The sequence below is a fragment of the Oreochromis niloticus genome, linkage group LG3 (assembly GCF_001858045.2).
Source record: "Oreochromis niloticus isolate F11D_XX linkage group LG3, O_niloticus_UMD_NMBU, whole genome shotgun sequence".
NCBI lineage: Eukaryota > Metazoa > Chordata > Actinopteri > Cichliformes > Cichlidae > Oreochromis > Oreochromis niloticus.
The window spans coordinates 85,252,780-85,324,868 of NC_031967.2; the positions used below are offsets into that span (position 1 = coordinate 85,252,780).

General features: G+C 43.4%; 2 protein-coding genes and 1 long non-coding RNA gene across 3 annotated transcripts; all 3 read right to left on the reverse strand.

Annotated features, from left to right (window-relative positions):
• Positions 1-5,567: 5,567 nt before the first annotated feature.
• Positions 5,568-40,710, reverse strand: LOC109199518 (protein NLRC3-like; the record flags this gene model as incomplete). Its single annotated transcript, XM_025905854.1, has 11 exons — positions 5,568-5,601; positions 6,890-7,491; positions 7,640-7,686; positions 27,152-27,325; positions 35,554-35,727; positions 35,902-37,702; positions 37,856-38,042; positions 38,204-38,282; positions 40,008-40,109; positions 40,484-40,576; positions 40,661-40,710. Coding segments are annotated over 10 exons (3,246 nt in total), but the record flags the coding sequence as incomplete, so codon positions are not given.
• Positions 40,711-48,961: 8,251 nt separating this feature from the next.
• Positions 48,962-49,544, reverse strand: LOC109199521 (uncharacterized). The gene is made up of 2 exons (XR_002059879.2): positions 49,169-49,544; positions 48,962-49,085 (listed from the first exon to the last, which is right to left on the reverse strand). It is a non-coding gene; the product is annotated as an uncharacterized LOC109199521 (long non-coding RNA).
• Positions 49,545-55,434: 5,890 nt separating this feature from the next.
• On the reverse strand, positions 55,435-56,205 carry LOC109199515 (alpha-1-inhibitor 3-like). The gene is made up of 3 exons (XM_025905899.1): positions 56,036-56,205; positions 55,778-55,965; positions 55,435-55,575 (listed from the first exon to the last, which is right to left on the reverse strand). Exons 1-3 carry the CDS (start codon positions 56,181-56,183, stop codon positions 55,546-55,548), a joined length of 366 nt encoding a protein of 121 aa, XP_025761684.1. The 5' UTR covers positions 56,184-56,205; the 3' UTR covers positions 55,435-55,545.
• Between the last annotated feature and the right edge of the window lie 15,884 nt (positions 56,206-72,089).

The window sequence follows — 72,089 nt, forward strand, 5'->3', positions numbered from 1 at the left end:
ATAGACACAGGACTACAAGGAAATGGCTCTCAGCATCTGGCTGTGGGAACAAATGAGTCCCTGTTTGTGTTCAAATTGTGTGCATGTTTTAGACGTGTGTCACATGTAGAAACACAAAAATCCCACAATGACACAAAGATGTGTTTGACACAACTGTGCAGCTGTAAGTTGTTTCTAATGATTCATTGAAGGTTTTCTAACATTCTGGAGACAATCAGTCCATGAATCTGTTCAACACAACAACGATTTGACTTCAATGTGAACGTTTGCCATTAAATAACCTTCTTCATCCAGCTGACAGCATCCTTCATTCTATGATATGAACAGTTCCTCCTGTTGATGACAAACCTCTGACATGATCTGCTTGAGGAGCTTTTTCATGTGAAGCTCTCTGAGCTCAGGGCTAAGTTGCTGTGTTTCATCTTTAAGAGCTGCTGCCTCCTCGCCGTTCTTCTTCTCCTAATGACACCATTTCTGCTTCAGATCTTTCACTGGGCCTAAAACAGATGAAGAGTAGATCTGCTGCTGTTCACTGTTTGTGTCAATATGGAGAAACATGAAAAGACAAACACAGCACATACAGAGAAATGTAGACAGAATGTGCAGCCAGTGCAGTAAATGGTCTACAGAGTAAATATCAGCTCTTTAGAAAATGATCCTGATGAACATGAAACTAACATCCAATGAGAAATGCAGCTTCCTTGTTTCATGTCCAATAAAAATAAATGAAGAGCTAATAAAGAGCTATTCTATTGTAAAATGCTGAGATGACTATTAGACAGAACCCAGCGGCTCACCAAAAGCCTGCATTGCAAATCTATATGAAAGTAATCTATGCTCATATATGGCAAAATCCTTTAAGTGTCGCTGTGTTTTTCATCTGTGCTCTTGTTGGTTGGACAAGTTTCTAAATGTCAAACAGCTCAGTGGACTTTGCATCCATCAAATCCTGTTAGATGTTTGTTTTTCCTTCACAGCTTTGTGATGAAGGCTAAAGAACAGAGATATGAACTATTGCCAATATGAATCCTGATGCATGACGTGGGCACAGACCCACCAAAGCAACACTCAGCTCACCTCATTCCAGGCGCTTGTCTGCTGGAGACCATGAGCCTTGTTAGTCACACATTAGCACCGTGGTAGGAAACAGCCTCCATCATTTCATTAGATCTGAATTTGGACTGTTTCCCTCTGGATGAGAACCAAGTCTGTCAAATCTATTGATCCAACACAAACTATCAAACACATTGGCTCACAGTCAGATTGGCTTTGTATGGATGGTGTAACAGGGGCTGGGAAAGGATGCTGAAAGCTGAATATAATACAGAACAATAACAGGACATATAATCATGTAGAAACATGATCTTCAACAGGCACACTTCTATTATTCATGATCACAAAGAACTTGTGCAGCCCTGATATCAGCCCTAATACATGAGTGTGTTTGCCCAAAGATTGAAACAGCATCAACATGACAGCTGTAAGAAATCTTCTCTCAGCCTTGTTTGGCAGAAGATCCCTGCAACAAAGATTGTAGCTGAAAGATGACGTGTGTAAAGTTTGTCTTTGGGAGGGTTGAGGCTGTTTTTAGACCTTTGATAGTTTCAATCCAGTTCTGAAAGACAGAAATAAAAACAACATCATTAAGATCAGATCATGGAGCTGTTTCCTGCCTTGTTTCTAGCTTCACATTACAAGACTTTACTACAATAAAGATGCTAACATGTATCTGTAGGAACAACATCATTGAATCTAGAACAACTGGAGCCAAACCAGTGGCCTCTGCTGGGATCACTGGTGAGCCAACACTTAGAATAGAATAGCCTTTATTGTCATTGTACAGGGTACAACGAAATTGGAGTGCCACTCCCTTGGTGCAAAAATACAATAATAAATATAAATGTAAAATATAAAAGTACAATAAAACAAACAATAGTAAGTACAATATATACAGGATAGCAGCATTAATATAATGACAGTAAGAATAGCAGCATAATAACTGACGGTGACAGTATGGTGTAGCTAAGCATTTTCAATTGTTTTTGTGCTTATTTACTACGGTGATAGCTCTGGGAAAGAAGCTATCCCTGAATCTGTTTGTCCTGGTTTTATGTGACCTGTACCGTCGGCCTGATGGTAATAGTTCAAGCTGGGGTGAGAATGGTCCTTGATGATATCCTTGATGATATTGCCAGCTCTGCTGAGGTACCGAGAGTTTGCAATGACCTCCAGGCTGGGCAGAGAGCAGCCAGTGATCCTCTGGGCTGTGTTGATGACCCTCTGCAGTGCTTTCCTGTCTGCAGCTGAGCACCCTGCATACCATGTTGTTATGCTGTACGTTAGGATGCTCTCTATGGTGGCTCTGTAGAATGTCACCAGCAGCCTCTCCTCCAGGTTGTTCCTCCTGAGCACTCTCAGAAAGTGGAGACGCTGCTGGGCCTTTTTTACCACCGCCGTGGTATTTGCAGTCCAGGAGAGATCATCAGAGATCTGCACGCCCAGAAACCTCATGGAGTGCACCCTCTCCACACAGCTCCCGTGAATGTACAGTGGGGCCGAGTCTGCTCTGCCCTTCCTGAAGTCGAAGATAAGTTCTTTAGTTTTTGTGGTGTTCAGTTGGAGGTTATTAACTGAACACCACTCAGTCAGTCTGTTGACCTCATCTCTGTAGTCCGACTCATCCCCCCTTGAGATGAGTCCAACCACGGTGGTGTCATCCGCAAACTTTATGATGGTGTTTGAGAGATGGGTAGGGGAGCAGTCGGATGTGTAGAGCGTAAACAGGAGGGGACTCAGAACACATCCTTGTGGAGACCCGGTGCTGAGTGTGATGGTGCTGGACAGGTGGGGGCCGAGTCTGACAGACTGTGGTCTATTTGTCAGGAAGTCCTTGATCCAGAGGCAGATGGGGGTGGAGAGTCCCAGGTGAGACAGTTTCTGGACCAGGATCTCCGGGATGATGTGATTGAATGCTGAGCTGAAGTCCAGAAAGAGCATTCTCACATAGCTTCCTCTGTGCTCCAAGTGACTCAGCGCAGTGTGGAGCGCTATGGTGATAGCGTCCTCGGTGGATCGATTTGTCCTGTAGGCAAATTGGTGGGGGTCCAAAGTGGGAGGTAGACTGGCCCTGATGTGCTGACAGACCAGTCTCTCAAAGCACTTCATCACTACAGGCGTAAGTGCAACAGGCCTGTAGTCATTTGGGCTGTCCACAGCTGTCTTTTTGGCGATGGGGATGATGGTGGAGGTTTTGAGGCAGGGCGGGACGGTGTTTAATGACAAGGAAAGGTTGAAGATATTAGTGAAGACTCCGGTCAGTTCGTCAGCACATGCTCTGAGAACCTTTCCATGTATTCCATCAGGACCTGCCGCCTTCCTGGGATTCACTGACCTTAGAACACACCTCACTTGATGCTCCCTAAGTGTTAGTGTGCCGGTGCTGGGGGCGGGTGGAAGTGGTGTGACAGCTGAGGGCCTGGTCGTCTCAAAGCGGGCGAAGAAACGATTTAGATCCTCAGCCAGCGAGGCATCAGTCCTAGATGTCGCCTGGTTATTTCTATTGTAGTTGGTAATGTGATTGATCCCCTGCCACATTTTTCTGGGGTCGTTGTCAGCAAAGTGATCTTCAATCCTCCTCCTATAGGCAGCCTTAGCTTTCCTGATGCCTCTACTCAGGTCTGCCCTGGCCGCCCTGTACGCAGCCCTGTCCCCTGAATTGAAGGCAGTGTTGCGGCTTTTTAGGAGGGATTGCATTTTGCTATTCATCCAGGGTTTTTCATTTGGAAACACCCTGACCCTTTTGTTGACGGTGACATTATCAACACAGTTCCTTCCTTGTTGGATGCAGATTTCAGGGCTTCCTTTTGCTCCTCCGTTATAACTGTTCTCTCTTCTCAACAAATGATGACACAAAGGAATCAGCAGTGACGAAGATGATGCTGAAGCACACATTTCACACATATAACAGACCAGTCCAGTTACACACACCTCTGCTTGACATTAGGCCTCAAACAAAGACACAAAACACTAACTTGACTCTAAATAGAAGAAACTGGCAGCTTTTTCTGTTCTGTGCTTATTTGTATTTGACACACATGCTTCTCTTTGTGCAAACACACATCGCACTATAAGGGTAACCTAGCACACAATGATTGGACAGCACAGTGATGATGCTGGGAGATCCTATCCGGTTCTTCAGTCTGACGTCACTAGCCGTGTCTGGGCCTAAACTCTGATGCAGGTCCATATATCAAACGATCACTGTGGCATTACTGAGAGTTAAAACACTGTCTAAAGTCTTTCATCTTTAATAAAATGATCAGCGTTCTGCTCTACCAGGTGTAACAATTGAGTTTAACATCCAGGCATCCATGAAAACAGAATTTATGACATTTAACGAAGTTAGAAGTTAGCAGGAAGTTAGCTCACTAGCTTCCATCTAAATACAATATAGCATGTCCTGACTGCGGGGGTTTAGAAACAAATTAAAACGTACAGCTCTGAAGACAGAAAACTAAAAAGCAGTGACGTTTGTAAAAAACATGGAGTCTTTGATTTATTTAGATATTTATTGATGAATGCAAACAAACCCTGACACTGAACCATCGTCGAGCTTTCACAGAACAAACCTGATCACATGACCTGCTGACCCAAACAGTGAAAAGCTCCATGGCAACAACAACAAACAGCCTCACATATGTTAACAGAGGCTGTTAGAAGCACAGAGTCTTTACAGTCTTTCTCCTGTTTGTACACAGATCTCTGCACATCTTCATCACAGTTACTCACAGACGTGCAGAGTGTGTGGATATCAAAGCTAAGTTTCCACCATGTTTGTAGTCTGTACTGGGACTCATGGAGCATCTCTCTATGAGCACTCAGTGCTTTAAACAGTGAGTCCCAGTTTAACCAGCAGCCTTCACACCACACATCACACAGACATGGAAACTTCAAACCCTCAGACTGAAGTCACCATAATAGATAAATAGATTGTGATGAAGATGAATAACTGGAACAGTTTGCTGTGGTTTCTTCTGTTCCTGTCAGAAATAGGAGTCTGGCAGCACTTTGCCCTCCTTCCACATGTTTAAGGAGGAAGTGAAGAAGAGTGAGTGAGTCGTCTTCCTCTGTAGGCCAACATCAGGCAGCAGCCACGTATTTTTAAAATCCCAGCACACTGGTTAGAACTGCATTCAAAACTATTGAGCCAATATTTTCAGCTTCTATGGCTGAAACATTTTCACATGATGAGCTTCCAACAATGAGTGAAACAGTAAGAGCATGTGGAGAGTTTGGAAACATCCCATTAATAAAGAGAAATCAAACATTTGGATTCATTTTAATGAGCTCAGACTTGTTGAAAATGCAGAGGAGCTGGTTGTGAACCGAGCTTCAGAGAAACACAACATACTGATATTCACTGTGAAGCTTTGAGTGGAAAAAGACAGAAAACAACATGTGGATCCTGGAATAATGGGAGCTTCCATCTTTAAAGGACTGAAGAGGAAGAAGTTTACAAGGAATCATTTAGAAGAGTTTCAAACATCAACTGATTGAATCCATGAATCTGAAAAAGTGTTGGTGAGTGAAAGAGACAGACATGTACAGACTAGGGATGCAACGATACCAATTTTTTCAAACCGATCCGATACTTGGATCTGAGTACTTGCCGATACCGAGTACAAAAACCGATACTTCTACCACACACAAGTTAAACTTAACCAGTAGTAAAGAAACGACCCCAGACAACTCTTTAACCCAAACGAAACGTTTACTGAACGTAAGGGCAGAGACAAATACTGTACAACACATCCCTTGTTTAAACTCAAATGATATTCCAATTCCTTAACCAAATGAAATACACTGTATAAATGAAATAATTCCCTTTCAAATTATATTAAACAACCAAACTCATGTTATCACCTTTTGGTAAGTGACTCACTAATACACACTCCAAAACACGTTATATAAATCCACTAAACACACAATATTCACACATGGGCTCCACACACTCACATTCACACTTGTTGCAGGCCTGTTTGCTGCTCACGCCGGACAATGGAGAAAAATCCTCTTCTCCCCAGTAAGAGCATAAAAGTCTGACTTACAGTTCCGTTGCCCGGTAGATCGCCGTTCACCAGTCCCACACTAAATCCACTCCCTGCGGACCCGATGCTGTCTCTGCTACAGCACGTTAGCGAGTCACTGTCCAGCTCTCCGACAGTCCATAGCGGCTGCCTCCGAGGCGAAGCCAAGCAGTCCGGGCTAGCCTTTAGCCTCGGCGGTCGTAGCTGGAAACACAGCACGGTGGTGCGACCATTGAAACAAAAAGTCACTTCACCCACACTCTGTTGCGAAGCTCTCACACGGTCAGCTTTCTAGTCACACACTCTTTTGTGCTGGTTAACCTCAGTAAAACTAGCCGAGTCTCTCACTTTGGTTCAGCTAACCTCGTGCATCTCTCCATGCCGTTCTCTTCTCCTCCTCCATTGCAACAGATACACAGGTCCCGTTTTATGCTACCTTCACGGGCCTCCAGAAAATGAGAACTCTGAAAAATATTTTAACTCCCTTCAGAGTTACATACCATAAAATAATACTTTTATGATTAACATAACAGTTTGATTGCTCTAATTACCTGTATTTACCTTGTGACATATTACATGGCAAATTACATTCAGGGTAGAGTTACATCACATAACATCAACTGTGAACACCTTATGTTACCGTGGCGTTTAAGTCCATGGGAATTATGAGTATCTACTCCCAAATTCCCATCCGGGCTACATTAGTATCGGTTCATGGTATCGGTTAACTTTTACGAGTACGAGTACGCACACATTTTACAGTATCGGCCCCGATACCCGATACCAGTATCGGTGCATCCCTAGTACAGACTGAACTATCTGTTCAACAGTCAGAGTGTTTCTCTAACAGGAGACACTCTTTACACTCAGCACAGGGACACTGAGGAACCAGGAGACCAGACTGCAAACCCAGGATAAAGCGTTTGAGTGAATGTTGTGTTGAAGGTGTGGAGGTGGATCAGAGTGTCAGAGGAGACTCTGTAGAAGGACAGAGTGCCAGCAGGACAGTCCACATACACTGCTGCTCTGTTAGAGACAGAGGAGGAGGAGGAGGAGGAGGAGATGGATGTGTAGCTGTTATTGTGCCTGACATAACGAGGACCATCATCAGAGCACCACAGACTCCAGGACTGATCATTCCCTCCAAACACACAGTCATAACTGCCTCCTTTCCTTCTGATTCTTCTGTAACTCACTGATATATAAACGTCTCCTCTCCACTCGACCTCCCAGTAACAGCGACCAGTCAGACCATTTCTACACAGCAGCTGTTCCCAACCATCAAATCTGTCTGGATGATCAGGATATGACTGAACCTCCTCCACTTGTGTCACCTTCCTGTTGTTGTCAGACAGTTGCAGGTTTGTGTGTACTGTGTTTGCGTCGATAGTGAGTTGGCAGGAATCTGATGGAGAGAACAAACACAATCCAGCTGCAGTTATTGATCCATCATCTGTTCATTGATTGACACTTTGATGATGACTCCTGACATGATGAAGATGGTTGAATGTGTGCTGCTTTGTTTTCATGAATCCCATTAAAAACACACTTACACTTCCTCAGACCTGGTCTCAACCATCGGACTCCAGCAGGCTCCACCCTGAAAGGAGGAAGGGGGTCAGAGCAGCACAGTCAGAACAGAATTTATTTGTTTCTCAAATAAGAAAGAGCTATCAAGAAACACTCCTAAATCTTTAGCAAACAGAGTCCTGAACTTTTCCAGTGGGCCAAGGTCAACATTATCTGATAATGCTAACACTATTTTCCCCTGCATTATAACAATGTGAGCAGCTAATGCTAAGTAGGCCGCAATTAGCACCTACATCTAATTTAAGGCAAATACGCATTAGAACCTGTTAGGAGGAGAAAGATATTTTTGTGGCTATTTTTATAATCATTATTACTATTCAATTAATTATTAATATTGATATTGCATTTAGATGTTTAAACATATTGGCACCCAATTAAGCTTTTATTACAGGTCCAAGAAGAACCACTTTAAACTGTTGAGTTGAATCTATAATCTTAAAATGTTTATAGGCAGATTACATTGCATTATTTGAAAAAGGCTAACCTCTGAAGATAATCTGAGCTTAAAAGTCTTCACAGGAAACTGAAGGTTTGCAGAGTGTGCAGGGCAGGTAGTGAAACCGAAAGCAGAGTCTGAGTGCAAGTATTTTGAGCAGGTTATTTTATTATGCATTTATATCTTTGATTAAGCTTTGATTAAGTTTTAAGTAGTTGTATTAGATTGAAACAGTTGTTTTATATATTTTACATATAAGTCAAGATCAGTACACACAGGATGGCCTTAGCCTGAGTGCCTAAGCTGAGGTCAATTAAAGTGCAGCGTGAGGATCACACAACAACAACAACAACAATCTTTATTTATAGAGCACATTTAAAAACCAACGGTATGCCAAAGTGCTTAACATAAAACAAGGAAAAATCAGGGTCATAAAAATGTAAAAATGTAAAATGGTAAAATTATGTTCACAGGAAATGCCACAAGTACACAATGGGGATATGACATACACAGCACAAATAAAAGCATAGTAGGAAAATTAATAGAATAAATCTATGCAAACAAGGCCGGCATTAACCGGTAGAAAAGGCAAGATTAAACAAATACGTTTTAAGTCGCGTTTTAAAAGATTGAATAGAATCAGACGCCCGGATGCCAATCGGAAGGTTGTTCCACAACTCTGGTGCAGCCAGGGCAAACGCTCGGTCACCTCTAGACTTCAGCCGAGATCTAGGCTGCACCAACAGTAACTGTGAAGATGATCTTAGGGCCATAGCTGGGTTAAGGAGTTCCTTAAGATAGCTCGGTGCTGTGTTATTAGTGATTTTAAAAGTAATCAGCAGAATTTTAAATTGGATACGGTATTTCACAGGCAGCCAGTGCAAATCAGCTAGGACGGGAGTGATGTGGGCAAACTTCCTAGTTTTGGTTAGAATGCGTGCTGCAGCATTTTGGACAGTCTGCAATCTATGAAGGAGAGCAGAGTGGAGACCAAAATAGAGTGATTTGCAGTAATCCAGCCTCGAAGTCACAAAGGCATGGATGAGCTTTTCCAGGTCTTTATGCGGGATATACTGCCTAGCCTTAGAAATAAGGCGGAGTTGGTAAAAACTGGATCTAACAACAGCAGACACTTGTTTATCAAGTTTAAACGAGCTGTCAAGTAACACACCCAGATTCCTCGCAGTGTCAGGAAAGGAACTAGTGAGAAAACCAAAAGCATCACGAAGTTGGGCACGAAGAACGTTACTGCCAAAGACCACAGTTTCCGTTTTCTTATCATTAAGGATAAGAGTATTTGCCAGGAGCCATTGCTTGACCTCGCACATGCACTCTCGAAAACAATTCAAGGACAAAGCTAGGTCATCATTTAACTCAAAGTAGATCTGAATGTCATCAGCATAACAATGAAAAGCGATGTGATATTTCTCAAAGATAGCGCTTAAAGGAAGCATGTACAATGAGAACAGAGTAGGGCCTAACACAGATCCCTGTGGGACACCACAGCAGACAGGTACAGTGGAGGAAGAGCAAGTGGCCAGGTTAACCGAGGAGAGCCGATTGGAGAGGTATGATTTAAACCAATCCAGGGCAACACCCTTGATGCCTACAGTATGCTCAAGTCTCGCCAATAGGATGTTATGATCAACCATGTCGAATGCCGAGGATAAATCCAATAGCACTAGGACCGCGGAGCGTCCATTATCAGCCATTAGTAGAAGGTCATTAAGGACTCGGAGCAGCGCTGTCTCGGTGCTATGATGTGGTTTGAAGGCCGATTGGAATTTATCATTAATGTTATTCTCATCCAGGTACGCCTGGAGTTGAAGCAAAACTATCTTCTCAAGAATTTTGGCCAGGAACGGAAGCTTGGAGATCGGCCTATAGTTTGCATAATCATTATAATCGAGGTTCCTTTTTTTAAGAACAGGTTGAATTATAGCATGTTTAAAGGCTGATGGTACGCAGCCGGAGAGCACGGAAGAGTTCAATAGCGACAGTATACTAGGTCCAATTGCACTGAAGCAGTCCTTAACTATACGCGATGGGAGAACATCATATACGGGATTAGTATTGTTCAGTTGTTCAACTAGACCAGGGGTCGGCAACCCGCGGCTCCGGAGCCGCATGCGGCTCTTTAGTCTTTATTTTGCGGCTCCGCGTGGTTTGGGAATATAAATTAGAAGTATTTAGCTAAAGTGTATTTTCTTTGTGTTTAGTTCTTTTTTTTAACTTGTATTTTTAAATTGGAAGATTATTGTGATATTGAAATATAAAAATAAAATTATATTCTATTATTTTTTTCATCGCTCAAAATAAGCGGCACACTCGCAGAAGCCGGTATACTCGCCGAAACGCGGTGCATTTATTGAGACTTTCAAGCCCAGGTAGGCCAATTATGGATCTTCGGATCCACATTATGTCGGCAGCTATTCTCCACCGTGAACTACGTTAAAAACAAACACCGCTCACGCCTGACAGCTTACAGTCCTGCATGAAGATGAATGCCCCGATTTGCAGACACTGTGCGCAAAAGTTCGGGACCATAAGTCTTATTGTAAACATATCACGGCAGACCCGACGATGTTTGCATGAACACGCTTTTCAGCGTCTCGACCACTTTTCACACACGGTTGCTGTACACATACAGCCCGCTTTAACTTTTCAGCTCACAGCCCGACACACACCAACACAACAGCAGAGAGAGCACAGACTTTAAGGCAGCGAGGCGTCCTCCTCCCCTGCAGCGGCGCTGCAGACCACGCCCCGCCACACACATTAACGTGGTTAAAAAACATATTTAGGCAGAATTTTTCAAATATCTATTTTTCTGTTTTTAGCTGCAAAGTGCTTTTTTCCAATTATTTTTTAAAAGTCAGGTCAAGGCTCCAAAAGCCCAAAGGCGATATAAGGGTGGCAGCTCACAACAGTTTTTGTTTGCTACATGGATCATTTTAGTTCAGCTGGGTGTCTTTCCTTTTGTTATATTTCTTTAAGAGTTCAAAATGTGTTAATTACATAACTAAAATGTAATTTTCTGTGTAGCACTTCATGGATTTCATAAGCAACACACCTGTGGATTCTTTTAAAAAGCAGTTAAAAACTTTTCTGTTCAAACAAGCCTTTTGTTGATCTACGTATTTTATGTTCTTTACATTATTTACATTTGATCTTTTGTGTATAATGTCTATTGATTGTATTGTTTATTTTAATATTTGTGTACAGCGCTTTGTGACTGCCTGTCTGTGAAAAGTGCTTAATAAATAAACTTTACTTACTTACTTTAGTTTTTCACACAAAGCATAAAGGTAAAAAAAACATATACAGTGTTATCTTCATTTTAGAGTTCAAAAAGTATTTGCGGCTCCCAGTGTTTTCTTTTGCGTGGAAATCGGGTCCGAGTGGTTTTTTGGGTGTTAAAGGTTGCAGACCCCTGAACTAGACGCTTAAGAGTAGGGAGAGAAACGGGTTCAAACTGATGGAAAGTAGACAAACAGTCAGGGATAAACGCAGGGCCTGTCATTAAAGGAAGAGCGGGTTTAAGAGATGAAACTTTATCTAAAAAATGGTTTAAAAATTGTTCACAAAGAACCGGGGAGCACGGCAGCGGCATAATAGGGCAGGGGTTGACCACAGAATTAAAAATTTGAAATAAAATTCGAGGATTGTGACCATTGACTGAGATAATTTTTGAAAGGAAAGCTGCTTTAGCCACTTTGGCAGCAGTTTGAAACTTCAAGCGGCTGACACGTAGGATATCGTAAGATGCCTGGCGTTTGTCTTTCCTCCACCTCCTCTCATCACGCCGACACACACGTCGTAGGGCACGAACAGAGTCGCTTAACCAACATTGTGAATAAGTTCTGGGGCGCTTCATTTTAATAGGTGCAACAATGTCGAGGATAGAGGAGCATGTAGTTAACAGGGTGTTGGCAAAATTCTCAACCATATGAGGGGTAAAACAATCTAACGTAGTAAATGCAGAATTCAGAAAAGAAGCAGAAAAATTCACCACAGTATCAGCATTAACTGTACGCATAGGGCAAAGAAGGGCCTCAAGGTGCAATTCGGTATTACCTAGGCCAACATCAAAGATAACCGGGGAGTGGTCGGACAGACCAGTATTTCTAATGTCCTTAATGCATATATCCACGCCAAATGTAAAGACCAAATCAAGGGTATGGCCTTTAACATGGGTTGGTTCATTCACCCACTGAGTAAGATTAAAAGAGTCAGTCAATGCAAGAAAATCTTTGACCAATGGGTCATTCATACAGCAAACATGTATATTAAAATCACCAGTGATAATAACACAGCCATATTTGAAAAGAATGGATCCCCAAAAATCAGCAAATTCAGAAATAAACATCTTGTGGTATTTAGGCGGACGATAGACCACTACACACAGAGTAGTCCGAGAGCCAGTCAGCTCCAATAACTGAGCTTCAAAGCTAGGGTAGACGGGGGAGGATAGCAGCCGAGCTTTATGTTTGTTTTTAAAAACCGAGGCTAAGCCGCCACCTCTGCCAGTGAGCCTCGGTGAGCTAAAAAAAGCACAGTCAGGAGGGAGAAGCTCAGAGAAGGGGATGAACTCACCCGGAGAAGTCCACGTCTCCGTCAGAAATAGAACGTCCAGTCCCATGGTGAGGAAAAAGTCGTTTAAAAGAAAAGCCTTATTCGACAGAGACCTGACGTTAAATAAAGCTATCCGTGTCCGAGGAGCTAGGTCATCAGCGGTGGTACGTCGCAGGACACTGAGGTTGTTACGTTGGACACCATGACCGAGCGACGTTATCCAGGACCGAACAGGGAGGCAAGCCACTGGGAGGGCAGGGTAGGTTTGAAGACCAGCAGGGCAGATCCAGCGATGACTCAACAGTCTAGCCACAGGGCGGCTTCTGGTATAGTGGATGAAGCGTGAGAATTCACGGCTCGCAGAAGGATAGCCCATAGCCATGGCTTTAAGGTAAGCCTTGAAGCGAACGCGAACGCCACTCCTTTTACCCAGTTTCCTGAAGCGTTTCCTGCGCAGAGTGGTGAAAGGTAAGTAGGTCGCACTGGTGAGGGAATCGGGCATTAAGGGGATTGCATCGCCCAGGGTCCCACAAAGGTCCGGTCGTTGGGAATACGAAAATCGAAGGTTCAGAAGCGTGTGTCTGTCATAAGTAATTAGCGTGCAGTCACCTAGTGAACATAAAACCAAGGATAAAACAACAAGGAGTGCTACGCCAAGGCGCAGTCGAAGACGGCCTGCCATGCACACCAGCTCCATCTTCCACACATACACAGACATACACCCACATACAGACACATATAGTTAGAGAGGTCAAATAAGGTGCAGAGCGAGGGCAACACAGCACACACACACCCAGCAGTAGACCCATTTACTAGGTGAAAGTTTAAGTATGTTTTGCTAGGGTTGCAGTTTTTACGTAGGTATACGTGACTGTTTGATGGAGAAGCAGGTGCAGGATGTTCCAGAGACAAGCGACAGCGAAGGCGAGCTGTGGGGAAGCACCTGGGTTCGAGCCAAAGACAATGTTCTTTAGACTGTGTCAAAAGTTAACTGAACAGTTGTGGTTTTGGATTGACGTAGGAGATATTGAGTCTGCCTGGCAACAGAAGAGGGGCTGTACTATTTCACCCCTATAAAGTCTTTGTTCTGAATATTGTAAGACAGGTCAATGCTGAATCTGCACAGTGTTGAACTCCATGCATGTAACCAATAAATCTTCGCTTTGATCATACCTCGAGGACCAGAGTTGTTATTGGTGGAGAGATAGATGCCAGTGTACCTAATGAAGTGTCAGCTAACATTTGGAAATGGAAGCATAAATACTGGAAACTCTGCATTCACAGCTGAATTCACAATAAATTTGTTGTGCACATTTTTCTGTTATTGTTCTCAAACAACAGAATGAGAATGAAATATTGATTTTAACACAGCCCATTAGCAGCATTAGCTTATCAGAGTTTCCAGTATTTAAGCTTCCATTTCCAAATGTTAGCTGCTCCTGTCTGCCTATTTGTCACACACACACAGACTGAAATGATTCACAGCCTTGTTTCATCCTTCTGTCAGTGTCACTGACTGTCACTGTGAATGTGGACATACAGCATGGGAAACATACACATGGCTGACACTTTATTAGGTACACAGTGGCCACTATCTCAGGTTCACCTGCGACCTAATAAAGTGTATCTAAAGTTACAAAATGTTGTCTCTGTCCAAATATTTATAGACCAAACTGTAGGTCTACTTTTAATGAAACTCTCAACATGACTTATCAGTGATCATTAATGTTCCTGCAAACAGACTCTTTGGAGACCCCCTACATAAATATCCATGTACTATCCAGCTGGACTAGTGTGTCTGTCCCTGAAAATATTCCTGCATGTGTGATTGTTCATGTCTCATCTGCAGGAAACAAACAGGAAGTGAGTGAAGGACACAGGTAATGTTTCCAGCTCTTCCTCCTCTATCAGACATTCTCTCCATACCTGAGAGTGTCCAGTCTCCAGCCTGGATCCTTCAGTCCAGCCGACAGCAGCTTTATTCCTGAATCCCCTGGATGATTGTAGCTCAGGTCCAGCTCTCTCAGATGGGAGGGGTTGGAGCTCAGAGCTGAGGCCAGAGAAGTACAGCCTTCCTCTGTGATCAGACAGCCTGACAGACTGCAGACACACAAAACAACAATCCATCTGTCAACGATCATTTTCTCTTTGTCACAATAACATCTATCCATTTACATCCATTCAATGTAGCTCTATTTATAAGTGACAATTCCCAACAGACAACAACAGTCATCTCAAGCTGTTTAACAGTGCAAGGTAACAGCCTACAATATTAGAGAGAAAGCCCCACCCATCAGACAATCCACTGTGAGCAGCACTTGGTGATGGTGGGAAGGAAGAACTCCTTTTGACACAAAGATCCTCCCAGTGAAAACAGGCTCCAGGAGGAGCATCTACTATGACTGGTTGCAGGGTGAGGGGAAAGAGAAGAGATGAGCTCAGAGAGACAAGAACAAAACACAAACTAAGGAGAGAGAAGACAAAAGTTAAGGACATGCAGTAGTGACATATAAAAACATTGGGAGTGAAAAAGAGGAGAAGAAAGCAGAGCATCATGGGAAGTCCACCAATAGCCTGTGCCTATAGCAGCATAACTAAGGGATGGTTCAGGGTCACCTGATCCAGCTTTAACTATAAGCTTCATCAAAAGTTTGAAGCTGATCTTCAAAGTAGGCCAGGCTGAGTTGTTAGATTAGCCCAAAGTAAAGACAAGGTCATTATTTGTGTCACATTTTAGTGCAAATGTAGACAAACTATCCAAAAGTTATTTCTAAATCTGATATTAAACAGTTTAAATGGTAGAAAAAGCTGTAAAGAAAACAGCAAGAGTCAATAAAAGCCTCTTTAGAGGTTCACCAGTTTAAAACTCAGACATTTAAACTGGTGATTCTCCTTTTCTGCTCCACTTCCTCTCTAGACTTCCTGTTCCCAGGAGGGATTTGATTGGCTGAACGTCCTTTTAGCCTTTCTTTAGTTCTTTGGGTGCTAATCAAAGAGGAAAACACACGAGTAATGTGACGTGACATAAGGAGCACTCTGATTGGTTGGGATTCACAAACTATGGTGCTGTTTGCAAGCTTAGCTTTGCAGTGCCAAGAAGATCTCTTAATTAGGGATGAGACGTTCCACAGTGACGTTTCCACACTTTGGAGCTTCTGAAGTGCAGATGTTTGGAAACGCTGCTCCAACGTGTGGTTCAAACACTCAGATCACGTGACCTCAGCTGCCACAGGTGGCCTACCTGCTGCTTCCAGGCATTGCCAGGCTCAGGAATTCCCATTTTTGATTGGCTGGTCTTTTAGACTGGGCCTTGTAATCTAAGTAAGTAAGTAAAGTTTATTTATTAAGTGCTTTTCACAGACAGGCAGTCACAAAGCGCTGTACACAAATATTAAAATAAACAATACAATCAATAGACATTATACACAATGTAAAAGATCAAATGTAAATAATGTAAAGAATATAAAATACGTAGATCAACAAAAGGCTTGTTTGAACAGAAAAGTTTTTAACTGCTTTTTAAAAGAATCCACAGAGTCAAGCAAACGTAATTGTAGTGGTAAATTGTTCCACAGCCTTGGTGCAACAGACTGAAAGGCTCCGCCCCCTTTTGTCTTCAGTCGTGTACGGGGAACAACTAAGAGACTCTGAGTCTGTGAGCGGAGACGACGAGCAGCAGTGTATTTTATAAGAAGCTTGGATAAATAATCTGGGGCCTGGCCAGAAGGGCCGATGGCGCGATATGGCAGCCTCGCTTCTGTCAGTCTGCCCCAGGGCAGCTGTGGCTACAACTGTAGCTTGCCTACACGGACTTGTTCAGATTTGTCCAACACTTTTCTCTGTCAGTGTTTCACAGAATATCATCAAAGAGTCATGATAGAGTGCATTAGTGTCACTGTGGAGATGCTTATTCCAGCATCACTGATGTCATGGTTCCAGTTTCCATTACTAAGGACTACATGTAGTGATGCTGCTGTTAGCCATGCTAGCATGTTAGCTCCAACAGGTGGTCAGTGTGAGAGCAGAAGATGATATCAGTGACATCCAAACAAGGAAGGAAGAGACTGTTGAAGGCAGCGAGCTGTGACTGCTGTGAACAGTGTTCTCACACTATTTTCTTCCTGTGCCAACATACATGACGCTGTTTCAGCTGCAACACACCACAAACATATACTATATTCAGCACATATACTACAACATAAAAGAGATTCTACGACTTAGTACTAATACTATAACATAACAGAAATATTACGATTTGGCACAAGTACTATGATTTAGTATAAATACTATGAATTGGCAGACATACTATGCCTTAGTAGTAATACTATAACATAACAGAAATATTATGATTTGGCACAAGTACTATGATTTAGTACAAATACTACGAAATGGCAGAAATACTGTGACTTACTTGTAATACTACAACATAACAGATATACTGTGATTTTGCAGACATAGTATGTTTTTGCACATATACTACAATTTCGCTCAAATACTATGAAATTGCAGTAATACTATGATTTTTAAGGAATACTATGATTTGGCAGAAGTACTATGCATTAGTAGTAATAGTATAACATAACAGATATACTATGATTTCGCAGAAATTCTATGTACTTGCACAAACACCACAATATGGCAGAAATACTATGTTTTGGCACAAATACTATGATTTGGTAAAAATACTATGATTTGGCACATAAACTATGTTCAGCAGATACATTATGACAACAGAAATTCTATGACTTCTATACAAATACAATGCTTTGGCACAAATACTATGATTTTGTTTAAATACTATGATTTAGTCCAAAAACTATGATTGGGCAGAAATACTATGTTTTAAGAGAAATACTATCTTTTGGCAGAAATTTCTGCTAAAGGGTACTATTTCTGCTTTTTAGCAGAAATACTGTAATTTGGCATGAATACTATGATTTGGGATAAATACTATGATTTGGCAGATATATTATATCCCTCCACTTAGTAATAATACTATAACATATCAGAAATATTATGATTTGGACCATAAAACATGATTTGGCACAAATATTATGATTTGGCAAAAATACTATGATTTAGCAGAAGTACTAAGATGTAGTAGAAGTACTTTGATTTAGCAGAAAAACTATTATGGAGGAGTAAAACTTTAACATGGGAGAAATATTGATACACACACACATACACAGAGCGTAAAGGGAACAGGGCCTGTTATGACTCGCGGCCCGCGGGTCATTTGCGGCCCACGTCACCTCTACTTGCGGCCCGCATATTGATGTGAAGAAATATTTTTTAAAAACTATTATACGAAAAATGATTTAATACGACGGCAGAGTGTTACAGGCATGGCCCTTTAAGACTGTAGCCTCGTGGGTGCTGTAGTCCTTGCAGCAGGGAGAACGTGTGGGACCGCCCCTCCCGCTGTGTGTGTGTGAGCGTGAGGGAGGGAGGAAAAGGAGATAAGCACGAGCTGTCACCAAGCAGAAACGACAGCTGGAAGCATGTAAATATAATAATAACCACTGCAGCCAAGAAGAGTGCCTAACGAGCCCAGTAGTAAGTAAACTATTAAGACTCAACTGTACACCGTGTTCGTGTTTTCCTCCGAAACAATAAAGTTCTGCTGGAGCAGCCTTTCAACGCCTCTTCCTGTCTCTCACTAGCAAGGTTGACCCAGACAGCAAAGCTAGTTCCCGGCTACGAGCCCGACACGGAACCCACAGTATTAGCCAGAGGTCTCCTTACCATGGTTCGGAGCCGCGGACCTGGCCGAGGTAACAAGAGAGTGCAAACGTGTTGAGGGATTGGCTGTGTTAGTTCAGTGAGAGATTTATTTGGAAAGAAAACAATTTTCACTTGCAGTCAAAAACTAATGTGTACGCTTATGCCTGCATTTTTATTTTGTTAAATACAAACATAATTGTAGCAAAAGTGCTGTCACGTGTCTGGCCAGAAAGAGCTGTTTATTTGGTAGTTCAATGAAACTACTGTACTATACTGTACCATACTGCTGAGTGACCGTCTTCTGCTCGTCAAATACATTTTATTGCAATGTTGACCCTGTGCTAACTTGCATATGACAAATGAAACTGAAAGGCTTCAGATAGTTAAGAGTGAGAAAAAAAATTGTGTTCATGTTTGCAATTTTGTCTTGTTACACAATATTTGGAATTAAATAAAACAAACAAAACACTACATTTTAGGAAATATTAGTGAGTGTTTTTTGGGGGGGTTTTTGTACTACTTGAACACTAAAGTGGCCCTCCAATGAGATGACGGTGCCAGACGTGGCCTGCGTCTCATTTGACTTTGAGACCCCTGCCTTACACACTGTAACAGCAGTCTGGCGAGGCGGGAGCAGCTAGCAGGTTCAGCGGGCATGTGGTGTGGAGGTTAGTTGAAATACCCGAAGCCAGTCGGTTAAATCCAATAACAGACCTTTATTCATTGTCAGCAACATAAGACCATACAAGCCAGGTCTCCATGGCTCTACTCTGTCCGTACATACATGTGCGGGGATCGTAGTCGCCGTCGCCAGTTGGTCACAACAGTAAGGTTTCTTTTAGAGGAAAGAACATGAGCAGCATGAAAATGGCTGCCGCTAACAACAACAACCTACTAGGAGACTCCCACAACTACTACAATAGTAGGGCAAGCCCCCCAGTGGTGCTATAACCCAAAAGGGTTGTTACATCACTCCCCTGGCAAATAGAAGGCTGTCCTCAGCCGGACCCAGGTAACCCTCCTCCCGCTACACCCTTTCACTACACATAGCTACTTTAGGTAGCAAGCAGGCTGTGGAGGAATTGTTATACAGCATCAGTACAGTCAATACAATCAATAAACAAAATTAGTGCTTGAAGCAAACAATACAGAATATGCAGTATAACATCCAATCCATCTTCCAGAGACGGTCATAGACAAGTGAAACAGTCAAAAATACAACACATCCCGTCGCTTAAATCAGTACGATAGAAAATCAAACCAAAAGCCTCTCACGGCTCTTCTGTGAAGCACTTTGTGATTTTTATCTTGAAAGGTGCTATATAAATAAAGTTTTACTTACTTACTTACTTACGGCCGCGATGACGAGGGTTCGGTGGAACTGAACAAGCAAACATCCCTTATGAACAGAATAATTACATTACATACATCTTGCATGAAACCAACCCTCAGTCAACCTCAAGTTTGTCAGTATGATAACGGTTAGTCCACCTGGTACCGGTCCAACCAGCGGTCAGTAAGGGGCACCAGCGGGGTTTGTTGGGGAGATGGCCGCTCTCCCGACTCTCCCCTAGCTCCATGATCCAAACACTCCAGCAGGCTCCTTTGTGGCTCCAGCGAATCCTGTAAGCAAACGCGTGGCTTCTCGACCTCTCCTTCCAAGTTTCCCACTTCAAGGTTGAGGTCAAGAGGCGCAGAGTGAGGGATGATGTACTTTGTCAGGCTGGGAGCTTCAGCATCCGAGTCGCAGCCGTCTCCCTCGCTCCCTGTGTCTGGGTGGGACGCCATTCCAAAAGTATGGCCGAAACCACTCCCACAAAAATTATGGTGAAGTGAAAAGAGCGTTCACATACAGTACCTAAGCGCCAATATCAGTCAGACAGAGAGCGTCCGTGCACACTCTGATGCTTCAATGTTTCACACAAAACAACATGTCCCTCTGAATGAACACTGAGTCAAGGTCACTGTAGCTTTTGCCTTAGCTTTAGCGCCGCCGATGTCGTAAAGGTCCAATAGCACTGAGTTGGCGGTCCAACGGACCGTACGGTTACTCACGGAGTACTCTCCCTCAGCAGGCGAGCGTGTCAAGCGATGGGTCGGCGCTCTTCCGTGCCAGCAAATATCATTGAAATCGCGGGGAGTCGGCTCCTTCACGGGGTCTTATCAGCCTAGCCAATACAGCCAGAGGAAGAGAAAAAAACCACGCCACCTCAGCCGAAGTGTCCATCGTTAAAAAACACGGGAAAAATATCCGAGCCCACCGTCTGTCGGTCCGGATGACGATGAAGATCCAGAGAACAATGTTCGGGCGCCACTTTGTAACAGCAGTCTTGCGAGGCGGGAGCGGCTAGAACGGTCATTCTGACACCGTTTTGTTCAGAAGAGACGCTGGGAATCTTCAGGTCTTCATAATTCAGAGATAAGATATAAATTATTAAAGATATATGACTTGTAACACACTGTAACTGAGTAGAGGCAGAGCAAAAACTGCCTTGACTTGCCCTCAAACGTTTTGTAACTCTAAATCTATATAGAGCATCAAAATCATTCTTTCACCATAAGAAACAGCAGGGTTTGGTGAACAGTCATGGAATTATTCAGGGCTCTGGTGAAATCCATCAAAAAGATATGACGAGAGAAAAAAGCGCCTCATTTCCAGAGTTTGAAATCTGAAGAAATCTAAGCGAGGGACGAATTTCCTACCCTCAAACGAATGTAATTAATGGCCAAACGGTAATAGGTGAGGAAAGAATCATTGAATTGTGAGCATCAGGAGAGTCTGAAGATATATTGGCACAAGCCTCATGTCTCAACTTTAGTTCGTTAAGGAGATATGACGATTCGAAAATGCATCTCAGAGAATTCCAGCGGTGATTTTGAACAAACTCTCCATTGACTTTCTATGGAGAGTTTTCAGACTTTGTGTTGCTCTGAGGAGATTTGCAAAACATCTGTAACTCCCACAACAATGATAGTGATATTTTCTGAAAGCCAGCAAAAATGTTTTGATGTATAATTTGTGGGGGTTGAGTGGAAATTGAGTGAGTAGCAAGACGTTGTTCGGACATGAAGAGAAAATTCAGAAATTTCCACTTTGCACTCTGAGTTAATTGCATAGCATGTATTTTCTGAAAAATAACAATTTTGCAACTGAAAACTTAAAGAGGAATAAGATTAAAACGGTAGAAGATACAAAAAAGCTTAATCATACAGGAATAGCCCAATAATTTGAGAACATTTTAAAGTTTGAATAGAGTTTCTACGTGAAAGTATGAGGAAGTGGTTAAGTTTCAAAAACAAGCAAGTTTTAGCAGAATTGTGGAAGTTTTCCATTCATTTCAATGGGACAAATTAAAGGAAAAAAGCTTAATATTTTAAAAAGTATAATAGTAAAAAATACCAAAAGTCATAGCCATCGTTAGCAAAAATAGCTAAATAGTTTAAAATTTGAACGCTGAAAATCGGACAAAAATTGCGGAAGTAGGTAAGCGGCAAAAAACGGAGCAACTAGAAGAACTAGAAAATTTGCATTTCCTGCATTTGTGTAGAAAAGAGGTGAAAAACTGAAAATCCTGCTGAGAAGAGGTGAAGAAGCTAAAACTTAAAGTGTTCACTCATTTTTTTCTTTGCCTTAAGCAAAGAAAATTTTTTTTAACTGAAAACAGTTGAATAACTATGTGCAGAACAGAGGTGAAAATCTGAAAATTCTGCCGAAAAATGGTGAAAAATCTGAAAAATCCACAGAAAACAGGTGAAAAAGCTGAAAATTCCACTGAAAACAGGTGAAAAAACTGAAAATTCTGCTGAAAGCAGGCAAAGAAGCTGAAAATTCTGCTAAAAAAATAGTTGAATCAGCAGAATTTCTGCAGAAAAGAGGTAAAGAGACAAGATGGCGGCGCGTGTAGACGCAGCGACCTCACGCTCTCCTGAAAATGCGGTGTTTTGTTCTTCAAGTAAGTGTCTTTCTGCAAGTGTTTTTCATCAATCCACGTCGGAATATGTGTACAGTCGTCAGGCTCTCTTACACATTCGGAGAAGCAAGATTTGCCAAGTTTTGAACACGAACGTTGAGATGCTAAGGGAGATAGCACTTCTGCGACAGCCTGCTAGCTGGCCTAGCAACTCACCGGACTCGCCTGCTACCCCTCCCCGGGCAAGGAGGCGTCGAAGGTGGTGCGCTAGGACAAGGAAGCGGGGCAAGCGCGGAGGTGTCCGAGTCAGGCTCGAGGCTAAGCCAACTCGCCCAGCCATACCATCGATCCTCTTGGCCAACGTACGATCTCTGGACAATAAAATTCGACTTCTGAGATCAGCGAATTGCAGAGTAAGTGACTGTTGTGTGCTAGTTTTCACTGAGATATGGCTTAATGACAACATTCCGGACTCGGCCATACAACTGGAGCAGCTAGCATGCTACAGAGCCGACAGGGCTCTCGTAGACGGAGGCAAGACCCGAGGTGGCGGGGTCTGTGTTTACATCCGTGACGAATGGTGTCGTGATGCCACTGTAGTACACAAACACTGCTCATCATTGGCGGAGTTCATGATCGTGAAGTGTCGCCCTTTCTACTTGCCCAGGGAGATAAGTTCGATCCTGTTGGTCGCTACTTATATACCTCCATCTAGCAACAACAGCGATAGAAATTGGGTGCTGAACGAACTGTATCAGGCCATCAGTGAGCAACAAACAACACACCCAGACGGTTTCATCATCCTCGCAGGAGACTTTAATCATGCTGATCTTAAAACTGTTCTCCCAAAGTTTCATCAGCATGTACATTTTCCAACAAGGGGAACTACACATTGGACCTGGTCTACACACAGGAAAAAGGAGCATACAAAGCCATCCCCCTCCCCCACATCGGCACCTCTGATCACCTCACTGTTATGCTAATGCCAGCATACAGACAGAGAGTGAAGGTCATCAAACCTGTTACGAAAGAGGTCACAGGAGGCCACCTCTGCTCTTCAAGACTGCTTTGGGTCAACTGATTGGAACATATTCAAGGAAGCAGCCACCTACAATAACATCATAGACATTGAGGAGTACACAGACACGGTGAGCTCATACATCACCAAATGCATTGATGATGTTACACAAATGAAAAGTATCACAACCCGAGCCAACCGGAAGCCATGGCTAACAGGAGATGTCCACAGGCTGCTGAAGGCCAGAGACAAGGCCTTCAGAGCTGGGGATGAAATAGGCCTGAGAACAGCGAGAGCCAACCTGTCCCGTGGCATCAGGAAAGCAAAACAGGACTACACACACAAGATAACCTCCCACTTCAATGATAGCAAGGACGCACGAAGCCTATGGCAAGGCATCCAGGCTATTTCAGACTACAAGCCTGCAGCGCGTAGCTGTGAGAGCGACACCACTCTGCTCAACAACCTGAACAGCTTCTTTGCACGATTTGAAGCACAGAACAACACACGCCCACAGAAAACACCACCACCTCCACACGACCAGCCTCTGTGCCTGTCTGCTGCCAGCGTGAAGAGGACACTCATCACCATCAACGCCCGGAAAGCAGCGGGTCCAGATAACATCCCTGGTAGTGTGCTGAAACACTGCACAGAGGAGCTGAAGGATGTCTTCACAGACATCTTTAACATCTCCCTGAGGCAAGCCACTGTCCCATCATGCTTCAAGACTGCCACCATCATACCTGTGCCAAAGAAACCATCCCCAGCCTGTTTCAACGACTACCACCCCGTGGCACTGACACCCATTATTATGAAGTGCTTTGAACGACTAGTCATGTCACACATCAAATCCACCCTGCCTCCCACCCTGGACCCATACCAGTTCGCATACAGAGCGAAACGATCCACAGAAGATGCAATCTGCTCTGCCCTCCACCCAGCCCTAACTCACCTGGACAACAAAGACTCATATGTGAGAATGCTGTTCATAGACTTCAGCTCAGCATTCAACACCATAATACCACAACAACTCATCTGTAAACTGGACAGACTGGGCCTCAGCACCTCCCTCTGCAACTGGCTGCTGGATTTCCTCAGCCAGAGGCCTCAAGCGGTGCGTGTGGGCAACAAGGTCTCAAACAGCATCACCCTGAGCACGGGGGCTCCACAAGGCTCCCCGGGCGCTGCATTGGTGGCTGCCCACTGCTTCACTGGGGTGAATGGGTTAAATGCAGAGGAGTAATTTCCCTACGGGGACTAACACATACACACATTATTAAGGCTGTGTGCTCAGTCCTCTGCTCTTCACCCTGCTGACACATGACTGCACAACAACCTACAGCTCTAACCACCTTGTGAAGTTTGCGGACGACACAACGCTGGTGGGGCTCATCACCAAGGGCGATGAGACCCACTACAGGAAAGAGGTTGAGCTCCTGACCACGTGGTGCAGAGACAACAACCTCCTGCTAAATGTTAGCAAGACCAAGGAGGTTATTGTCAACTTCCAGAGAGGCCCCACCTGTCACCCCCCATTGACCATCGACGGCGCTGCGGTGGAGAGGGTGAGCAGCACCAAGTTCCTGGGGGTGCACATCAGTGAGGACCTCTCCTGGACCACCAACACAGCATCACTGGCCAAGAAAGCACAACAGCGCCTCTACTTCCTGCGCAAACTCAAGCGGGAAGTGCTCCATCACCCATCCTGACCACATTCTACAGAGGAACCATTGAAAGCATCCTTTCCAGCTGCATCACTGTGTGGGGCGGTAGCTGCACTGACTATAACAGAAAAGCTCTACAGCGCATTGTGAGAACAGCTGAGAGGACAGTTGGTGTACCACTCCCCTCCCTGCAAGACATCTACACCACCCACCTTACCCGCAAAGCCATCACAATTGTCAACGATGCAACCCACCCCGCGCACTGTCTGTTCAGCCTCCTGCCCTCCGGAAAAAGATACAGAAGTCTCCGCTCCCGCACTACCAGGCTCACCAACAGCTTCATCCACCAGGCTGTGAGACTGCTGAACTCTCTCCCCTCCCGGCTCCCAGCCAGCAGAACCACCAGGCTGGCAGGAGTATAGGAAGACAGACTGGACCCACACACACACACACACACACACACACACACTCCACAACAAGGAAACACTCTCTACATTCCTGACTGGAAACGACTACCTCTGCATTACAATTGCACACACCTGCTGCCTTATATTTTTTGTATTTTTAGTATTTTCTTTAGCACTATTTATATTATTTATATTACTATTACTGCTGCTACAGTATTATGCTGCATTAAAACAAAAACACTTGCCAACCACAACCGGGGACTACATCAAGTGTACTAGTACACTACTTTCCAGGGCGCACTGTGGAACACTTTATTATATGTTATATGTTACGTGTAGGTCCTGTCTTGTTATATCCTGTATGTTACCTAAATGTTGTGCATCTGCACTTTATTGTTGTCTATGTTACGCATGGGACAGTGTGAAACGTAATTTCAATTCCTTTGTATGGCAAGTACATCTGAAGAAATTGACAAATAAAACTGACTTTGACTTTGACTTTAAAGAAGCAGAACGTTGCGCTGAAGAGGTGAATCAGCAGAATTTCTGCTGAAAACAGGTTTCTGCTTAAAAGAGCTAAAAAGCTGAGATGTGTGCTAAAAAGGAAAAGGAAAAGGAAAAGAGTGAAACAAAGTTTAACTGTTAACTGAAAAAATTGTTGCTATAAGCGAGATTTGAACCCGGGCCTCCCAGTCTGAGAACGGCTGCTCATCTCACTGAGCTAAAACACAGCTCAGGCCGGCGAGCAGAAATAAGTGACCACATTGATAATGTGTTCCATTCATTTCAATGGGCAAAAATATTGCAAAAAAATTCAATATCTCAAAAAGTATAGAAGTTAAGAGCACCAAAAGTCATAGCCGGCATTAACAGAATTAGCAGAATTTTTTTGGACTTGAACGGCGTAAAACTGAGGGAGCAGTTCCACGGCAAAAAACGTACGGAAGCAACTAGAATAATAAGAATAAAGAATAAAGAGAAACAGGAACTCAATAGTGTGAATGTCCTTTGAGGCATTCACACAATAAAGTATAAAGAATAAAGAGAAACAGGAACTCAATAGTGTGGATCCTCAATAGTGTGGATGCATCCACACTATTGAGTTTGCCCTTTGAGGCATCCACACAATAAAGAATAAAGAGAAAGAGGAACTCAATAGTGTGAATGCCTTTCAAGCATTCACACAATAAAGAGACACAGGAACTCAATAGTGTGAATGCCTACAGCACAATACTCTGAATGCGTTTCAAGCATTCACACTAATTAGATATGTGGTATCTACAGAAATATCAGAATCTCAGCTAAAAGGTCACAAAACCATATCAACAACCACCAACCAGCTAAAACAGCAAGTGAACAGACAGGACAAATCAACAGACCCCACAAAAAAGATGTAAACACACACAAAGTGTGGATCCCCCTGATCATCTCTTTTTTTAAAAAAAAAACATGAAGAGTAGTTTTGGACTTTCCTTTACTGCTGCTTCAGTGAATTTTCTTTGGGCAGTGATGAAACCTGCAGTCTCAGAATCTGTGAGATGTCTGCTTTCAGCACACAACAACATTGTGCTGTGGATTCACCTCTGCAAACTCATCCCTATTTTCACTATTTTACGTTTCTACTTTTCAACATAAGAGTATGTTGCACTTCAGACCTCCACATCTCCTCTTATTAGAGGGCTGCCTTATTATTAATTTACTAATTCTGTCAGTGGATGAAAGAACAATGCTTGATCTCACCTGAGAGTTTCCAGTGTACAGTGTGGACTCTTCAGTACTTCAGACAGAAGCTTCACGCCTGAATCCTTCAGGTTAATGTTACTGAGGTCCAGCTGTCTCAGATTAGAAGTCTGAGAGCTGAGACCTGAGGATAGAGCTTCACAGCTTCTCTCTGACAGGTCACAGTGACTCAGTCTGAAAAATAACAGATAAACCATTAAAAAAAAGACACTTACAGTGAAGTGTAATGAGATACTATTTTTTTTAGCAATATTTAATCTTGTTTTTGTCAGAAAACTCAGCAATGATGCAGAGCAACATGTGGACAGAATCAGAGGAGAAAACGTGAAGAGAGAACTGCAGTAAAAGCACACTGAATTGTTCAGTGTGCTTTTGGTATCAACAAAATGTGTCAAATTCTTTATTTTATATTCTCGCATGCATGCACACGCACACATGCATGCTTACACATACACACACATAGTGCCTAGTCTTTTAGAAACATTGGGGGGGTTTACGGTGGGAGGTGCTTGTGTTGTGTATGTAACAGTTGTCAATAAATAGCTGCGAGGAGAGCTGCTCTTTGAAGGAGTTGGTTTGGAGACGGGTGAGGAGCGTGAGCTCCAAGAGCTGATTCCGACCAGCCTTCCCTTGCTAGCAAGAAAAAGATGTTCGTCTTGTTTTTGACGCTAACGAGAATAAGTCTCTAAACTAGCGGAGCCTGTGGAAGCGCAGACCCAACAAGAACAAAGATGAATGTGATGCTGAATCAGCATAAGACTTGGACTCATTTGATTCCAGCTTTGATATCATTGATTTCAATGAAGGGCTTTGTGATTTAAGCAAACGGCTGGTAGCTCTGAGAGTCACACTGATGAGGTGTCTGTGAAGGTTCTCAGTCATCTAAAGAGCTTAGAAAAAAGGCATCTGGACTTCTTTAAGTTTCTTGAAGATGTTTCACCTCTCATCCGAGAAGCTTCTTTATTTCTAGAGTCAAATGGTGGAGAGTCCCGGATTTAAGCCCTGTGGTAGAGTCCGCCAAGGGGGTCATGAACCCCCTGTTGATCACACTTTCAATTAAATTCAATTTATTTATTTATCGCCAAATCACAACAAAAGTCGCCTCAAGGCGTTTTATATTGTACAGTAGATCGCACAATAATAGATACAGAGAAAAACCCAACAATCATATGACCCCCTTTGAGCAAGCACTTTGGCGACAGTGGGAAGGAAAAACTCCCTTTTAACAGGAAGAAACCTCCGGCAGAACCAGGCTCAGGGAGGGGCGGCCATCTGCTGCGACCGGTTGGGGTGAGAGAAGGAAAACAGGATAAAAGACATGCTGTGGAAGAGAGACAGAGATTAATAACAGATATGATTCGATGCAGAGAGGTCTATTAACACATAGTGAGTGAGAAAGGTGACTGGAAAGGAAATACTCAATGCATCATGGGAATCCCCGGCAGCCTACGTCTATTGCAGCATAACTAAGGGAGGATTCAGGGTCACCTGGTCCAGCCCTAACTATATGCTTTAGCAAAAAGGAAAGTTTGAAGCCTAATCTTGAAAGTAGAGATAGTGTCTGTCTCCCGAATCCAAACTGGAAGCTGGTTCCACAGAAGAGGGGCCTGAAAACTGAAGGCTCTGCCTCCCATTCTACTTTTAAATACTCTAGGAACAACAAGTAGGCCTGCAGAGCGAGAGTGAAGTGCTCTAATAGGGTGATATGGTACTACAAGGTCATTAAGATAAGATGGGGCCTGATTATTTAAGACCTTGTATGTGAGGAGCAGGATTTTGAATTCAATTCTGGATTTAACAGGAAGCCAATGAAGGGAAGCCAAAACAGGAGAAATATGCTCTCAAGGTTCAAGGTTCTTTATTTGTCACATGCATAGTTATACAAGTATAACACACAGTGCTGCTTTAGTCTGGCATCTCCTGGTGTAGGTGTCCTGAAGTGGGGGGAGAGCAATTCAGCAGCGTTCTGCTGTACGGATCACTCTCTGGAGAGCTTTTTGGTCCTTAACACAGCTGTTCCCAAACCACGGTGTAATATTCTGTGTGAGGATGCTCTCCACAGCGCCTGTATAGAAAATTCTGAGGATCTTTGTCTTCTCAGAACTTCTCTCATTTGTAACCTTCACTAAAGCTGTTTCTCTGCTGTGATGAGCTCTGAAACCTGACTGAAACTCTTCAGATAAGCCATTCCTATGCAGATGATCAGTTAGCTGTTTGACAACTGACAACTGTGGTACATAGCCGATTATTAGACATAGGTTGATCATATTTATGATCAAAGAATTAATTAATGGCAGGACTTCCTTGAACAGTTTTGTAGGAATGGGGTCTAAAAGACATGTTGATGGTTTGGAGGAAGTAATTATTGAAGTTAACTCAGAAAGATCAATTGGAGAAAAAGAGTCTAACTTAACATCAATGGTACTAAAAGTAGCTGTAGATAATATTACATCTGTGGGATGATTACTGGTAATTTTTTCTCTAATGATAAAAATGTTATTTGTGAAGAAGTTCATGAAGTCATTACTAGTTAACGTTAAAGGGATGGTTGGCTCAACAGTGCTCTGACTTTTTGTCAGCCTGGCTACAGTGCTGAAGAGAAACCTGGGGTTGTTCTTATTTTCTTCAATCAGTGACGAATAGTAAGATGTTCTGGCTTTGCGGAGGGCTTTCTTATAAAGCAGCAAACTATTTCTCCAGGCTAAATGATGATCCTCTAAATTTGTGACACGCCATTTCCTCTCCAGCTTACGAGTTATCTGCTTTAGGGTATGTGTTTGAGAATTATACCACGGAGTCAGGGATTTCTGATTTGAGGCCTTAGTTTTCACCGGAGCTACAGTATCCAGAGTCGTACGTAGTGACGAGGTAAAATTTTTAACAAGATCATCGACCTCTGTTGGAGTAGTGTTCAGATAGCTGCTCTGCTCTATGTTGGTACAGGGCATTGAAGATGATAACAGTGGGTGGATTATATTCTTAAACTTAGTTACAGCACTTTCAGAAATACATCTACTGTGATAAAGTCTACTCTCCACTGCTGTGTAATCAATTATTGTAAATGTAAATGTTATCAGGAAATGATCAGACAGCAGAGGGTTTTCAGGAAACACTGTTAAATGTTCAGTTTCTATGCCATATGTTAAAACAAGATCTAGAGTGTGATTAAAGTGGTGGGTGGGTTCTTCTACATTTTGAGAGAAGCCAATTGAGTCTAATAACAGATTAAATGCCATGTTGAGGCTGTCATTTTTAGCATCTACATGGATGTTAAAATCACCCACAATAATTATTTTATCTGAGCTGAGCACTAAATCAGATAAAAAGTCTGAGAAATCAGAGAGAAACTCTGTGTAAGGCCCAGGTGGACGATAGATGATAACAAGTAAGACTGGTTTCTGAGTTTTACAGCTGGGGTGGACAAGGCTAAGCATCAGGCTTTCAAATGAATTAAAAGTCTGTCTTGGTCTTTTGTTAATTAATAGGCTGGTGTGAATAATTGCTGCCACACCGCCCCCTCGGCCTGTGCTTCGAGGTTTCTGGTAGTTAGAATGACTCGGGGGTGTTGACTCATTTAAACTAACATAATCATCCTGCTGCAACCATATTTCTGTAAGGCAGAGTAAATCGATTTGTTGATCAATTATTAAGTCATGTACTAACAGAGACTTGGAGGAGAGAGACCTAATATTTAATAATCCATATTTCACTGTTTTACTCTTTGGTTCAGATGCGGATACTGTATTGTTCTTTCTTTTTGATTTTTTATGTGTAAATTATTTATTGCTGGTTTTTAGTTTGTTTTTTGTCTTTTTGGGAGCTGACACAGTCTCAGTGGAGATGGGTTTTTGGGGGGGTAGCAGGAGGAGAGAAGCTGCAGAGAGGCGTGTAAGACTGCAACTCTGCTTCCTGGTCCCAACTCTGGATAGTCATATTTTGGGGGGTTTAATAAATTGGTCCATATTTCTAGAAATGAGAGCTGCTCCATCCAAAGTGGGATGGATGCCGTCTCTCCTAACAAGACAAGGTTTCCTCCAGAAGGTTTGCCAATTATCTATGAAGCCCACATCGTTTCTGGGACACCACTCAGACAGCCAGCAATTTAAGGAGAACATGCGGCTAAACATGTCACTCCTGGTCTGATTAGGGAGCGGACCAGAGAAAACTACAGAGTCCCACATTGTTTTGGCAAAGTTGCACACCGATTCAATATTGATTTTAGTGACCTCCGATTGGCGTAACCGGGTGTCATTACTGCCGACGTGAATTATGATCTTACTGTATTTACATTTACCCTTAGCCAGCAGTTTTAAATTTCCTTCAATGTCGCCTGCTCTGGCCCCTGGAAGACAATTGACTATGGTTGCCGGTGTCTCTAGCTTCACATGTCTGAGAACAGAATCACCAATTACCAGAGTTTGACCCCCGGCGGGTGTGTCGCAGAGTGGGGAAAAATGGTTAGACACATGAACAGGTTGGTGATGTACCTAGGGCTTCTGTTTCAGACTATGCTTCCTCCTCACCATCACCCAGCTGCCCTCTTTCCCCAGCTGCTTGGGGTCTGCCGGGGAACAGCTAGCGGGGCCTACGCTATCTTCGGCTGCACCAGCTACAGTTGCCTGGCTAGCTACGGGTGAATGAAGGGTGCGAAGCCGAGTCTCCAATTCAGTAATCCTGGCCTCCAGAGCTGCAAATATGCTACATTTATTACAGATACCATTACTGCTAAATGAGGCCGAGGAGTAGCTAAACATCTGACACAATGAGCAAGAAAGTGCAGGAGGGACAGGTGAAGTAGCCATGGTGCTAAAAGTCAGGATGCCTCCGAGCCAAGGTGTAAAAACAGGTGTGGGTCACAGTCAGCCAAGGTTTCGGGTGAGCTCATTGTGAAACCCTAGCGCCACCCTATCATGTGATTTCTTGACGGTAGCCTCTGTACAAACAGACTTCAGCCATATAAGAGTGAGTGTGAGTGAATGAGAGCACACACAGGACACTCTGATCTCTGAATGTGTGTGACTTGGTGAAAAAAAGGCTGCCCGAGTCCCCTCAACCACATCAGCTCAGATCTCTGCATTATCTACTGAGTCAGACTCAGAGGACCAGGGATCAAACGTTCTACAAAAGAGCAGAACAAGACTTCCTGTATAGAGGTGTGTGGGCCTACCGATCCACAATGTCAGCAGAACTTTCACATCAAATTCATCTCAGCACAACTAAAACATGGTGACTGACCTCAGAGTTTCAAATCGAAATCGTGGAATCTCCAGAAAAACACACAGCTGCTTCACTCCTGAATCCTGCAGGTTGTTGTAGTCTACACTCAGGTCAAGCACTCTGGGATACGATGGGTTGGACTTGAGCGCTGCTGCCAGATAATCACAGCTGATCTCTGACAAACCACATCTCCTCAGTCTGTATGAAGAATGAAAGATGTAAGTTTATTAGACAAAGTGCTTGAAATCATTCAGTGTTTCATAATCTGTTCAGAGCTGAAGGTTCAGAATGTAGAAGTTTAGAAAATGGAAACTCCAAACAGCTGAAGCCAACAGGAAGCAGCTTCAAACAAACACAACAAGAGAAAAAAACTCTGAATGTTTCACATTAAAGTCATACATTTATCATACAAACATGAAAAATGGTCAAGTTTTATTGTGTGGAAAAAAAAACAGACCAAGAAACATCAGAGTCCAAAATAAAACAAACTCCCAGTTCAGGAGGCCGACAGTGGGACTGTGTTTAAGGCTCTACACTAAAGCAACACAAGAAAGCTGAAGTTTGAAGCTGAAACTGTGAAGCTGTGAGTGAAAGAGCTCCAGCGTCTGTCACGTTACAGGAAACTTTCTTATTTCCACACTGATGAAAGCATCATGCTTTTATTTCCTGCGGCTTTTATTGAGTCACAGTGTGAAACTGTGCTAAGCCACAGCTGAACCAGCATCCCTATACAGCAGACACTTAAAGCGCTTGGCTGCTTCCATTGAATCCACTGCACAGAGCTGTCAAAGATTCTAGAAATGATTGTATTTGAGGAGTTACAAACTTTTCTAAATAGTCATATTTTTGAGAAGTTCCAGTCGGACTTCAAAACCCACATAGCAAAGAAACTGCCCTCCTAAAAATACATAATGATTTATTATTAATCACTGACTCAGGAGACCCAGCTTTGCTCCTGCTCCTAGATTTAACTGCAGTCTTTGATACTGTTGAGTGGAAGCATAAGATCTGCTTCCACTCATATGCCGATGACACCCAGATTTATCTTCGGTTTAATAGCAACATCTCCACGCCCATGGAATCGCTAGTCAAATGTCTTGATGAAGTTAAATCCTGGATGGCCTCAAATTTTCTTACCTTCAATGAGGACAAAACTCAGGTAATTATTTTTGGACCACGCTGTAATTTCAATGCCCCAGATTTGGACTTATGTAACCTAACATGTGCTGTTAAAGTGCATGTAAAAAACCTGGGGGGTTTCTTGGATAGCAAACTTACATTCGAGGAAACAAATTAATTCAGTTGTCCAGCGGTCCATTTTTTGTTTTATCTCAGTTGGATTACTGCAATTCACTATATGTGGGTGTCAGTCAGTCCAGCGTGGCCCGGCTCCAACTTGTACAGAATGCTGCAGCTTGCCTTTTGACTCGTGTGAAGAAACACCAACATACCATGACATGACATACCATGTTCTGACTGAAAGATTTTTGAAACTAATTCAAACGTACAGCTCTGCTACCACTTCCAACATAAATGAAGACAGAAAACTAAACAGCACTGGCGTTTGCAGGGTTACTGAAGTTGGACTACCTGGTATATAATGTTGTGCTACGTGATTGCTATCGACACAGCTATGTTAGCATAACATTAGCACAGTGAAGCTGGGGGATGAACGCTAACTTTTTTTTCCACTCGATAAACGTTAACGTTAGGGATTCTGGTGGTTAGGGACAAATGCATTCGCATAGCATGATGCTATACACAGGCGACTCTTCAGCCAGGAGAACAACTGAGATTATTCATCCACAATACGAGGTTAGTCATTAATATACTGCAACAATATGGAAATACAACAGCTGCGAGAGAATTCAACATTAATGAATCAATGGTAGGGAAGTGGAGGAAGCGCAGTGTTTGGCTTTCCCAATATGTCAAAAGTGCTTCATCTCTTTGCTATGACTGTCGCCCGGCATAATTTGCAGATGATAATGGTTGTAGCCGCTGCAATGCTCTCGACCAAAACAGGCGCAGCTTGATGACATCATCAACATGCACCTTCGCGATAGAGATTTTGACTATACCGCTCTATCGTTGGCCAAATTTATATCGTTTCTATCGTATATCATTTCTATCGCCCACCCCTACACCATTCCATGTAATTTGGGCACGGTTTTCTTCCCGTACATCAAACGAGGAAAGTGTCCACCCCACTGAAGTAAACAGAACCAGGAAACTGGGGAAACTTGGCAAGAAACCATATGGATATTATATCAAGGTCATCTGATCAATCTACCACATCTGGAGGAGCTAAGTGTCAGCGCTGGGAACCCCACAGTGTTGGTAAGAGAATTACTGGCCGTAGACTGAAACTTTACACCAAAAATGCAGATAAAAGTGGCCACAATAAATATCCGAACCAGTCAATGTGGAAAAAGAGCTCAACGTGATCAGTCCTCACAAACTCCTCAAATTCAATATTTGGATTGTAGCAAAATCTCAATGATGCATTTGTGTACTTGGCACTATAATTCTGAACAAACCTACCATTAATGGGAGACTGACTCTTTTCTACTCTGGGAGTGAGAAATGAGAGGTTGAGAAGTTAGAAATGAGAAGCTGGTTTTATGGTTGAGACTCGGGCTTTCAATAGCGTCCGGCTGAAAGGCCGGTGAGGACAACCAGGCCTGGCTGTCCTCACTATCAACACCAATTAAACAAAATATGTGACTGTAAAAAAATCTTCAGAGCATAATGAAGAATCTCCTAAGCCAGTGGTTCCCAGACTTTTTTTGCTGGGCCCCCTTTTGTTTTACAAGTAAAATGTTCATCCACACGTAAACAGTGTTTCGAATCACCGAAAACTGAGATTTTTTTAAAACTCCTGTTTTGCGTTTATGTGTGGGAGAGGAATACAGAGTTCGTCACGCCAAGTCAAAGGTATGTGCCTTTTTTCACGTCACACTGTGCGCCACGTTATTGTTTATGTGAGATGAATTGCAGAATGGCAGATAGAGACAAAATACTGTTAATCTGACTGTCTGCAGGTTTTACACGCAGTTACTGTCCCTCCATTTACAAAGGCAGAGGCGTCATGCTGTAATTATTTTACATGTAGTTGTTTTTTTTTCCTGTGTAATAATATTCAACATTGCTATCAATACATTTCTCAAAAACTGGATCCTGACCTGAGAGTTTCCAGTGTACAATGTGGACTCTGTAGTGCAGCAGACAGATACTTCACTCCTGAATCCTGAAGGTCATTGTTACTTAGGTCCATCTCTTTCAGACAAGAGGACTGGGAGTTGAGAACTGAGGAAAGAGCATCACAGCTTTTCTCTGAGAGGTTACAGCCACTCAGTCTGAAAAAAATTTTTAAAATCAGTCAAATGAAATGTTTTTTTTAAGCCAGCATGCAATACAATTAATGGTTAACAAAATAGCTTAATTAAAACAAAACTGTCCTCAGAAAACATGAAAACAAACTGTAAAACTATGTAGAAACATAATAAAGACATAAATACAAATGTACTCACAGAGCTGTGTTGGAGGCTTTGACCACTGGCAGGAGCCTCAGAAGAGCCTCGTCTGAAGCAGAATATTTCTGCAGGTCAAACACATCCAGATCTTTTTCTGATGACAGTAAGATGAAGACCAGAGCTGACCACTGAGCAGGAGACAGTTGATCTGTGGAGAGACTTCCTGAACTCAGGGACTGTTGGATCTCCTCCACTAGAGAACGATCATTCAGTTCATTCAGACAGTGGAACAGATTGATGCTTTTCTCTGCAGACAGATTCTCACTGAGCTTCTTCTTGATGTACTGGACTGTTTCCTGATTGGTCTGTGAGCTACTTTCTGTCTGTGTCAGCAGACCTCGTAGGAGAGTCTGATTGGTCTGCAGCGAAAGACCCAGGAGGAAGCGGAGGAACAAGTCCAGGTGTCCATTTGGACTCTGTAAGGCCTTGTTCACAGCACTCTGGTGGAGACATTGAAGTTTTGGTTTGTTAAATAGTTTAGACCATGTAGAGGTTGTTTGTTGTTCTTCCAGCAAATTGACTCCAGAGTTGATGAAGGTCAGATGGACATGAAGAGCAGCCAGAAACTCCTGAACACTCAGATGGATGAAGCAGAACACCTTGTCCTGGTACAGTCCTCTCTCCTCTTTAAAGATCTGTGTGAACACTCCTGAGTACACTGAGGCTGCTCTGATATCGATGCCACACTCTGTCAGGTCTGATTCATAGAAGATCAGGTTTCCTTTCTGCAACTGATCAAAAGCCAGTTTTCCCAGAGACTCCATCATCTTCCTACTCTCTGGACTCCAGTGTGGATCTGTCTCAGCTCCTCCATCATACTTGACCTTCTTCACTTTGGCCTGAACCACCAGGAAGTGGATGTACATCTCAGTCAGGGTCTTGGGCAGCTGTCCTCCCTCTCTGGTATCCAGCACATCCTCCAGAACTGTAGCAGTGATCCAGCAGAAGACTGGGATGTGGCACATGATGTGGAGGCTTCGTGATGTCTTGATGTGGGAGATGATCCTGCTGGCCTGCTCCTCATCTCTGAATCTCTTCCTGAAGTACTCCTCCTTCTGTGGGTCAGTGAACCCTCTGACCTCTGTCACCATGCCAACACATTTAGGAGGGATCTGATTGGCTGCTGCAGGTCGTGTGGTTATCCAGAGGCGAGCAGAGGGAAGCAGTTTCCCCCTAATGAGGTTTATTAGCAGCACATCCACTGAGGTGGACTTTCTAGGGTTGGTCAGGATTGTAGTTTTGTGGAAGTCCAGAGGAAGTCGACACTCATCCAGACCATCAAAGATGAACACAACCTGGAAGTCTTCAAGCCTGCAGATTCCTGCTTCTTTGGTTTCAGTAAAGAAGTGATGAACAAGTTCCACCAAGCTGAACGTTTCCTCTTTCAGCACATTCAGCTCTCTGAAAGTGAATGGAAATATGAACTGGATGTCCTGGTTGGCTTTGTCTTCAGCCCAGTCCAGGGTGTATTTCTGTGTTAAGACTGTTTTCCCAATGCCAGCCACTCCCTTTGTCAGCACTGTTCTGATTGGTTCATCTCTTCCAGGTAAGGCTTTAAAGATGTCTTCTTGTCTGATGGTTGTTTCTGGTCTGTCTGGTTTCCTGGATGCTGTTTCAATCTGTCTGACCTCATGTTCATCATTGACCTCTGCAGTCCCTCCCTCTGTGATGTAGAGCTCTGTGTAGATCTCATTCAGAAGGGTTGGGTTTCCTGCTTTAGCGATCCCCTCAAACACACACTGGAACTTCTTCTTCAGGGTGGATTTAAGGTTACGATGACAAACTGCAGCTGGAAGTTCTGAATGAGACAAAATATGTAGAATATCACTTGAAAGTGGAAACAAACACTTAAATCCAAAAATAATGAATCTTTAAAACATGCTCCATCTCATAAGACATCAGTAAATGTTCATTTATCCAGCAGCTTAAATCTTTAGATAAATCCTCTTACTGCTCTGCAGACGGTCAGCCAGCTCCTCCTGCTTCATTCTCTTCAGGAAGTCCACTGTGATCTTCACAAATGCCTCTCTGCTGCTGCTCCTCTGACTCTCTAAGCATTCTGGGTAATCTGGACTCAGAACCTTCTGGATCTTCTTCAGCTCGTTCTTCACAAAAGTGATGATGCTGTCCTCCAGCAGCTGGAACAGAAACTTTATGAATGAGCCAATCAGACTGAAATCATGGAGCCAAACATCAGATCCATGTTGGACACACTGACAATCCACTGGTCTACAAAGAGCAGCATGGAGATGACTGTGAACAGAATAGATGTAAAAGTATTTGTTGTACATGTACAGACCATAAATATGGAGTCCAGCTGTGTTTGATGCTGCTGGGCAGACTGACCACTGGGAACCTCTGAGCTCTGCTGGTCCACTCTGTGGAGGAACCATGAAGAATTAGATCAACACAGGATAAAGATCCATTAGTTTCTGCTCAAATAACTTCATCTGAATCAAGTCTGTCAAGTTTAAAACTCTCAGATTGTGAAAATATCAGTAATTTTCAGTCTGTTTTTATGGACTCCCTTTCAGCGTTGATGGAAGATGTTACAGAAGGTCAGAACAAAGTTTAAGATTTCATTAATCTGAAAATAAAAAAGTATATTGTAGAAGCCTCGTGGTGTGATATGAGTCAGTCTGGATGTTATTTCACTGAAGAGTAAATCCATCCAAGCACAGGTGTGTATACTGAATTACACAACACAGGTACGGTGGCTCATGACAGACACAATGGTGCACAATGATCAGTTTGCCAACTGATCTACATATATGAAGAATTGTTGAACTCTGAGCTGTGTGCTGTTCCTGCTCTTCACGCTTTCCAGCAGCTTCTGTCCTGTAAAGGTTTGTCAGCTGCAGTGATTCTACAACAGGGGTCCCCAATCCCAGTCCACGAGGGCCGGTGTCCCTGCAGGTTTTAGATCTCACCCTTGGTCAACACACCTGAATCACATGATTAGTTCATCACCAGGCCTCTGGAGAAGTTCAAGACATGTTGAGAAGGTAATTTATCCATTTAAATCAGCTGTGATGGATTAAGGACATCTTTTTTGCCGAAAAAGCCAGAATCTCAGGTGAAACCTCACAAAATTTCAACAACCACCAAACAGCTAAAAAAAGTAAATGAGAGCAGGTACACGGATTCAGCATAAAGACGTAAACACAAAGCCGACGCTGTCTCACCTGACAGTGCGTACACGGACACGCCATCGGGGGTGAAAGCTGACAGCTCGCTCATTTTGATGCATCGGCCTGTCCGCACTGTGTTTACATCTTTTTTGCCCTAAATTCTGAAGCTGCAGGTTTCATCTTTCTCCAACCAAAATTGACTGAACCAGTACAAAAGAAGATCAAAGCTACGCTTCATATAAACATCATCATGAATTCCCTCTGACTTTTGCTGTTTTGCCTCCACCACGATAAAATCACACTTCATCCACAGCTCTCTCTCTCTGTACTTCAAGAACAGTTTCCCATTTGCCTGCTTTTACCTACCACCTACCTAGACTGCTGTGTTTTTTCTTTTTTTCTTAAATGACTTCCGACAAGAAGCTGCATTAAACTTTATGAAATTATGCAAAATTAAAATATGCTTTGTAATGAAACATCTGTAGCTTTGCTCTGCTTCACTTCAGCAGCATCAGGTAATGTTCATATGTTGACTCATGGTTTTCTTCAGTTTTTGTTTAAGGTTATCTGCTATAAAAAAAAATCTCCTTCATGTTTTTCTCTGTTTTATGACACAACCCTGAACATGAACAGCACTGTGGTTCAGTTTTGTCCTGATGGAGTAACAGCAGCCAGTATGATCCAGGCTTTAGCTGCTGGGTCTCTGTGTGACCTCTCAGACTGTTTAACAGATCAGACACAAAGAGAATCAGAGCAGCTCTTTAAAGACAAACATGAACCCACTCAGGTCACACTTTCCCCACAGATATGAGCATCACTGTCCTCAAACAGCAAATGACCAAGTCTAACATTTGGATCTTTTCTCTTTCATTGTTTTCTTTTTAATGAATCTTTGTAACAATCTGAGGATGTTTCAGGTCAGATTAATCCAGGAAACACAAACATGTAAAGGAGTCATCACAGCTCTCTGACCTCGTTGGTCCAGGTTCACCACTGAAGAATGGAGGATTATTTTTGGACCGGTCACTCCTCACAGACGGACAGCTGGACCCTGCAGACTCTGACCTCTGACCTCTGCAGACACAAACATGATAAAGTGATTGAAGCAGCTGTGATCACACAGACTGCAGATATTGCAGCTGTTTTTTGTCAGTAACAGTCCTCTTAGATTACAGTACAGCTTTTTACAGGAAAACAAACATCAAACTACCCACTGCTAGCAGCTGTTTGTATCATAGCTTAGGATCCAGATGTGTGAGGTCTAAATTTATACCTCTCATTAAAACAAATAGTTACAAACAGCCAATTCTGTCCAAATAAAATAACAGTTACAGCTGAGCCTGTGTGTCCTTGGAGACACTGCTCTCCTACAGAGATGCATTTTAGAAACCAGGAAACATCAACAAACAATCATTTAAATCAGAGAGTTCGTGTTACTAGCAGCTCACCTCTCTGCAGCAGAGACTTTAAAATCAATGAGGAAACCTTTAGACCGGTCACTCTTACAGGACACAGAGCTGGGTGGAGGTGCAGGTTGGTTCCTGTGAATAATGATGGAGCAGTGATGTGAGTGCTGAGCTGTGACATGGAGAAGAGTCATGGACAGTTAGAGATGGTCATCTCACCTCTGAGCTTTGGTCTGGCTCTCATGTTCCCCACACAGAGTGCTTTTAGAGGGAGGGACTCCCTCCTCTCTGTCCTCACACTGATCCATGCTGCTCACATCAGCTCACACACACTTTCTACCTTCACCTGCAGAGGAAACACAAATCATTCATGTGCACATCAACTGAAATCCTGCTTTCCATCATGTGTGCTGTCCAAATATCAGCTGCTTCTTTCCTGCTTCATCTCAGTGTCAGCTGAATGCAGTCAGACAGCAGTGTGAGGCAGAGGAAGCTGCCATCAGCTGCTCTACTATCAGTCCACTAGATGGATTATGGAGTATGCTTCTGCTGTGAGGTCCTGCCTCCATGTACTTATGCAGTTAATCGCTAGACGGGTATTTTTATAAATAATATTACATTAGGGAAATTTTCCTATACATATTTTAGACCTATAATATAGGTCTAAAATATGTATTATTCTAAAATATTGCTATATAGTATAATTGATTGTAAACTGGAAAGGGAAAATGCTTATGAACTTGCAAATTAAAAACATGATGCATTTAAGCTTAGCCTTTCTCATTTTTATTTAAGGAGAAAATTTGTTCCACCGTGCGATAGCTGAACCTGTTTCTTTTCGTGGAGATAATTTCTCCTGACCTAAGGAAAATCCCTTCACATGGAACAGAAGAGGCTGGAGTGCACAGAAACTGGTAGAGATGCAGTTATACATTCTACCTGGGCCTTATAAACCATTGAATCAGAGACCGAAGCAGTTAGGTTCTAAATGAAGCTTCGGACGTCACTGATCACGTGACTCTGGCTAAACGACTCACGCTTCGACACAGTGATTCTGAAGCAGTGTGTTAATTTTTTTGACACACGCACCGGAGAGTCAGCTTCAAGCGAGCCATCACTACTTCTAATGACATCACTACTGCTAATGAGAAGCTTCTTCCATCCAGTAATTCATCATCCATCAACTCTGCTGCTCTCTCAGTCCTGGACTCTGATCACAAAGTAAAAGCAGCTTTTTAACTGGTGTCTGTAAGGCTACGTTCACACTGCAGGCGAAAGCGCATCAAATCCGATATTTTCGCCCCTATGTGACCCGTATCCGATCTTGGTATGACAGTGTGAACGGCACAAATCCGATATTTTCAAATCCGATCTGGGTCACTTTCGTATGTGGTACTGAATCCGATACGTATCCGATGTTTTAGAAAGCGACTGCTGTGTGAACGGTCAAGTCGCATTAAATCCGTCTTTTACGTCACTGACACAAGATAGACGCCGATTATCAGCGCCGGAGAACGATTTCCTACCATCCGGTGAAACTGTTGGGAAGATAATGTTGGAGAAATGTGAACATTTTATTTTTACTGTATTTTCTGCAGATTCTGACAGAAATCTGCAACAATCCTTTGAAGCACCGCTTCACTAAAACAGCAAAAATGATCATTATTAGGTCATCTACATTATAATATAAATAACAAAATAACTTAAAGCAAAAATCTGGAAACATAAAGTCCAAAGTCTTTATATTAAGGGCAATCAGTCAAACAATATTGTTTGCTCTGGGTCTAAACAGAGCGAGTTGTGTGTGACGTCTTCTTTTGCGCATGCGGGCCGCTTTGAGCGTTCACACTGGTGAGCGTTTGCTGTCGCATTTTATTTGTAGTGTGAACAGGCAGACAAAAAAATCGGATTTGATCAAAAAATCGGAATTGAGCATTAAGACCTGCAGTGTGAACGTAGCCTTAGAGCTCTTTGCGTTAGCTTAGCGTTAGCATACTGTGTCACTAGCTTAGCATCAGAGCTCTGCAGGTGTCTCTTGTGTAAATATTGGTAAAGGAGGTAATGGGCTGTGACGTCATCACGTACGCTGCGTCCTCTGTAGACTCTGAGTGAACTCACAAAGTACAAACTACAAGTACACAAACACCAACATAACTCAGAGTGGCGGACACACTCGGCCTCGTTGGTCCAGCTGTGAGTCCGTTACCGTGAACTATGGAGCATCAGATTTGTGCTGAACTAAGCTGCACACAGCTGATGTTAGCCAGGAAAACATTACACACTGACTTTAATGCAGAGACCGGAAATACAAACACACAGTTTGTTGTGTGAAGAAATCAAACATGAGCTGAACAAACAGTAAAGTTCCTAAAGACAAACTGTTAAAGGAGGAAACAAAGCAAACTTACAGTTTCTTCACACACCAACAACAAGCTTCACTCCACACCTGGACACTAAACACGGACACACAGGTGAGCTGCTTCCTGGAAGGAGGCGGGACTCCACCTGAAGCTCAGCACAGGTGGGAGGGAATATGCCGTCTGACTGCTCAGACTGAGTCAGAGTAAAGTTCACATGCTGACGTGTGGAGACATGAAACCTTGTTGTAGCTGCACGTGTGAACACACTGATCCCAGATCAGCTCTGCTGTATTTGTAACATGAACGTTTCTGCTGCAAAGCTTCAAATGTTCAGCATGTTTCTCTGTTTCCAGTCTATAGATCCAAACACACTTTCTACCTTCACTTGTGCAGTAAAGACTGAGAGCAGAGCTGAAACCAACCGTCCAATCAGGGAGCAGCATCAACACCTGAGCTTCATTCAGACCAGGGGTCCCCAATCCCAGTCCACGAGGGCCAGTGTCCCTGCAGGTTCTAGATATCACCCTGGGTAAATACACCTGAATCACATGATTAGTTCATTACCAGGCTTCTGGGGAACTTCAATACATGTTGGGCGTTTATCAATATGCGTACTTGTGCGTACTTGCATTCTCGTGTACTCGTGATACGTCATCAGTCGGAGACCAAGTACTGTTCCAATTCGAAGTACGCATCAAGCCGAGAACGCGAAAAAGTCCCGGATGTGTTCTCGATCCGCCCGTTTTATCGAGCATGCATCGATGTGGACTTGGGACAGCTATATATCCCAGAATGCATTTCGTCCAAAACTCAACAGCGGACTCCTGGCACATCGTTTTCAACAATCAGGAGCATTGAAACACTGTGGGCTGCAAACTCTCTGGGAGGCTGTGAATTTTTTCTGCTTGATTTCCTGTTTGAAACACAAACATCTGTCATCACCAGTGTTGGGACTAATGCGTTATTAAGTAACGCGTTAGAGTAACTACGTTATTATTGTGGTAACGAGCATGGTAACTAGTTATTATGCCAAAACCAGGAACGCGTTACTAGTTACTGGGATTTAGATAGGCTCGTTATTTGTTAGTTCGTGTGGTGGCTATCGTGGAGCTTCCACAGATTCAATAACATTAGCAAGCGGTGGAAGATGAAGGAAAAGGGAGGCAAGAGGAGCGGCCGCCGGTCCGAGTATCAGGTGAACTGAACTTCAGGTAAGAAGTTATGACATGCAGTCTATCCGGGTCAGATATAAACCAAGTTCAGGTGCAGTTTATTTTCGTTATGCTGACTTTTTGTACTGCGTACTAGCTAGCATGACGGAGTTTCTATACAGCTGGGTGGGTGCTATGTTACCGATGTTGAACTTTATTTTGTTCATACGGTTAATTATTAGAATTGCCAACCGTCCTGTAAAAAACAGAATCGTCTCGTTTTCAGAGAAAATATTGCGCGTTTCGTATTGAACTGAAAAGGAACACAGCTTCAGCTACAATGAAAAAGACACAAAGCTGCATTTATTTTGTCTTTACGCTGCACAGCTGCCTCTTCTTCTCTCATTCTCTCCTCCCCTGTTTCTACTTCAATCATGAAACTGATTAATGATCAGCTGATCGGCTTTTCTCTCTTGTTTGTTTATTGCCCTCTTTGCGCCAGAAAGAGGAAACCAGCGGATGTCGTGCTAAACAACAGCAGCACGTTTAAGCTTGATCAGCTGTTGTTAGAATTTATTTAATATTAATTTCTAGTATCAGCTGATGTTTGCTGGATCCACAGCTGTAAAAGCTACTGGTCATGATGGTTTGTATATCTGGTGAGTGGGAAACATGAAGATGAAACGAGGAGATGTCCTTACTCAATCATCAGAGCTGAACAGGTGATGGAGAAACAGGTTTACCTTTTAGGTGACATGAATGAGTTGAAGGGAAGTTATGAACTGTTTCTGAGAGACAAATAACACCAGCATCCTTTTTTACGTAGCTGACAGCTGGTAACTGTGCAGGGGCAAAGTGTTGCCAGGGGGCATTAACGGGGAAAGGGGGGCACAAAAAATACTTTTCTTTATTATTCTCATTTAAAATGTCTCGCTTTTAAAAAAATTATCTGAGTCTTACAACCAACAATTGATAGATTGATACATATATACCATCAGAACAGTGTACATCACTGTCACAACAGTGTTTATTTTCATTCAAAGGCTTTATGATTTTTCCTATAATGGTGGGCTGGTCTCTAGTCAAATTCCCCGGGACGATTTTTTTGTCCCAGTCCAGCCCTGTATGCAGCTCATCTGCAGTCTGGTGTTACCTACATCTTTCCTATTCAGAAGGCAGAAGTTCTGAGTTCTGAGTACAATCAAAAGCACCACGACTGCAGTTTTGTGTTGGATGTAAAAAGCAGGCTAGAATCATGCAGCGGTCAATGACGGTCCAGGCGTGGGATTTCTCTCGTAGAAATGTGCACATTATTTTTTCCTTTCTATTAGTAGGTGGCACAGTGCACTTGTGCCAAGTAAGCAAGCTAGAAGACTAGCAATCTTGTTGGGTATCCAGTTACGGAAGCAACACATTATCAAGAGAATTCTGAGTAAAACCAAAGTTACTTTCCCTAGTAACTAGTTACTTTGAAAGTAACGAGTAACTTGAAGTAACTGAGTTACTTTTTGATAGAAGTAACTAGTAATGTAACTAAGTTACTAATTTAAAGTAACTTACCCAACACTGGTCATCACTTTGCTGTTCTTCTTCCTAGGGTGGGGTGCAGGCCGAGTGTAGACAGTTTGTGAGTGAGTATATGTGGGATCACAGTAAGGCTGCACTTTTTGCAGCGATCTCATATAGAAAACTATTCCGCGTTAACCGTAGTAAAGGGACCTCTGGCTAATACGTTGGGTTCTGTGTCGAGCTCGTAGCTGGAAACTAGCTTTACTTTGTTGTCTGGGTCAACTTTGCTAGCGAGAGACAGAGAGAGGCGTTGAAAGGCTGCTCCAACAAAACTTACTGTTTTAGAGGAAAACACGAACACAGTGTACAGTCGAGTCTTAATACCTTACTTACAACTGGGCTCGTCAGGCACTCTTCTTGGCTGCTGTGGTTATTATTATATTTACATGCTTCCATCTCCCATTTCTGCTCGGTGACGACTCGTACTTTTAAACTCTCCTTTTTCTCCCTTCCCTGGCGCTCACATACACATAACGGATATGGCAGTCCATTCTCCCTGCAGCACGGACCACACTGCCCATGAGGCTACATTTTTTAAGGCGATGCCTGTAACACTCTGCCTTCATATTAAATCATTTAAAAAAATAATTCTTCAGGTCATTATGCGGGCCGCAAGTAGGGGTGACATGGGCCGCGAGATTGAGACACAGACATTAGAGCCTCTTCTTTTGTTTGGGTTTCCACCGGCGTGGAATTACCAAAAAATAGGGAGGACATAGCCTAATATATGAAACAGAATAAGACCGCCGTGTAATCCATTTATTTCAAGAAAATAACTATTCTAAATACCACCTTTTTAAACGGTAACTGTAACAGAATACAGTTAGTCATATTTTGTATTTTAAATACGTAACGGCGGTACATGTATTCCATTACTCCCAACCACTGCTGACGGCAGCAAAGTTTGAATGGAGCTCTCTGTCTGTGCTGATTTGTCGCCCTCTGGAGGTCAACACACAAACTGCATGATGTCACTGTAACCACCACAGTGACAGGAAGTGTTCTTAAATGACTGAAACACTGAAATGATTCTAATGGCTGTCGTTAGGCTCACTGAGAGCAGTGCTGATGTGTTCATGCCAAACACTGGCTCAGGTCAGACTCCTTCATCCTTCTCCAGCGTGAGGCTGCCCTCAGACCCACAGGAGCTCTGACCTTTGACCTCCTGACCCTAACCATTTTAGTCTCTTTGCATCTTTAAATGCAAATCCATCCAAATTGTAGCAGAGCAAAAGAAGCTGAAAGTTGTTCTATGAATGATGTTGTCAAAGGAGCTTGGAAAGAAAAGCGTTGCTTGAAGACGTTTCACCTCTCATCCAAGAAGCTTCATCAGTTCTAGGGTCAAATGGTGGAGAGTCCCAGATTTTAAGCCCTCTGGGAGTATCTCCCCAAGGAGGGACATGGACGCCTTATCACCCACTCACATCCTGGGCCATTTGATCACAGAAAATCACATGATAGGGTGGGGCTCGGTCTCACAATGGGTTCACCAAAAACCTTGGCTGATTGTGACCCACACCCGTTTTCATACCTTGACTCGTGTGATTAGGTAGAGGATCAGCAGGGGGTCTGTGTCCCTGAATTTAAACTGAATTTAAACACACAATGCACAATGCCAAGTTAGATAGGGGTTAAAAGAACAAGATAAGAATAAATAAAAAGATAAAAATAAGGATTAAAAAAATAAAAAGATAAATAACTGCAAATAAGTACAAATAAGTAATTGAAGACACGTGTGGTCTGCAGATGTTGATGTACATGGATGTACAAAGGAGTTTAATGTGCAAAATCAAGTTACCTGATGTGCAAATTGCAGTTTGAGGTCGGTCAGCTGTTCAGGAGTCTGATAGCAGTGGGAAGATGGAGTTGTTGAGTCTGGATGTTCTAGATTTCACACTTCTGAACTTTCATCTCGAGGGCAGAAGTGTGTCTCTCCTCTGGACTCTGAGATGGTCGATACTCTGCAGAGAGAGCAGCGGGGTCCTGATGATCTTCTCCACGGTTGTTATCACTCTCTGCAGGCGTTTGCGGCCCATAGCAGTAGTGCTGCCGTACCATGCAGTGATGCAGCTGGTCAGGGTGCTCTCCACAGTGCAGCTGTAGAACCTGCTGAGGATCTTGGCCAACATACCAAATTTCCTCAGCATCCTCAGGAAATACAGCCACTGCTCTTGGCCAGCGGTGTGGTGTTCAGTGTCCAGGTGAGGTCCTCACTGATGTGGATGCCCAGGTGCTGCTCACCCTCTGCACTTCACGCTCCCGGGTAAACAGCGGCTGGTGAGGCCTCTTCTTCTTACTTGTGTCCACTATCGTCTCCTTCATCTTATCAGTCTTGAGGGTGAGGTTGTTGTCCTCACACCATGACACCAGACCAGCCTCCTCTCTCCTATAAGCCACGTCGTCCTCTCCAGTGATGCGACCGATCACTGCAGTGTCATCCGTGAACTTCAAAATGTTGTTGTCTTTGTTGGAGGTGACACAGTCATGGGTGACCAGGGTGTAGAGGGTGGGGCTGAGGATGCAACCCTGTGGGACGCCAGTGTTTGTGGTAATGCTGGCTGAAGTCTTGTTGGCGATCCTGATAGACTGAGGCCTGCCATTCAAAAAGTAAGGTGGGGTGCTGGCCGAGTGTTGCCAGTCACAGAGGGTGGGATGCAGGCCGAGTGTAGATTGTTTGTGAGTGAGTTTGTGTGGGATCACAGTATTGAAAGGGGACCTATAATCAGCTACCCTGATGTAGGAGTCTTTGTTTTCCAGGTGGGAGAGTGAGTAGTGAAGGGCAGCAGCGATGGTGTCTGATGTGGAACTGTTGGACCGGTAGGCAGACTGCAGGGGGTCCAGAGTGTCTGTGATGTTGTTCTGGATGTAGGTGGCAGATTTCTTTTCTCATGTATTAATCACATATTTAATCACATCACATTAGTTATAGTAATATCACTTTCTCACTCTACCATAGTAAGAGCACTCCTGTCACTAGTTTACATGCATGTGGACAGTTAACACAGTGAGGTTATTGTAATGGGAGACGTTAAACAGATAGTGACTCCTTCTGCTCATCTGCTTATCTCTGTATATAAGATGTAAGGGCGGTGCCACAGAGATGGTCCTGGTGTTTCACTGGTATGCTCTCTCCACATTGCAATGTGTTTATTAAACCCACTTCAAATCAAGCTCACTGGGTGTGTTGCAGAGTATATAGTTAGTGTAGTTGTTGTTTTGTTTTGTGTGTCAGTTCTACTAGTAAGTGTCACAGTTGCTGCAAAAAAGCCACCAACAGCAGATTGAAGTGTAAACGCTGTGGGAAAACAGGAGTGATAAACCTCCTGTTTTCCTGGATCATTGCATGAGACTCCACGTTTGAATGTGATGGTCTCAGTGATTCCAGCTGTCATGCGCCACGGCGCGTGTGCACAAAAAGGATCCAAGCGCAGACTCAGCGCTAACAGAAAAGGCACTTTATTACAATAACGAAAGGCGACCCGGGAAACCTAGAGAGCAAAACGAGGAACTGAAAAACCCGGGGAGGAAACAACACGGGGAAGCCGGAATCGGGACCGTGGGAGGCTGCAAGAAAAAGGGGAGAAGATTACTAGGAAGCCGGGAAGCAGGAAAACACATCAGAACTTAGCGGGGAGTCGCGGGCTTACGATAGAGCGGGACCGTGGGAGCTCGGGAGGGTTGAGTGGCAGTCCGTGAGCAGGAAGTCCTGTGGAGCTAGTGGAAGAGCCAGGTGATGTACTGAGAGATCCAATCGAGCAGGAGGACAGGCAGGTGACAGATGCTGAACGCCGAATCGAAACCTGGACATAAGTAGGCAGATTAGATACAGTTCCAACCAGAAGTGATACGCGCTTTCATGGGAGCCTAGTTACCACTTGTGATGTGATAACGGACTGGCACGGAGCATCCGTCAGCGCCGGGTGAAGTAGCTTCTCCTGTAATCACAGCGATGGAGAGCAGGTGTGCCGAGGATGGCCCAGCCCGGGGGGTGTGGCTATCCGCGCATTCCACAGACACAGGACCACGGACCGTGACACCAGCAGACATTACATGAGGTCATAGAGTCTCCATCACTGATTAAACACCTCAGCTGTGAACAGTATGACCAGGTTTGCATTTGTGGTTGGATTTAATAACACGTTTAATATAAAGTACAATCACGTGACATTATTCTAAAAAAGTAATCTATTACATATTACTGATCATGTTTCTTTAAAGTATTGCAGTATTTTACTTTATTACTCATTGAAGTGAGTAATTAGTTACACTACTCGCTACATTACTTTGATATTACTGTGAAATCACTATTTAACATTATAAATCCGAGGCTACAGTCACACACCGACACAGGTCCATTATGCAAACGAGGACAAACCTGGTCTTTAGTGTTTATCAGTGTTGCCAACTTAGCGACTTTGTCGCTATATTTAGCGAGTTTTCAGACCAGACCCCTTAGCGACTTTTTTTTCTAAAAAGCGACTAGTGATAAATCTGGCAACTTTTTCTGGTGTTATTGGAGACTTATTTATGACGACATTTTGACATGAAAAAGCGTATAGCTCTTACTCTCAACAAGTAGCGGTGATGCCATGGGCACCTCACCCGCATAGCTGGACTGGCCATCGGGCATACAGGGCATTTGCCCGGTGGGCCGCTGGTGATTTTTCGTTTTTATGGGCCGATGGATTTTTTTTTTTTTTTTTTTTTTGTAGGAAGGGTATATATAATGAAAGGTGGTGGATTGGCCAATTGGTCACGATCGACTCTGGGCTGGACCAATTACAGCCGAGGAGGCCGGATGCACCCTCCCCCTTGTTTAGCAATCTTATAGACGGACTAAAGAAAATTGAGAACAAAAAAAAGAAAGGAGGTGTTTATGAAAATATCACTAAATCTGTCATTTATTAATTTTAATATTAATTAATGATCATGTCTCACCTCTAGTGTTCTTGGTCTTCATTTAAGGTTTCTACCATGTGTTGTACATAGTTCAGGAGGTTAACTCGACCAAGCAGTCTTTTTGTTTCCGCTATGTACTATTTAAAATCCAGAATAGGGAGGATGGTGTAGGTTTAAGTTTATTAGATTGATACATATATACCAACAAGGCAGTGTACATCAAAGCAGTTGTTTTCATGCAAAGGCTTTCTGGTTTTTCCTATAGCGATTGACAGATCACGTGACTTTCGCGCATTGCATGCCGGGAACTCGTGGCAAAACAATCCAAGTACCGCATCAAATGCAAGCATTTGCAGCACCGCAAAACGTTCATTCTCCGGTTCCAACACCTTCTTGGTTTTTCTTTGCCGCACAAAAAAGGAATGTACAAAACTAAGGAGAATAATGCCGGTCCGTACAAAGACAGACTCGACGAAAAGTCAAAGAAAAGATACGAGGAAAAAATCAAAGAAGTGAAAAGGCCAGACCCTTATGAGCACACAGAGTGTACAAAAGATGTTAGCGTCGTGCTGCCCAACTTTCACCACGCTCATATTTATAATTATACGGTTCTTGGAGTGAGTGCATACACTCATGAAGTTTTTAGTAACTTCAGGTCACTGCAACAAGCCCAGGTACAGTTTACCGACGGATGGGTACAGGACCTTGAAATGCACCGTGTAGAACGAAAGACCATCGTACAAACAAGTTCACCAGTCTCACAAATCGTCTTCATAAATACACATTCGTTAACCGTTTATTAATAGGACCTTTGAGCTCAACGGTAGTGGAAATAATTTCTGGTAGCATTACAGAAATGTAGCAGTGACAATAATATTGTATGTTGTATTCACACTGGACAATTAGTGATACAAAACAATTGTTTTATCCTGTGAATAAAAGTATATGTTTTTGTCAATGTACCGTGGTAATAACAGAAGTGAAACGCAATATTCTGTCAGGACAATTCATTATTTATGCACAATAAATAAAGGAGCATAGCGCGACAATTTCTGTTCAGCGCCAGACTTGCTTGTAACCTATATCACCGATTATGTTAAGAAAAATGACATATTAACTACTAAAAAACAATGACCTTTGTGGGAATGCTTGGAGCAGACTAACATGTGAGCTGGAGTGTTCTGAGACGTTATATTTGGTATATCCAGACCATCCGTCGGCTCTTACTTCGGAAACATGGCTTAAAAAGTTTCTCTTCAACGACTGTAACTACAGGGGTCCAACAAAGAATGGCCACGCATCATACTGATGTCTTCGGAAATTTATTTCTCTCTCTCTCTGACTCTTATTGTCTTCAGACACCGTGAAAACTGAAGAAACACAAAGTTTACAACATAAATGTTTTGAGCTTATCAGTCTCTCATACCAGTGTCCATAAACAGTCTTGCGCAAGCAGAACAGAAAAAATGCACAATAATGTATATCACAAAAATATCCTCTTATTACCCGTGTAGAACACATATGCAACATTATACCTGAAACCATACCGTGTGCGCCTCTTGGACCACATGCAGAATGACATTAACGTTGCGGCTGTAGATGCATCTGTAGCTCTGTATCCATGCTAGCTTCACCATGCCACGGTTGCGCTCTCAACCAAACTCTGGTCATGTGACCATTACAAACTCTACCTCATACAAACTTTACAGCACTTTACATATTTAACAAACCCATATTTTGTAATCACATATTTTAGACATGTTTTTTAATCAATTGTACACTTTTATCATCTTATCTTGTAAATAAATGAACCAAATTAAGCACGAATCTATCACAGAAACATATGAAATAAACAACTTTATTTTAACTGTCTCAGGGACAGTTACAACGACGTAATCCGATAAAAAAAACCCCGATCTCTTTACCCGTGGCTTCCCGTGGCTGTCATGCGACCGGCTATTGCTGTTAATAATACAACAGCTTCTTGCCATTTTTTGGGTTTCTTTTTATCGCTGTGTAACTGAGTTCAATTGAAAGCCTGCGTGCGCTAGTACCTCTTGCCACAAGTTCCCAGAATCCTTTGCGGTTTTACCCCTGAATGACGTCACATTTTCAATCTCTATACTGGTGGGCCGGTCTCTAGTCAAAATGCCCGGGCCGATTTTTTGTCCCAGTCCAGCCCTGTTCCCCACTTTCAGCATTTGTGTTTAATGGCTCTCACCGTGGTTCCACAGAGTCCCAGAGCCTTAGAAATGGCTTTGAACCCTGTGCAGACTGACAGCTGTGACTCTGTCAGCTGATTGTGTAGATGGAGGCATTATGTGTTGCTGTTTGACATCTTTCAGCCTGTTCACTTTCTCACACGGGTTCTGTAGAAGTTGATGAGTCTGTTGATCCAACAGGTCTTCTAGTGATCAGGCTGAGTGTGTTTGTCAGACTGAACTCAGCTTTAGAAACAAATGTGCTTCATCACAGTTCATTCATGATTGAAGCAGAGGGGCAGTTACTTTTGCACACAGCTCAGGTAGGTTGGGATCACCTTTGTGCCTTAATCAATGACATCATCATTTATTTACTTGTGTTATCTTTGTCTAACAGGAACATTTGTGTGATAAAAACAGGAAGAAATGACTGAGTGAAAAGACTTTTTCACACCACTGTGTGTGATCGTTGCCCCTGGGAGAGTTCACTTATCTGCAATGAGAGGTTGATCAACACGAGTGCACGAGTGTCACATGACTCACAGCTGTGCATGCAGTGGCAAAAGGCTGAGTGTGTGCCATCAGTCTGTACTCAGTCCTCACTCTGAGCCTCACATCTTCCTGCTGCTTCATGAGAGCAGAACTGAACTTCCTGGCTGTGGGAGAGACGAGGAGGATCCTGGTGCAAGAAGCACAAATGATGCAGTTTGTTTCCTGTTTACACTCAAAGTGACTAAAACCAGATTTATGAAAGTGTCATTTCTCTGTGTCCCACTGATGGAAACATCAGCTTGTATGAACTGTTCAGTCTGATGGATCCTCTGAAGTGTGTCAGTGTGCTGTTGAAGTAAAGCTTAGTCAGACTTGGACCTGGTTGGTAGTCGTCATAGATCTGGACCACGGCTGGCTTCAGGTCGTCCACTGGGAGCTCCTGGATGATCTCTGTGGTTGATGATGTGTCTTTTGATAACTGGACGAGACAGAAACAATCACAGACACAGTTTGTACCAAAGATCATCATCTGGTGTCCCCACTGTGGACTTCTCTGACCTCCTCTAAGGACACCAGAACAGGATCTTCCTTTGGTTCAACACGACTCACCAGGAGGCCACGTTTGAGCTGTGAGGAGATGACATCATCACAGTGATCACATGATCTGTCTAATGACTCACACTCTGGGGAACATCCAGGACCACCATGTTTGTAGTTTTCTCCTTCCCACTGTAGCTGTGTTTGAACAGTGTGTGCACACATGCTCTTCATCCACCCACAGTGACTCCACGCTGGTACAGACTCTCCTCTAACCTGTGTAGAAATGTTTAGTTTGTTTTAGAGTTTAGAAATGTGTTAAGATTGAATGTAGAATTATGGTAGAGACACTGACACTGCCCTGGATATAAATAAAGGCCTGACTGTGTCATGAACTTAGGAGTAGATCTTAGGAGACCCTCCCCAGTTTGAACTGTGAAGCTAAGACAGAAAGGAGTTAATGTTAAGTGGAAATTCCTCAGGGTATACCTAGGTGGGGGTCTCAACATTTAACTTTATAACTGTGGTCTGGAGGGGAGATGGTATTTATGGCCCCTAGGAAGAGACACACACCCACAGTGTTTTAACTGATATACTCCCACACCTATATGCACATTCACTCACGTGCACTCACATAGACACACAGCTACGCACACACAGTCATTCACGTGCACTCACATAGACACAGACACAGAGTTTGGAGCACTCTGTGGGGGATTTATGATAGGGCTGCTTCTATAAAGCTGGCTGTGACTAACAAAGGGGTGAAGATTTTGCAGAGGGACACCGGCCTCGTCTTCCCTTCTAGAAGTGCATGCTTAAATAAAGATGAATAAAGATTTTGTAAAAATGGCTACTGAGTCCGGTGCATTTCTGGAGGCCCGAGGAATAAAAAAAGAACCGGGGTAAAACTGATTTCCCAACACCTGTCACATACTTACAGGGATGTATTTCCACAGTCAGTTTGGCTCTGGCAGATCCACCTGTGGGCTTCACCTCTGTGTGGACTTTCACACTGAGAGTGGGGACATCAGCAGGTGTTGGGATGTTGTAGGTGCACAAATCTGGGAAACAAACAGAACCAATCACAGCTCAGTGCAGCCTGCTGTCACTTTTCTACACCGTGACACTTTTATATTTATATCTCTATATTTATCTCTTTATCTTAATATTTATCATCAATATCTGTGTTTCTCATTTCCTATCAGTGCTTGATGTTTGTTGTGTGTTTGCTGCTCCGACAGCTCAGTTTCCCTCTGGGATGAAGAAAGTTTCTCTGATTCTCATGTAGACACAAAGTGACTTCATTGATTTTTAATTTAGTGTCAAATAGAATTGTACTGTGTGCAGTTATTACTGTCAGCTCTAATGTTGTCTATGAAAACACATTGATTACATGTGAAAATGCTTCTTTATGTTTTATAAGTACAAAGAAACAAAGAAAGCCTGTTTGACACCAACCAGGACCTGGTTACATGATGCTGTCACTGAGCTGCACTGAAGCACATGCAGCTTCACCTCCAGCCTGTATTTTCCTGACACGTCCTGCAGCGCCTCCTCCTGGTGGAGCAGTTTGTTGTCCTGATCAAATGTGAGCTGCCTGCTGGAGCCTGAACTGTCCCTGTGCTCCAACCTTCAGGACTGAACACCAGAGTGGAGCAGAGAGCCTGAAGAGCCTCCACTGTGTCCTACAGGATGGATTCATGTTGACATGAAGTTCACACTGCCTGTGTCACTTCAACACACTCGCACAAAGAGTTTCTAACCTTCACTTCCTGGTTAAATAAAGGTTAAACAGGTTACATATGTTTAACAGAGATGATCTCAGAGAAACAAAGTAGAGAAATCACAGGTATAAACTTACAGACTGCAGCTGAGCTGTTATTTACAGGCTGTTACGTGTAGTTGGTGCACAGAAGGCTGTTCTGTTAAAACAACACATTTTTAGACCAAAGTCAATTTCATCTTGTAAATAAAGAATAAAAAACATCCCTGCCTGCTAAAACAAGTCTGCATATCTGAGAGAAAAGCAACAACATGAAAGCTTCAGGATTATTTCTTCTGATTTGGTCCAAGACTGTAGATGAACTCAAAGATGAGCTTCATGCTGTTCGGGTGGTGTAGTACCTGAGTGGAGGAGAAGTCTCCATAATAGTTCTGCTGCTCAGTCAGCCACCTGATAATACCAGAGGCATATCCCAGATCCTCAGCAGTCGGGGAGGCGCCGAGTTTGGCCAACAGCACATAAGAACTGATCTCCACTGACAGGGAGGCTGATGTTTCTGCTGCTGTCTGAGACCAGCAGAGGAAACCTCCTACAAACACAATAACAGTCACAGTGATGCTAATAAAGCCTGAATGATGTCCTGCTAAAGGATGACTCACCTTCCGTCACTGCAACTGTGTCTAAGTGCTGCAGAAGGTGAGCGCGGGTCTCCACGTCTCCTGCAGGGTGAACACAGAGGCCAGCAGAGCTGTAGCTGCTGCTCAGGTCACTGAGAGACTCCTGGAGACAAGCCAGGCTCTGGATCATCACAGGATCCTTTAAAAGATCACAACAAAGAACTTTAATGGACAAACAAAAACCTTCTTTCATTAAACCCAGTGTGAGAACAAAAGGAGGCAGAGATCTTGATTCAGTGACTCAAACAACAATGACAAAACTCCAAAACACAAACTTAATCTGTTTTAGGCCCAGTGAAAGATCTGAAGCAGAAATGGTGTCATTAGGAGAAGAAGAACGGCGAGGAGGCAGCAGCTCTTAAAGATGAAACACAGCAACTTAGCCCTGAGCTCAGAGAGCTTCACATGAAAAAGCTCCTCAAGCAGATCATGTCAGAGGTTTGTCATCAGCAGGAGGAACTGTTCATATCATAGGATGAAGGATGCTGTCAGCTGGATGAAGAAGGTTATTTAATGGCAAACGTTCACATTGAAGTCAAATTGTTGTGGTGTTGAACAGATTCATGGACTGATTGTCTCCAGAATGTTAGAAGAGCTTCAATGAATCATTAGAAACAACTTACAGCTGCACAGTTGTGTCAAACACATCTTTGTGTCATTGTGGGATTTTTGTGTTTCTACATGTGACACACGTCTAAAACATGCACACAATTTGAACACAAACAGGGATCATTTGTTCCCACAGCCAGATGCTGAGAGCCATTTCCTTGTAGTCCTGTGTCTATATATATGCACCATTAGATGTTATTGGAATGATTGTCAGCTTTGATAGTTTCATGTATGTTTAGCTGGACGGCTGTTTGATCCTCCACATGTTTAAAGGTGTCCAGTCCTGAGACACTGGGGGTGGAAACAGCTGTGATGTCATTGGACTGTCACAAAGACAGAAGTGCATGAAGTGAGCAGCCAAGGAGCCGCTGATGTTTTGGATTCAACAGCATTTGAAAGGTTGACACAGACACATTTGCACATAGAAAGCTGAATTTGTCATATGCCACAGTGAACTCACTGTTCAGTGTTTTTCAGGAAGCTTCTTAACTGCCTCTGCTGCCAAACAAGCAGCTGATGTCCTTGAGAAGAAGCTGAAGAAGTCTTCAACAACAAATACAGGAAGTGGACTTTCAAATACTAGATTCACTTTAGACTCACACAAGAAATGACTCAACTAGCTGTGTTTGATTGACTCCTTTGACTCTATGAAAGGTCAGTGTGTGTCTGTACACAGACTGTTGTGTTGGACTATTATTCAGTTGTCTGCTTTTCAAATGTCTGCATCTCAGTGTAGATGAGGCTGGGGGTCATGGGAGGCCACCATAGCAGTCTCTTCAACATCATGACATCATCATAAATGCTACTGGACTGTCTGATGGGCTGACGGTGAAAAAGCCGTCGGGAAGGAAACAGAAGACATTTCAGAGGCTGCAGCAGATTTCTTTGATTTGGGGCCTTTTTCAGCTTTATTGGACAGAGCAGTGAAGATAAGTGACAGCAAAGCAGAGGGAGAGAGAAAGGGGACGTGGTCAGAATCAAAGCCAGGCCAGCTGCTCTCCACCTCGTGGCACATGGTCACCTGCTCATCCTAGTGAGCTCCACCAGCAGCCCTTTCACACAGTTTACACTGTCAAACACTGTGTGTGGACCTCAGCTAACAATAGGCTACATTTAAGTCTGGACTACATGCTTTTATATTGAGGCAGATTTTTACCTGTTTTTATTCCATCAGCAGCTCAACATCATGAGCAGCTTTGACATAAAGACATCAAACTCAAGCTGACTTTAAACTGGATCTACTTTTAATACAGGGGCTCAAAAACAACTCACATCTTTATTATATCAATCAATCTTTATTTATAAAGCACTTTTCATACAAACTGTAGCACAAAGTGCTTTACATGGTTAAAAGCAGCCCACCCCACCCTCCCACTCATTCCCCGCACTGTCATTAACAGAAGCGGTCATGATACACACATCCCCCCACCCCCCCACCCCCCACACACACATACACATACACACACACACACCTAAAGAGTAAAATTGGGCTGGGTACGTATTAGCCAAGTGAGGAAACACTATCACAGGGAGCTGTCTGCACCGGGAGCCGGTCACAGACCGCAGCCTCCAGGCTGGGCACACAGCAGGAGGGAGGCAAAGAAGCCCCCCAGCCAGGCTCAGAGGACCCACAGGGCCCCAGCAGCCACGGTCGATCACAGCCCCGGTGCAGAGAACCCCCTCCGAGGAAACACTGGAGATATGACCTAATAAGAATATAAACAGGATAAAAAGATAAAATAAATAAGAGTGGGATATAATATAAATATAAGTATAAACAGAGTAAGAAGATAAAAAATGAATAAGAATACAATCAATAGGTATTAGGTAAAACTAAATGAATAATATAAATAGAATAACAGGATAGAATAAATAAGCATTAAATAAATAAGCGTTAGTTAAAAGCTAAATTAAAAAGGTGGGTCTTGAGCCTGTTTTTAAAAACATGAACGTTCTCTGCGGCCCTGAGCTCCTCCGGCAGGCTGTTCCACAGTCGAGGACCATACGACTGAAAAGCTGCCTCTCCGTGAGTATGTGTCCTGACTTTAGGGACAATCAAAAGGCCAGTACCAGAGGACCTCAGGGTCCGCGAGGGTTCATATGGTAAAAGCAGATCTGAAAGATAAGAAGGCCCAAGACCATTAAGACATTTAAAAACCAATAAAAGAACTTTAAAATCGATCCTGAAACACACGGGGAGCCAATGCAGCGATTGTAAAACCGGTGTAATGTGGGCCCGCCCTCTGGTCTTCGTCAGCACACGAGCTGCAGAGTTTTGCAAAAGTTGCAAAGGTGAAATATTCTTTTTGGGGAGACCAGAGAGCAGGGCATTACAATAATCAATGCGACTGGTAATAAAAGCATGCATCAGCATCTCCGTGTTGGCCCGAGAGAGAATAGGGCGGACTCTGGCTATATTTTTTAGATGATAAAATCCAATTTTGGTTACGTGTTTAATATGTGGGATAAAACCAAGCTCAGAGTCAAGAATAACACCCAGGTTTTTCACTTGTAGTGAAGGGCATAGTGAAAATGCCTGTAATTTAGACAAGAGTTTCTCTCTCTGAGCCTCAGGACCGATGATTAAAACTTCAGTTTTGTCCTGGTTAAGCTGTAAAAAGTTTTCTGCCATCCAAGATTTTATATCTACAATACAGTTAAATAGGGCATCCATTGGTCTGGTGTCATCAGGAGACACGGAGATATACAGCTGAGTATCATCAGCGTAACTGTGGAAGTTCACTCCATGCCTCCTGATGACGCCGCCAAGAGGGAGCATATATAAATTAAAAAGTACAGGGCCTAAAACCGACCCTTGAGGCACACCACATGTTATTTTATGGATCTTAGAGGAGCATGTATCCATACTCACCATAAAAGTTCTGTCTGAGAGACAGGAAGTGAACCAGTTGTGTACAGCACCAGAGAGGCCCACCATGTGTTTCAGTCTGTTTAAAAGTATAGCGTGGTCTACTGTATCAAAGGCTGCGCTTAGATCCAGTAGCACCAGGACTGAGAGCTTCTGGGCGTCCCAGTTACATCTAATATCATTTAAAACCTTTAGGAGAGCGGTCTCTGTGCTGTGGTTCACCCGAAATCCAGACTGAAATATTTCTAGGATCTGTTTATCATTCAAAAAATCATTAATCTGAATAAAAACAAGTTTTTCTAAAATTTTACTTAAAAATGGTAAGTTGGATACAGGTCTGTAGTTATTAAAATTATTGCAATCCAAATTGCTCTTCTTCAGAAGGGGCCTCACCACCGCCGTTTTAAAGGCAGCAGGGAAGACACCCGACTGAAGAGAGCAATTCATCATGTATAAAAGCTCAGCTTCAAAAAATCCATAAAGTGTTTTAAAAAGTGGAGAGGGGATTGGATCTAAAAGACATGTGGTGGGTCTCACTGTGGAGAAAACTTTCTTAAGGTTCTCAGCATTAACCAGGACAAAACTGTCCAGTGTCTCCTCAGGTACCATCGAGCCCTCAGATGTGTTTAAAATCATATCACGAGAAGATAAAATATCACATCTGATGGTGTTGATTTTTCCCCTGAAGTGGTCTGCAAACTGCTCACAGAGTGAGTCTGTGGGGGTTCTTTGGGAGCTGTTAAAATCAGGGTTAAATAAGTGATCTATGGTGGAGAAGAGGACCTTGGGATTATTTTTGTTATTACTGATTATTTTGGCAAAGTATGAATTTCTTGAATTCCTTAGTGTATTATTGTAAATTTTTAGTTGCTCGCAAAGTATTTGATGGTTGATTGCATTTTTATTTTTCCTCCATCTCCTTTCTGCTGCCCTGCAATTCCTTTTGAGTTTTTTGACTTCTTCGTTTCTCCAGGGTGATACACGTTTTATGTTAATCTTTTTGGTGGTGAGTGGAGCAACGGAGTCAAGGCTTTTCTTCAGTTTGAGGTTAAAATGATTAAAAATAAAATCACAGGGTGGTAAAATTTGCAGCCACTTCAGGGGTTAGATAGCGCCTCCTCACAGTTCGCACCGAGGTCTCCCGCTGAATAAAACCGGTGATGTTAAAAAACACACAGTAGTGGTCAGAGACGGCCAAGTCAAAAACAGAGGACACACTGGTGGACAGCCCATGGGTGATGACCAGGTCCAGAGTGTGTCCTCTGTTGTGAGTCGGCTGCGTGACGTGCTGGGTAAAATCCATACAGTGAAGAATGTTTAAGAATTCTTTTGATGTAGGGTCAGAAGGATTATCTATGTGCAGGTTAAAATCACCGGTTAAAATTATCATATTATACTTTGAATGTATGTTTGTTAAAAATTCTGAGAATTCCTTGATAAAAGCAGCACTGTCTTTAGGTGGTCTATAAATTGTGACAGATAAAACTGGACGGCTGCTAAAAACAATAGCGTGGAATTCAAAAGTGGCAAAATGATCAAATAAGATTTGTTTGGTGGTGAGTGTGTTGTTGGTTAAAGATGCAGTCCCACCACCTCTCTTACCACTTCTAAAGGAAAAAGAGAAATTAAAATTTGGTGGGGAGGCCTCAGTGAGAACAACTGGTGCATCCGAGCCCAGCCATGTTTCAGTTAAAAATAAACAATCAGGTTTATTATCTAAAATTAAATCATTAATAATAAAAGACTTGTTCAACAGCGAGCGGACATTTAAAAGTGCCATACTGATCGAGACTGGTGGATTTTTGACAGTAGAGTTCAATGAATGCTGAGATTTTTGAAGAGGCCGGAGGTTATTAATGTTTTTGGAGTTACTGGATTTATGACAAATCTGTTGCTCTCTGTTTGTGATTATGACGGGTATTGTGTTGACTGTAGGAGAGAGAGGTCCGAGTCCAGAGTTTTGTGTATCACTGTTAAAAGTGGAACAAATATAGGAGCCGGGACCAGGGGGCATCAGTCAGTGGCGGACAGATCAGCAGGTAATGTCGGTTTGGGGTAATGACAGGGCCGTGTGCGGGAGTGCTGTACGCCAAATACCAAATTGGCGGACAGCAAACGGCGTCCCCGGGCGTTGAGGTGGAGTCCGTCTGCCCCAAAAAGATGCCTTCTCTCCCAGAAGGCATCAAAATTGTTGATAAAACCCAAGTCCAGCTTCAGCAGCTCTGATTGCTGTTTGGGGATGTCATTGGTGCCGATGTGGATGATGAGCCGGTTGGCCTGTGGGTGGGACGCCAGGATGTTGGGAATTCTGTCCACTATGTCGACGACGGTGGCTCCCGGGAACGACAGCGTGAGCGCCCCCCTCATCCGCACGTTCCTGATGATGGAATCCCCGAGGACCAGCGTGGAGAGAGGAGGTGCCACCGGGGACTGCTGACCATCTGAGACGCCCACGCCGCGGCACCGGGGGTGTTCAAATGGAGATGCACCAGCCGGACCACGTGAGTGACTCCCAGGTAGCCGCGCCGTGGGTCCTCTTCTCCGAGGAGCCGGGGTAAAGCACAGTTCTCCGCGGCGAGTTTGCACCACAGCGTCGGGCTGCCCGCCGCGGCTCCGGGGATGTAGTGGTGGAGATGGCGCAGACCTCAGCGACACAGCGGGGTGGCGAGGGCTAGTGGCCAGAGGAGGAAAGTCCACAGGATCCAGGACACTGAATTTATTCTCCAGCACTACCGCACCGGAGGGGTGAGGGTGCGAGAGACGGATCCTCCTGGCCCCTCTGCAGCCACCGCGCGTCTCAACCACGGTCCATGGCGCCGGTTGGAGTGGAGTGGAGCTGACCAGAGCCTTGGGTCTGGCCCCTAGTTGAAACCAGCAGTTCTCGTCCGTGGCAGAAACACCAGCGACACAAGTTGAGAGCCTGGGTTGACTGTTGGCGGGATCTTGGGACACAGCAGCTGGGTGGTGCACTGTGTCGGCTAGCTCAGCGCTAGTAGCGGTGGTTTGAGCTTTGCCAAGAAGGATCGTGTCAAGTTCGCGTTCAGCCCCCTGGATTTGGTATAGCGTGGATATCCTTTGTTCCAGCTCGATCACTTTTTGGCTCAGGTTGATGCAGCTTTCACAACTGGATGTTGAGGTAAGTGGTGCCATTCCGAAATCTCGTACCGGTGACAGCTGGTAGACATTAGCTAGGATCTTATAATAATGATTATAAGATCCTAGCTCAGATCTTTGCCAAAAGACTGAAAGCTGTTTTGAATGATATTATTAATGAAACTCAGTCTGGCTTTATGGCCAACAGACACATATCCAACAACATTAGACTTTTTTTTTTTTGACCTAACTGATTATGCAGATTTGTGTAGGGATGATGATGTAGCTTTATCTGATTTGTAGATTTCTGCAAAGCGTTTGATACGATTGAACATGGTTTTATTTTTCAGGCTTTGGACAAATTTGGCTTTGATCCTTATTTTCAGAATGCAATTAAAACAATGTACAAAAATGTAAATTGCTCCATCAAACTACAAGCAGGTACATCACCTAGGTTTAACTTGAACCGCGGTATCAGGCAAGGCTGCCCCATCTCCCCATACTTATTTCTCATCTGTGCTCAACTCCTCTCTGATTATATTAAACGCAGTCCTCTGAAAGGCATAACAATTGCGGATGAAGAAATATTCATTAGTCAACTTGCTGATGATGCCACTCTCTTTTTAAAAAATGCTTCACAGGTGCAGATGGCTATTAACACAATTAGTGTCTTTTCTTTAGCTTCAGGACTCCACCTAAACATTGGCAAATGTGAACTGCTTGCCCTTACAAATTGTACCAGTCTATCTATCGCTGGCATCCCAGTGAAAAAGTCTGTCACTTACCTTGGTATCGTCATTAATAAAAATCAATCCACCAGGTGCTCCCTTAATTTCACTCCAATTTTGGACAAAACACAACATAAGCTAAGTGCTTGGCTGCAGCGGAATTTATCCATTAAAGGTAGAGTTTTACTGGTGAAAGCAGAGAGTTTATCTCGTTTAACTTATGCTGCTTTGTCTCTTGATGTAAATAAAGAAACCCTGGCAGATATCGACAGACTTCTTTATAATTTCATATGGAAGAATAGAATTCATTATATTAAAAGATCAGTTTTATCCAGCTCATACTAACATGGTGGAGTAAACTTTCTGGATTTAACTGAACTCAACCTCAATTTGGAACTTTATTCCCAATTATATTTTCTCACAATTTGGTGGTCTTAACTTTCTTTTGCTTTGTAATTACAATATCGATAAAATCCCTTTAAAACTATCCAACTTTCATAAACAAATGCTTCTTTCCTGGTCATTGATTTATAAACACAACTTTTCTCCACACAGATACTATATTTGGAACAATAGAGACATTTTATACAAACATAAGTCTGTGTTTTTAAGTAACTGGTTTGATAATGGGATTCATCGTGTTGCACAACTTATAAATCCTGTTGGAGGTTTACTCTCTTACTCAGAATTTTTGAATACATATGGTCTTCTTGCTCCACCAGAGGAAGATGCCATAGTGTTTGATGCTATCCCTGCTGGGGTCTTAATGTTGTTTAGAAATCCCGTTGTTAATGATTTGACCCCTTTACCGCTGGATCCTGCTGTTACTTATGTCGGTCAGGTGTGTTTGTAAAGAGGAAAAACAACCGTGAAATACGAACTCTGTTTCAAAAAGACAGAACTTGTGTCCCAACGGCTGTCGCCTACTGGAATGACTTATTCCAGGACCTGGAATGGGAGAAGATTTGGACCTTACCGTCAAAATTTCTATTAAATAACAAAGTAAAGGAAATATCTTTTAAAGTTATTTACCGTTTTTACCCAACCAGATCTTTTCTTGTACGTTATATAAAGGACATTGATGTTAACTGTACATTTTGTAATTGTGAAGATATTTCTTATTTATTTTGGTCATGCTTATACACAAATCTTTTCTGGCAAGAATTTTGTGTTTTTGTTGTTTCCTTAATCTTTTCTGAGTTCTCTCTTTGTTAATAGAAAATATTGTTTGGTTTCTTTAAGTGCCCCATGCACAGGGCAAAAAAAAAATTGATTAATTTATTGATATTATTGGCTAAATTTCATATACATAAGTCAAAATTTTCTAATGCAAAACCATCCTTTCAGTGCTTTTTAAATGAAACCAAACAATATGTAAAAACCATACAACATTCTCAACATTTAAAAGCTGTCAAAACCATAAACTTATGCTCCCTGTTCAATATCATGTGATTCTTTATTAGACTGTTTTGTTTTTCCATAGAAACCCCCTGACGTTGTTATTTTGTATTTGTATTCTGTGCTTTGTCAATAAAGCGTATTCAAAAAAAAATAAAGCCGCTGCCGTAAAGCGGAGTGTAGAAGTGCAAGAAAACCTGTGCGGCGGACGAGCCGCGGCTCACAGTGACGAACAAGAAGAAAGGAGAAAAAAAAGAGCACGAGCGCATCGTTAAAGCAGACTAACGTGAAAACACGTGACGAGGTGAAGGTAGGCGGTACGGTTTGGTGACGTCACAGTGAAATCCAGCGTCATGACTTTAACATTGAACAAATCCAGTCCGCACAGGCTCAGGAACAGACTTCATCCTTTTACTTTAACCATGAAACATGAAGCTGTCACTCATGATGAGACAGGAGCTCAGCTTTCAGCGTCACAGCTGGAACAACATCAGCTGACATGAAAGAAACACAGACGTTTGTTCCCTGTTAGCAAAGATGAAGATGGAGAGCGTGAGGGAACTACAGATAGGATGAGGACACGGGCTTTGAGGGACGCAGTCGAGCAGCCCTCAGACCTGTGTGTCTCACACTGTGATTACACTCCACACACTCAGTTTCAGTAACACTCATGAACAACAATGAAAAGATAAAGTAATAAGTTACTGTAGTTCTCAGTTACAGCCTCGTGTTTCCTCCACATTCGTCTCTTTTCAGACATCAGCAGGAGCGAGGACGACCCCCCCAGTCTGAGGACGTTCCTCCACATGAATGGGGGACAGGAGGCGCAGCTTCCAGCCCAGCTGGTAGGAAAGTCCTCCTTGGGTGGACTTCTCTGTAACTATGGACTCATGCATGCAGACGTTTCAGTCCACAGTGATGTCAGTCAGTGCTTTTTAAAGATGTGCACGTGTGCAGGATGTGAAATCTTCACTTTGATTGTTAAATGTTCGTTCACTTTGTTTGTGCTTCAAATAAATTCACTTCATGGATGAAACAGTTTGTTTTGGTTCTGTGGCCCCATGAAACCCCCCTGAGCCCACCCTGGTCAACCTGCTGTCAAACTTTATCTATCAAATATTTTACATCAAAATGCTCCTTCCACTCATTTTCATGTCCTTTTCCTGCACACTGAAGTCTGAGGCCAAGCTTAAACATGAATCTATCAACACCTATAAACACACTGGAGTCACTGCTTTTTCTTCTCATGCACATGAATCAGGGTCTGTCCTTCAGCACAGAGACTTAAATACACGAGTACAAAACAAGCAAGCGCTCCTTCAAATCTGTGAGCGCACGGTAATAAAAACACTTGACATGTGAAAGATAATCAGTGTCTGAATCTTCACAGAAATGCAAAAATAAAAACGTAGAAAAGAAAACAGCAGATTTTTAGTCACAGAAGTGAAGAAAATGCTGTTTTCATTTTGCTTCCAGCATCAGAAGAGTGTGACATGATGCACACGTGTAGAAACAGACACGTGTAGCTGTGCATGGACACATGAGTCCATCTTTCTCATGCAAACACCTACAGAAGCTGTAAACAGGCAGAGAAGCTTTCCTGCACATGTTTGTGTTCTCAGCAGTGACGCTGCTCAGAGCTGCTTCGTCCTCGTGGGTTTGGCTGATGTGAGGCTGCAGGTCAGTAACCATGGTTACAGGTGACGCTCTGAAACTGATGGTCAAAGATGTCAGGTTATTGTTTCCATGCAGAATCAAGACTGAAGTCAAATAAATCCACTGTGTGTTTAGATAGTGTGTCAGTGTCGTTTCCATGGTAACACTGACTTATAAAAACAAAGGCGATCCATCAGTCCAGATCAATAATGTGAGCTCATTTAAGTGCACATGTATGTTTGTGTATTCAGAGCATGAAGGCTGATGTCCACTGATGACTGCTGACATCTAGTGGACATTTGATGAGATTACAACAACAGTTTGTGTGAAATAAATAAAATGCAGACAGAAAACATTGATTCACACTAGGAGAAGTCATGTGACTGTGACGACAGATGTCATTGGTGGAAAGATCGGCGCCATCAGAACGCTGACTGACCTGCAGCCTGATGGCCTGTGGCAGGAAACGGTGCGTTCATCGTTCAGCTGTAACCTGATGGAGTCGTGTGTAAAATAAGGCAAAGATGTGGATGGAGCAGAAGAAGAGCAGACGCTGAGCTCCCAGTGTTTCAAACATACACACCACTGTGTTTGTGCTGTTCCAACATACGCACAGTGGTGACAACAAAATAGTCTCGTTCAATAAATCTGATGGTCATTTTGTGTGACATCTCCGAGAAGTTTGAACTTTTTCATACAAACATTAGTAAACGAGGCCACACAGGTGATGACTTCATGCCTGTTGCTCTCTAATCTGGAAATACAGAAGAAGAGTCAGACGTGTGTGCAGCAGGGAGACGAGCGCTGTCATGAAGTGTGATGCTTCCAGCCTGCAGTCAAACACCACCTTCAGCATGTTATTATGTATTATATATTATTATATATCTTCTTATTGCACACTAAAACACACACACTCTCTTTCAGCTCAGTTTAGTGTGTGCAGCCAAACATGACGGCAGACTGCCACAGAGTTCAGCTTCCTCATAGTTTCACACATCAGAAGCCTTCACATCACTTCCTGTCCTCACAGGAAGCTAAACTCCGTCTCTCACAGCAAAGAACGGAGCGTTTGTCAGAGCCACACATATTCTTAAGGACAAAATCAGTGTTTCACAATAAAAGCCTTGTTAATACAAAACTGTCCAGCAGCTATTAGGAGGGCCTTTAATTTGAAATAGATGGAAAAGGAAGCAGAAAAGGTCAGCCAGCGTCAGCGGTCAGAGGTTAAAGGTCATGTGGAATGAAGAAATGCTGTTCATACTTTGGTTATTTTTTCTGTCTGAACTGGCAGGAAGTCCTCTGTGAGAAGCAGGAAGTCCTCTGTGAGGAGCAGGAAGTCCTCTGTGAGGAGCAGGAAGTCCCACTTTTGTTGTTTTTGGTGACTTTCAGAAATCTTCCAGCCGCTATAAAATAAAGTGATGCTGGAAACATCGCTGTGGCAGATGGAGGCTCAGCCGCCTCCAACCGAGTAAAGAGGTTCAGGCTCAGCAGCTCTGATGGTTCATTGGAGTCAGCACAGAGTGTGGAGACATCTAGTGGTGGTGGAGAGAAGTGCGATCAAAGCTCTGCTGGTGGATGTAGTTACTGTAAGGTCCCTGATGGAGCTCTGTGATTGGTGGATTGTCCAAACTAAACTCAGTGATAAAGTTTCCTCTGATAAACAATGAAAGGACCGATCAGCTGATCAGCATCATGACACGAGCACTGGATCCAAATTTGAAGTTCTTTTCTCTGACCAATGAAATCTGACCTGGAATTTGGGGAAAGTCCTGGAAAGTTGTTTTCCTGCATTAAGGATTCTGCTCACAGCCTGGGTGACCTTTGACCTTAAGCTGAAGCTTCAGCTCCCACATTAATCATTAATAATAACTGACATATGAAAGTGTATCAGGCCCTGATGTGGCCCGCTGGCCGTATGTTGGACACCCCTGCTTTAGCTGCTGAGTCACGGCTGAACGAGCACAAACAGCTCAGACTTGTTTCTCACTACTTTCTGTGGAAAAAGAAAGAAAACAAACCCACTCATGATCTTCAGAGTGTCCATTTGATTCTGTGTCACAGTGTGACTGTGGGGATGAAGGAGCTCTCAGGGCCTCCACAGCCTCCTGCAGGGGGTGGAGGTGCTGTCCATCATGGGGACAACTAAAGCTTTAGAAGTGACTACATGGCTTGTTTTTACAATATGTGACACCTGCTTCCTTTAAGAAGTCAGTGAGTGTTTGTTCTACCTGGCAGCAGGTGAAAGTCGTATCATACAGCTGCAGCTACTGTGTGTGTGTGTGTGTGTGTGTGTGTGTGTGTCAGGTTTAGGCTTCAGTTTGGAGAATAAGTGGTGAGAAAAAGCATCATCTTAATTAGATGTCCTCCCTAAAACATGAAAAGTGTGTTTGTGTGAAAAGCCAGCGGCTAAGTGGGTAAATGTAGCGGTGCATCCATTAAAACAGTGATCTGCCACAGTCACAGGGTCATGTTCTCTATCTCATGTGGAAAACATGTTTATATTTGTTACATGGAGCTGCTTCTGTTCCTGATGTCTGTTAAGGGTTCAGAATTGGTGGAGAGTACAAAGGCAAGACCGTCCAAAAGATTTGGGTCGAAGTGATCTTTTATTGAAGTACACGCGCGGGAAGACAGTCACTGCATTCATCAGCAAGAGTCTTCACCAAAATTATACTTCAGACTGTTTTTATAGCATCAGGGTATTATGACGCCCCTTCTAGCGTTTACAAGCACATAATTTGCATGTACAGAACATTCATGTATTTTAAGCATAAAATGCAATATAGAGGTTCCTCTTTTTGGCATCTTCTTCCAAAAAAGGCAATGGACTCGGGCCTCTGTGGTCTCCAGGGGCTGGTCCTCTCCACGCGTCATCTGTTGTCAAGAAAGCTCCAGTGCAACATGTTTGCTCAATACCTTAAGGCCTATGCTTAAATCTGGTTCTAAGTTATATGTAATATATATATATGTGTTTTGTAAGCATGTGTGCAATCTTCCTTAAGCTCCCGGCTTCTTAACCAATGTGTCACCCAGACAGTCACGCTGAATGAAGCTTAAGACCTTTAATTACCTGGAAAAGCTTCAACTCCTTATGAGCACAGGACTGCAATGTGTGTATAAAACATAATAGTACTGAAGTGGTTATACTGCACCTGTAATAAGGGTTAATATGGTGTCGGTGTGTTAAATGATTACTATGGTGTCCGTGTATTAGCTGTCACCTGGCCAGCTTAAAGCTATACGAGATAATATTAATGCTGATTAGTATGCTATAAAATATATTGTAGCAGTAAAGCAATTTCCTCATTTCCACAATCCTCCTTTTGACCTCTTGCCCACAAGAGGTCACTACACCGTGTGCTGTGTCACTCCTCGGCACACTCAGTCGTTTCCATCTCCATCAATGGCATCATGGACACCGGGGTCACTGCCCCGGGATCCACTGCCCTCGTAATTACCTTTTCCAACAATCCTCTGGCACAAGGAATGAGACAGCATCCACAGGTGACCAAAATCCCTAAAAAAGCGGATATAGAAAGCATGGCAGACATCACAAACCCTTTCCACTGCCCGAACACGGATGTCAGCCAACCCTCAAAGGGATTCTCAATTCCCGAGTCTTCATGCATGGTCCTGGACAACGTTTTAAGGCCCTCCAGAGCTCGGGTTACTGAGCCATCTGGGGCGGTGTTGTTGGGGATGAAGGTGCAGCACTGATCGCCGAACATGGCACAGACCCCTCCTCGTTCCGCCAACAACATGTCCAGGGCCATCCGATTTTGGACCCCCATCAGTGAGGTCGGGCCCAATTGCTCCACCACACCTTCCATCCCGTCTCGGGTAAGGTTAGAGAGTCTCAGCAGGTTATAATGAACATAGTTAATTCTATCCACATTCTTGTTTGGAGTCACTGGGAAAAGAGCAGAGATTATTGGTAAGTTTTCAAACCCGGCTGCTATTTGGTCCACTAATTTATACTCATTCGGAACTCCCCTGGGCACTCCTATGGAGTCAATCCAGGTGGGTGAATCCATTCTAGGATCGTATGCATGTGTTCCCTGAATGCTTCTTTTACTCAATATGTGTCTCTTACGTCTGGCTGCCAATGTGCGTGTGTTTCTTTCGGGCATGACTTTCACTTTGTTGCCGATTAACGTCAGAGGAGCTCCTAACCTTACCATTGCACACGTCCCGACACTTCCCATTGGAACACGAACCAAAAGAGTTTTCTCCCCACAATAATAATATAACCCACTTCTGGCCCAGTTTCCAATCAAGGTGCTGGGGTCAGTCCTATTGTTAGTGGTCCTCCCTGTGAGTGTCACGGCGCACCAGCTAGGATCGATCTCTCCCAGCTTGTATCTCATCCTATCTGTAGAAAACTTAAAGCACGTGTAATTATCCTTTTTGGGTCTGAATGGTCCTACCTGTGTCTGCTTGTCAATTGGTGGGAACAGACTGGCCAAGATTGAACAGTTGCCAGTACTCACCACCTCCCTTGTCAGTCGCAGCATGCAGTCATAGCCCCACTTGTCCTCTGGGTACAGTGGTGCGGGTTCAGTAAACAACCGCGGCCTAGCTGAAGCACAAGCCACACAGTTAGATACCTGTTGTTCTTTAGCATTTTGGGCCACCCAGTCCAGCCATAGGTTACTGTCGCTGAAACCAGTGGCGCGTTTAATCAAATCCTGAGGCTTCAACCTAGTGTAATCCACCATCAGGACTCGTCTCTTTTGCTCCTCACGTGCAACAGTTAACGACTTGTTTCCCCAATTCCCTGTACTATTGGTGGCAGGAGTTTCCAAGACCGGTTTGGGCTTTGAGTTGACTAGATTCACTTTAATTACCCCTGTCGGGTCTGTCCCTGACACATCTACCCCTATCACCAGGTAGAACACGCCTCCCGGACTACCTGACCTAGGCAGAGAGTTCCAAGGTCCCAGAGAAAGAGTGATAGGGTTCTGGGAAGCAGAGAAATCCCTCTGAATTGCTATTCCTTTCAGTCCTTCAGGGACATGTGGCTGCCACCTTACTCCTGTCCAAGCTACCACATTGCCCCACCCAGGAATGCACCACTGCCCTGCCGTGTATGACGCCAGTACAGGGCGGATTCCCCGGGTGGAGTGAGGGTTCCCTCCCCGGGTACAAATATCAGGATGACTGCAAACCCACACATCATATCCCCTCCAGCTGCTGTTTGCTCCTTTGCAATTAATCACTTCACACAAATCAAACGTGTATGAGCTTGTGGACCCTTTAACGTAGTCCAGTTCTATGCCATTAAATGCGCTGAGACAATCATCCCTTTTACCCGACAGCTCACGCTTGGGTCTTTTCAGCGGCCACATTTCGGTATTCGGTTTTTCAGTCAGTGTTGGGCTGGGCTGACCTCCGTGCTCAGGTGGGCTGCGCCGGGCTGTCTGCCAAAAATACAGAAAAAGACAAATACCCAAAACTAATACTATCTTATATAGAAGCCATGTGGTTGTGAGAAGCATTTTTACCAATTTCCTCTCCTCACGCTTCTTGCTACGTGCCTGTAAGTCAAATGTGTGCATGGTGTCATGTGAAATGTGTACTGCTGACATACAAATTCCTTTTTTTTTTTTTAATTTGTTACCACTCCTTTGCGTTGACGTGGGGATCTCCTCCTTTGCTGCTCTTCTTGCTTCGGCCTCCCAGG

Coding starts and splice junctions, on each gene's coding strand:
- LOC109199515 (XM_025905899.1), bottom strand. CDS start 56,183: ATGATCCAGAGCCTGGCTTGTCTCCAGGAGTCTCTCAGTGACCTGAGC. Junction 55,966..56,035: donor CACAGTTGCAGTGACGGAAG/GTGAGTCATCCT, acceptor TTGTGTTTGTAG/GAGGTTTCCTCTGCTGGTCT. Junction 55,576..55,777: donor GAGACTTCTCCTCCACTCAG/GTACTACACCAC, acceptor TTGTTTTAACAG/AACAGCCTTCTGTGCACCAA.